Source organism: Protopterus annectens, chromosome 4.part0, assembly GCF_019279795.1.
Source record: "Protopterus annectens isolate FY-2018-M chromosome 4.part0, PAN1.0, whole genome shotgun sequence".
NCBI lineage: Eukaryota > Metazoa > Chordata > Ceratodontiformes > Protopteridae > Protopterus > Protopterus annectens.
The window spans coordinates 1,963,223,523-1,963,295,611 of NC_056733.1; positions in this window are offsets into that span (position 1 = coordinate 1,963,223,523).

Here is a 72,089-nt window from a genome sequence, read left to right on the forward strand (position 1 = left end):
TAACACATACACACACACACATTGCAGCAAAATTGCCCCATGTTGTACTGTTGTCCCTCACTAACACACACACACACACATCAATTGGATGTGTCAATGGCAGACTCTGGCAAACCAAGTACACACACTGTGCATACGATGAAACTGTGCCACCTCCTGCCATCTGTAACATTGATGCAGGAACAGGGTAGCATGGTGCTGATGCACAGGGTGACTACATAGCACTGTAGTAATATTATCATGTTGTTAACAGTATAGTGTAATGATGTTGTGGGTATATTCAAGCATGCATGATGCATTACCTATGTTTGTCATTGCAGTTTTGTATACACCAGTTTTAATTCCCAACGTGTACTGTCTGCACATGTGCCACATGGCTGTTGTGTGTATCTGTGCCTGCATGTGTTGGGGTGTGGACAGTGCATGTGTGATGTTTGCAGCACTGAGTTGCAGGTGTACATTTGTGAACATGGTTAGCATGGAACATGACATGGTTTGACAGTATGCTGTGGGTGATACGGTTTCCAAATGTCAATGGTCTGCATTCTGGTAGCATACACAGCTTACATAGCCTGACATTCAGTGGTCATTACGTGGTGTCTCCTCAACTGATACACAGATGTAGGAACCTGGTGTCAGTGATATCCCTGCAGTACTACACTATACCAGTAGCCATTCTTACTGAGCCCCACGCATCCCTGGGAACAATACTCATTGGCATATAGCAGTCTCACATACATGCCAACACACTACGGATATGTCCATCCACGACTGCAAATACATACAGTGGCCTACAATGCATTCTACACATGACACACCTAACCACCACAAGGGTATCATACGGACAGATACCTGTTGTCCAAGCCATGCTGTATTGCTGTAACGCAACTGTGGCATTGGCATCAGCATGTAGTTAACATAGTATTCCAACAGTACCATGTAGGTGGTAGCACCCATCATGTAGAACGGGTAATGGTGTGTACATGTGGACAAGTGCTATCTTGTCTTTCCTGTCATATTCACATTTCCAAAGGTATTCTGCAGTCCCTTGGTGTATCACCTAAGCAAGAAGGTGTCTGTATGTATATCGGTGACAGTTGCCATACACCTACACTGGGTGTCCATCACTCACAGACTTTGCTGTGTTTTAACATGTCTGACATATACTCCAGACATGAACCCTCACCCACATTAATCTAGCAAAGCTTTCATGGGTGTGTTTCACATAGTTGACCTAGGACACAGATCACTGCAGTAGCCTGCATTGTCACCAACATACATGTATGGCCTATGCTGGCAAAGGTAACAACTGTATTCATATGGGGCAGGCTTCACACATAGGAACTATTAAAGGTCACAGGTACATATCTGTATGTGGCACACACATACCTAATGTGTGCATTGAAATTACTGTTATAATAATATGTCATACAATAATAAAAGCAAAACACATTGACAAACTGTGTGACAAACACACACATGGCATTTGTAGGATTCAAACCCCTACTTAACTATGTTATGATACTTGAGAGAGCTGCATTAGCGCAGTGTGCTATTCGCATTACTGGATGGTTTCTCTTCTCCTGCTGTATTTATAGGGCGCTGACATCATCAGTCTTTCCAAAGAGGAATGTATATCTTTTAGTGTGTTACCCCAGTCTTCAAAAAGGCCATTCTTTTCACAGAGAATTGCATACATACACAGCCCCCTCCACACACAGCGCTTGTAGGATTCAAACCCCTACCTAACTATGTTATGATACTTGAGAGAGACGCATTAGCGCAGCGCGCTATTTGCATTACTGGATGGTTTCCTTTCTCCTGCTGTATTTATAGGGTGCTGACATCACCAGTCTTTCCAAAGAGGACGGTGCATCTTTAACTATCCCTCAGTATGGGGGATAACAATATCTGTGCATTAACAGACGCCTAGTTCAGGGTCACATATGCACACTGGTACTGCCAGGTTATGTTCTATAGCATGCTTCGTGACCACAGGACTTGTAACACACAACACAAGTAGGGGGTGTATCCATATACATCACAGATACACACACCTCTGGGTTGGTACCACTGCACTAAGCATGACAGGCCATACATATACAACTACCATTGTGCAAAACTGCCTTTTGGTTTGGTGTGTAGTTCAGACCCCCCCCCCCCATACCCAGTAACCACACTTGGCTTTCCTGGGAACAGTGTAGGATATGCAGGTCTTCACACACACCGTTATAGTGGTTGACTTCAGGTACACAAATATTGACTGGGGATACTACTCAGGCCCTGAACAACATCACCCTACAGCCACTACAATTTGTGAATCCATGTGCTATGGCACAACCAGTCACCACACCCACAAGGGGGAATACATATTGGACCTGATCATCACCAACATGGGGACTCTATGTTCCACACCAGAGGTAGAACCATCATTGTTAAGATCAGACCATAAACAACTTTCCCTGGACATCCATATCCCATTCCCACCCCCAGCCAAGGAAATCACTGTAAAGAATTTCTCAAAAGCAGACTTTGCACTTGTGATGACTGGAGTTGAATACTTCAAAGGCCCCATGCTGGAGGATAATACAGCCCAATCTGCAGAATCCTTTACAAACGCATTGTATGAGCACCTGCAGGTATGCATTGACCATGCTTTCCCAAATAAAACCATGACTCCTCCAAAACAGGAGACCTGTCTGGTTGACCCCAGCAATATATAAGCTGTACAACAGAAGGAGGAAGCTACTACATAATAGAGCAATATCCCACAGACCCACATAGAAAATAACCTCTCCATTGCTAATCACATTGACAGAGTCATTGCAAAGACCTTTATATAGCCCTCCTTATCACATGGGTATTTGCATGTAGATCATGGGAGGTCATTGTGGCCCTCTACTAGTCACTCATCAGGCCCATGTTTGACAACAATGCCCTTTTTGGGGTGTACCTTACCCAACACCTGCAGCAACTACAGTGAACACAACAGTACCTCCCCAAGAGGATCATGGGCTACACACAGATGTCCTATGCAGCTCAACTAAAGGATCTCCAGCTCTACTCAATTGCTTAACACCTACTCAGAGGTGATCTATGCCTGACGTATGCAGCCATTTCAAACCCAGAAGTAATGGACATGCTCCACCTCATAAAATCCAAGACCCTTAGAGCTACACACTCCAGGGACTTAAACCTCAGCACAAAAATAAATAGGACATGCTGCAGGGACAGATTCATTACCCAGAGGCTCCCCTCACTCTGGAATTGAATCCCAATTAAAGTTAGACATAGCCCCTCGCCAAACCTCTTCCAGCGAAATACAGCCGCATGGATGGGAAATTGCAAATTCACCCCTGAGATCTCAACTGTGTCCCTGCTTGACAGAGGCACAGCAAACTAGCCTTAAAGGGTGCCTTCTGTGACCTACTTTACAAAGGCACAGTAGGCTACTCTACTGGGGAGGTGGACACCAAATACACTCTGCCTAGGCTTATGAATTCCCTAGGGCAGACAGCCTAGTATTGACCTCTGCACCTATGTTTATGTTCGGGATGCACAGTATTTGTTGCTGCTACTGTTTGCAGGTCTTTATTGCCATAGCTTTCCCAGTTTCTATGAACAACTTGTTTATCTAAGTAACATGTTTGATCATGACAGGGTTCCCATATATTAATATATGTGTCTGTTGTCATTTAACTGTGTGCACAGGGTGGATTGCTGGATCGTGGGAGGTTCCTGGCTTAACACATACAACTGCCAGATATGTGTGACTGACTGCTATACTCCGACATGGCCTAAGTGTGTGTGAGCATGCCCAGTTCAGGCTTTCCATGGTTTGTTGCCTGACATATGTCTCATTTATCCAAGTGTGTGAGCATGCCCAGTGTGACCTTTCCATATGTTGTGATCTGGAGTCCACTACATTTCTGGTTGTGTGAGAACATGACCAATATTGACATTTATACTGTGTGTGTTGGTAGTCATGTTGTGTTCTTACTGCCAGACTCCTTTATGTCATACCTCAACAGGGATTATGCTGTGCCTGCAGGGTTTCCATGTGATAGTTTGTAAAGACTTGGCAACATTTTCTCATATTGGTTGAACATTTCAATACTGTCATGGTGTAGTGGTTCAGTACTTTCACTATGGTGCATAGTATCATGGGTTTGAGTCCCATCACTGCTTTAAATCTTCATACTGAGCAGACCAGACTGGTTAAGGGCTAATCGGGTAACTATGAGCATGTTGCATTTTGTTCAGCTATGGCCTACTTAAACCAGGCTTGTCCGACATTGCTGTGTATTCACCAACTTGTGTGGACATTGCCAAACATACCACAGTTGTACTAGTTGGTGTGTGTGATTCTGTTCATAGGTTCATACTAGGCTATCTGCCCTAGGGCATTTATAATCCTAGCCAGAGTGTGTTTGGCTTTCAACACACAATTTAAGTGGAGTTTGCCGTGACATTTTTCAAGGTTAGTATACTGTGCCTCTGTCTAACAGTGACATAGAAGTGATACCCAGGGTAAACCTACAATCTCCCATCCACTCATCAAGATTCCTCTTGAAGAGAGTCAGTGAGGGACTCTGGCTAACCTGGAGTGGGGGTTTACTCAAGAGTGGGGGGAGCCTCTGGGTTATGAATCTGTCACTCCAGCATGTCCTATTTATTTTAGTCCTGAGGTTCAGGTCTCTTGAGCATGTAGCTTGATGGGATTCTGATTTTCCAAGGTGTAGCATGTCCATTGATTCCAGGTTGGACATGGCTTTATACATCAGACACAGATTGCCTCTGGGCAGGTGGTATGCCACTGACTGGAGCTGCAGTTTCTTTAACCGGGCATCAAATGGCATGTGTTTGAGCCCTTTGATCCTCCTGGTGAGGTACTTTTGTGGTCTTTCCAGCTGCTGCAGGTGTCTGATAAGGTACATCCCACAAGGGGCATTGTACTCCATTATGGGCCTGATGAGAGATGAGTTAAGAGGCACGATGACCTCCCCTGATGTAGATGTGAATACCTTCATGATTACGTGGGCTATATGAAATGTTTTTCTAAACACTTTGGCCACGTGGTTATCGAATGAGAGATTGCTATCAGCTTGGGTCCCCAGGTCCCTTATCACTTCTTCCATACTTAATGGGTTACCACCTATGTGGTAATTTGTGGGCACTTAGTTTTTGACAAAGGGGAGAACTATACACTGTTTTGCATTTAGCTTGAGGACATGGCTCTGGCACCAGTTGTCTGTTTGTATGAGGCCCTTTTGTAGGATGCTTGTGTCAACTGGAGGGTCGATTATGGCGCCCAGTTTGCAGTCATCTGCAAACTTATTCACCAACAGTCCTTCTGTGTTGGCCTGTACCTCTGAAAAATATATACCAAACAAGGGAGGTCCCAGGACTGAGCCTTGTGGGATGCCACTTGTAGCTGGTTTGGGGTCTGACATGGCTCCAGCATTTCTGACCATGTGGGTTCTGTCCTTGAGCCAGTTTGCAACCCATCTAGTGACATAGGGGTTTACATTGAAGCTAGTGATCGTATCTATGATGATCAAGTGGGGTACTGTATGGAAGGCTTTTGCGAGGTCCAGGTAGGCTGTGTGGACCACCTTCCCCTCGTCAATGGCCTTGGTGACTGTTTCAAATAACTCAGCCAGGTTTAAGAGGCAGGATCTGCCCTTAACAAAGCCAAACTTGGTAGGATCCAGTGTCTGTAGGTCCCCAATATGTTTATTTCTGAGGTCCATGATGATCCTTTCCATAGTTTTGCAGACCAAGCTAGTCAGGCTTCTGGGGCGATAGTTTGCAGTATCCATTGAGGCACCACCTTTGTGGAGAGGGACCACTGTTGCTGTACACTGCTCTTTGGGTACATATTCTGTGGTAAGGCTGAGATTGAACAGTGGTTTTATGTTTGTGTTCAATTTGTCTTGGGGTTCATGTTGGACACAGCCCAGGACACTGTCTGGTCCCATTGATGCGTGTGTTTTGCTTTGGAGAGGCTGGTTGTTACCTGAGCATCTGCGTTGTCAGGGGGCCAGCACTCTGCTGGGATAGATATTTGCCCTTTTGGTGGGGGGGGGAGTTTGCACTGAACCTGTCAGCTCAGATGTTGGCAATGTCTGTGGGTTTGGTGTATTGTTTGTCATTTTGGACTACTTCTGAGCATATCTGGGGATTCCCACACAGGTTCCTACCATAAGTAAAGAATGCCTTGTGATTATCCTTGGTGTCCTGTACAATTTGTATCTCAAAGATGGCCTTAGACGATCTTATGTGTGGCTGTAGTTTTTCAGTAATACTGATCAGAGATGCCTTCCCTTTTTGGGATTTTGATCTATCATATAATAGCTTCCTCCTTGTATTGTATGGTTTGTTTATGGCTGGGGTCCACCGCACAGGATGCCTGGCTTTGGAGGATTGGGTCTTGGTTTTATTTGGGATTGCATGATACTTGCATTCCTGAAGGTGTTCATAGAATGTGTTTATAAAGGGTTATGAGGTCTGGGCCATATTTTCCACAGGCACAGGGGCTGTGAAGGATTCCACCTCAGTTTTGAGGAGTGTGACATTTGCTTTAGTGAATAATTTTCACTGTGTTTTTCTGGCCATGGGCTGGGATCAGGATGTGAATATCCAGTGAGATTACTCTCTGGTCTAATCTTACCAGTGAGGGATACACTTCTGGTCTTGGGCATAGAGACCCCATGTTGGTGATGATCAGGTCCAGTATGTTTTCCCCTGTTGTGGGAGTGGTAGGAAGTTATTCCATAGCATTTTGGTTTATAATTCTGGGAACCTTTGGGCTAGGGTGTTGGGGCTAGGGTAATGCTCCCAGTCTATGTTTGGGTAGTTGAAGTCACCCAATATATTGGTGTTTGGGGAGACCTTCATATTTTCATGTGTTCTCCAGTCGGCCAAGTGTGGTTCCTGGGTTCAGGAGGGTGGTCTGTAGAAGACTATGAACTAGAAGGCGGTTTTAGCCACTGGTAGTTGACAATAGAGGTCTTTCAGATGAAGTCAACTTATGAAAAGACCTTTCAGTGTAGATTAATGTGAAGGGTAGTTTTCAGGGGAGAGGATATTACCAATTTGAGTTAGAATAAGATTAGTAGTTATGTATTAAAGTAATAATTTGGCAAATAGGAAATAAATTTAGATGCCATTATTTATAGATGCAGTTGTAAATAGTATGTTAATTTTTTATATTTTCAGGAAGAGTATTAGTAGATAAGAGTTCTAAGCTGTGCAAGATTTAACAGTCAATAGATTTTTATTACGAGCTTTTTAAAGAAAGTTGGTATTTTTAGAATATATTAAGGCCCTCAGAGGAAGTCAGTACTGAAGTTTAGGTATTTAAGTATTTTTAGAAAGGTGATATACTGTTTTTGGTATGAATACATAATTCAAAGTGAGAGTTTAAATTATTGGAGTACCATATTGTCATAGGTTTGGTAAAAATATCAAGTTCTATTGGCCAGGATAAAGATTAATACTCTGATTCCATGTTGGAACCTGCAGATATCCGGGTCTATATTAGAACATCGAAGTTTCAAAACTTCAAATGTTCTAATAGCGACCTCTATTCAGCAAAAGCTGAAAATGTCAAAGCAACAGAAAAACATTTTTTTTTCCTAGGGAAAGAATTTGGTTGTCTATTTCTGTTGCTTTGGTATTTTCAGTGCCGTGGTGGTAAGTTACAGATCGGTTTCAGGTAAGTGTGCGATTGAGTGTGGGTTAGGTTAGTTAGGGTTAGGGTATGGATTAGGTATGTGTGCGACTGTGTGGACGTGAGGGTTAGGGCAGGTTAGGTGAGTTAGGGTTAGGGCACGGGTTAGGTATGTGTGCGACTGTGTGGACGTGAGGGTTAGGGCAGGTTAGGTGAGTTAGGGTTAGGGCACGGGTTAGGTATGTGTGCGATTGTGTGGACGTGAGGGTTAGGTGAGTTAGGGTTAAGATGTGTGTCAGGTAAGTGTACAATTGTGTGGACGTGAGGGTTAGGGCGGGGTAGGTGAGTTAGGGTTTGGGCGCGGGTGAGGTGAGTGTGTGATAGTGATGGACCATAGGGTTAGGGTTTGGGTTAAGGTAAGTGGATAGTTAGTGGTGTGTGTATAGTCTAGTGTAGGGTTAGGTGTAAGATTTTAGGTGTATGTGTGTGGATTGCTGTTTGTTTGGTGTGCTTCTGTTGTGTGTATGTGTTTTGGAACAGCAAATTTTTTTCCCTAGGAAAAAAATTGCTGTTCTGTATGTTTGATGTTTTCAGTTTTCGCTGAATAGGGGTCGATATTAGAACATTCGATGTTTTGAAACTTTGATGTTCTAATATAGACCCCAGATATCCATATAGTTATCCAATTCCTATTTGAAGCTATAAAGACACAGGCTGTAATTGAGAGAGAGAGAATGCATTCCATAAAGAACTCCAGCTCTATTCAGTCTCATACCGCTTGCTCAGAGGTGACCTGTGCCTGACATATAAGGCCATGTCAAACCCAGATTTGATGAATATGCTTCACCTCAAAAAATCTAGATCCCTCAGAACCACAAGGGCGGGAGACTTAAACCTTGACACGGTTATAAATAGAACGTGCTGGAGGGACAGATTCATCACCCAGAGACTCCCTATGCTGTGGAACAAAATCCCGGTACATGTGAGGCAGAGCACCTCTCTGGTCTTGTTCAAGAGGAATCTTGACCAATGGATGGGAGATTGCAGATATACCCCAGGGATTACTTCAGCGTCACTGCTTGACAGAGGCACAGCAAAATGATAGGCATAGTTTTTATTCAAACTAAAGGGGTGGCGAAAGCCACATAACTATGGGCTAGGCTTATAAATGCCCTTGGGCAGATAGCCTAGTATGATAGCCTAGTATGAACCTATGAACCTATGAACCTATATGCATGAAAGTCTTTGAGATATGACATTTTTCACTTTTCTCATTTAACTGATGTTATATTTTATTGAGAAAGAGTGTTCAGCTCAGCAGGGGGTATTCTAAGAAAAGAGTTTCAAATAACAAGGGATCCTTTCTTGCTGTCTATATCAGATACAAATCTCCTATAGGAAGAAGATGTTACTAAGATAAGAAAGATAAAGTTGATGTAGCCTTTTTCTTTATGACAGGCCTTAAATACCATTAATTTTTTTATGAGAAAGTTTTATTCTTTCTCCAACTATACCAGATAACAAGAGTACATTACAGAACAGGGTCCAGTATTCTATAACTGTTACAATAAGGTCTGTATTCAAAGGGAGTCATCTATGCCACAGAATGGGTTCTAACCCCAGAAAAGATAAAGTGGGAACCTCCTTATACTTTGCAGGGAGTAATGGTTATATCGGTTCATAGGTTCATAGGCTCAAAGGTTGGTACTAGGCTATCAGCCCTAAGGCCTATTGAAGCCTAGCCATAATATTTACTTCCCTGGACCCCTGTCTAGCAGGGTGACTGACATGATCCCCGGGGTGAATTTCCTTTCTCCCATCCAATCGTCAAGGTTCCTTTTGAAGAGGGCCAAAGAGGCACTATGCTTAACATGTATGGGCAATCTATTCCAGAGTCTCGGGAGTCTCTGGGTCAGGAACCTATCCCTCTAGCATGTTTTGTGTATTGTGATGATAAGGTTTAGATCCCTGGAGCATGTGGCTCTGAGGGATTGGGATTTCTTTAAGTGTAACATGTCCAACAGCTCTGGGTTTGGCATGGCCTTGTACGTTAAGCAGAGATCGCCTCTGAGTAGACGATATGCGACAGAGTATAGCTGGAGTTTTTTAAGGTGGTTAGCGTAGGGCATCTGCTTTAGGCCTGTGATTCTTTTAGTGAGGTATTTCTACAGCCTTTCCAGTTGTTGCAGATGTCTTGAGAGGTACATACCAAATGGGCATGGTATTCTATAATGGGTCTAATGAGGGATGAGTACAGTGGGAGAATGACCTCCTTTTTTCTGGATGAAAAGCCCTTCGTGATGAGGTGAGCCACATAGAAGGATTTCCTGACTGTTGTGGCGATGTGGTTATCGAAGATGAGACCACTGTCCACCTGTGTCCCTAAGTCTCTTATCACACTTTCGGTGTTTAGTGTACTGCCACCTATATGGTAATTCATGCATATATGTTTTTTCCCAAAGAGGATAACTATACATTTCTTGGCATTGAGCTTGAGCTCATGGCTCTGGCACCAAGCATCTGTTTCTGTAAGGCCCTTTTGTAGAGTATTCACATCATTGGGGGATTCTGTAATGGCTCCCAGTTTGCAGTCATCTGCGAACTTTGTTAGCCAGAGTTCCTTAGTGTTGGCATGTACTTCAGAGAAGTAGATGCCAAACAAGAGCGGTCCCAGGACTGCACCCTGAGGTACTCCACTTGTCACTTGTCTGGAGCTGGATTTGGAGTTGGCTACTTTTACAGTGTGGATTCTATCAGTAAGCCAGTTAGCAACCCATTGGGTGAAGTAGGGATTAATGCCCAGCTTAGTAAGTTTATCTATGATTCCAGAGTGGGGGATGGTGTCAAAGGCCTTGGCAAGGTCAAGATAGGCTGTGTGGACCATCTTATCCTTGTCCATGGCTCTGGAGACTGATATGAAGAAGTCAGTCAGGTTCAGGAGACAAGACTGGCCCTTCACGAACCCAAACTGGATGGGGTCCAGTGTTTGCAGGTTGCCAATGTCTTTGTTTATAAGTTCCATGATAATACACTCCATGGCCTTGCAGATAAGGCTCATCAGACTGATGGGACAGTAGTTTCCGGGATCCAAGTTGGATCCCCCCTTGTGGAGTGGGATAACTGTAGCTCTGCGCCACTCAGTGGGCACGAAACCTGAGGTGAGGCTATGATTAAACATGACACTTAGGTGAGGTACCATTTCATATTGTAGTTCACGTAGTACACAGCCCGGGATGTCATCTGGTCCCATGGATGCTGTATTCTTAGCTTTGGAGAGTGCGTTTTTTACCTGTGTGGCCATTATTACCAGAATTTGGCAATCTTCCGGTATTGAGATGGGCCATTTAGGGGGTGAGAGGGGGGTGAAGTTGGCACTGAATCGATCTGCCAGTATATTGGCAATATCCTTGGGATCAGTATATTTAATGCCATTCTGTTTTAGCTCAGAGCAGATCTGAGCATTGCCATTTAGATTCTTGACATAGTTATAGAATGCCTTGTGGTTGTCTTTGGAATCTTTGGCAATTTTATTTTCATAACTAGCTTTGGAGGATTTTATGATGGATCTCAGTTTCTTACTGAGGCTGGTAAGGGAGTTTTTTGCATCCTGGGATTTTCCTCTTTTCTGCAACAGTTTCTTCATTTTGTTGTAAAGTTTGTTTATGGCAGGGGACCACCAGATTGGCTTGCTTTTTTGGATGAGAGCATCTTGGTTCTATTTGGGATGGCACGATTCATGCATGAGTGGATGTGCTCGTACAGTGCCTTAGTGTAGGATTCAGCAGTTGAACTTTCAGTTCCTGTCTGCATGGGTGTCATGAAGTTTGTCACTTCTGACTTGAGTAGCATGAGGTTGGCTTTGGAGAAGTTTTTTATGGAGGTTTCCTTACTGGGGAGTGGGGGTGGGATGTGGATGTTAAGGGTGATTAGCTTATGGTCAGACCTAACTAACAAGGGGGTGACCATAGGTGTGAAGCATTGATTTCCCATGTTGGCAATGACCAGGTCTAGGATATTGGAGCCCCTGGTGGGACTATGGATTAGCTGATCCAGGGCGTTGGAATTTATGAATTCCAAGAACCGTTGGGCAAAGGTGTTAGTACATGAGCAGTTTTCCCAGTTAATGGCAGGGTAGTTAAAATCACCCAGTATTAGGGTGTTTGGTTCTATCTAAATATTTTCCATATTCAATATTTCAAAATGAAAGGTTATCATCTACAAGTACTTCAAGTTTATTTACTATTTTGTAAGCTTTAAGCTGCTGACCATCAATAGTCCATTTAGGAGATGAAATAATTATGTCAACTGAATACTAGATTAGGATTTGGATACTATTCCCAGATATTTGCACTTCATATATAAACATTATAATGCCCCAGTGTCAGCTAACTACAGACACTAAACCTTAAACCAGATCTCATATACTATAACTAGAAATTAAACAGTATTAAATAAAATAAAAGAGATAAATAACCAGTCAGAAAATGGTGTCATTGGTAAAATGAACATGGTCCTAAAAACCCAAACCAGTTAAGACTATACCAGTTGAAAGCATGACTAAACAGTAATATTGTCCTGATCTACCCTATGTCTGACTACAAAACTAAAATAATGACACAGACTTATCTGAAATCACAAAAATAAGTAAAATCACCTCAGTACTAGAGAAGAAAACAATCCATAAAATTGTTCATTCAGGAAAATATATGGAAAATAAATACATTCTTAAGGGGTCTATATTAAAAACACAAGTGTTTACTTACCTGAATACCTAAATGTCGACACATATTCCGCGAACCGCAAATACACCGAACACCCTAAACCACGAAATTCAAAAACTCGAAATGTCATAGTTGTCCCATCCCACTGCTCGCTACATACTACCTACACAAACAAACTAAATAAACCACATACATACACTAAACAAAACCCTACTTCTAACCTTAAACTAAATCCTACTTCTAACCCTACACTAAATCTTGCATATACCACCATGTATGCACTTAACGTAACCCGCACCCTAACCCTAATGTCAAAAACTATCGCACACTTACCTTAAAAAGCTATACCCAAACAAACTAAATAATCCACACACATACACTTAATAAAGCCCTACTTCTAACCCTACACTAAATCTAACATACAATACTATCTATGCACTTACCTTAACCCGCACCCTAACCCTATGGTCTGTAACTATCGCACACTTACCTTATGGAGCTATACCGCAGAAGGGCCAACCATGATGATTTGATGTTTCGGATTTCGTGCTTCAGGATGATCAATGTTTTCGCAGCTCGATGAAGATGTGTCGGCATTTAGGTATTTGGGTTAGTAAACATTTGTTCTTTTAATATAGACCTTTTCTTAAGTTGTAGTGAGCATATATGAATAACACCAAAGATTATAATATATTAAATCATAAGAAACTTCTTATATGCTCAAGCCATGAATGCCAAGAAATTTCCTTTCTGAGCAAAGCAAAGCAAAGCTTGATAGGTGAATCTTGACATCCAGGATGAAAGCATTTACTAAGAGTTATTATCAGAGGGACTGAATCATAATTCATTTAATACACATAGCTTTACCTATTCTGTTTATTACCAGTTACAGAAAAAATAGTGTAGGATCACAAAGTGCTTTAAGGCTTTCAAAGCCATCAAACACTTAACAGTGTCACAGGGCAGAAGCTTAATATCCTTCAAAGGATCTAACAACTTCAAAGAGTATTAGATAATTCACTCTGTCAGTGTTTTTGTTTAAAGGTTTGGCAGATTGAAGTAACTAACAGCTTTTAAAGCTTCTTCAACTTTGGCTACAGTTGTGTGATTTTTGTGTGACTAAAGCTGAACAGTGCTTATATGTGCATAACATGAGACTAAAGTTTAACAGTGCCTATAGTGCTTAACAATAGCTCATATAATCCACGAGTATCATATTAGGTAAAAACAATACATTTTGTACAGATACCAGGCTTCATTCAGTAAAATGTAAAACAACACCTGGAATCTTCGCTATTCCCTTTCCTATCTACACCTACTGCATCTGTGATGTGCGGCCATTAACTAAGGGTTACTTTCAGGTAACTGCCCTCTCCCAGCTCTCAAATGACCCAAGGAACCTAGCTGATACATAAGCTTCTCTGTCACTCCAGCCCAAAGTGTGATACAAGTCCTACAGGTACCGAAGTACATTGTTTAGTGACTGTATATCCTTAAACATACAAATTAATTGCATAAAGAACATTATAACTGTACAAATGCCTCTCTTAAATGCAGCGGCACACCACCCAAACCCCCTGTAACCCTACTCTTGGCTGTAATTACTCAGACTACTCTTTCACAGAGTAGACCTTAAATAAGCTGTCTACTAGCTATCCTGCTTATATTCTGCTTCCTTTTGCTGCTCTCCCTGCCTAACCACCCATACAACAGCACTTCTTTGTACCTTAAAGATTGTTTTTTTTTTCACTTGTAATTCTTGCCTCATCGACTGATTCCCAGTCCAACCCTTTCTGTTCATCCTTGCTTCCCTCAGGCTCACTCTGTTCCCCTACCCTACCCCTATTCTACCACATCCCACTTCAATTACATTTATTCTCTCCCTAACTCAACCCCTTGTTAGCTCCCATCCTATCACCATCATTTCCACTGACACACCCTCTTAATCTTGTAATACCTGCTTTATCCTACCTTCACCAATAGCACATAATTATCTTCCTCCTCCTTACAAACTGGTAACATTTTCTATAACTTCACAGCTGCTAGCTACTACTCTATCCTCTACTACCTCCCTTTATAAAATGCTACTTGTCTCTAAGCTAGCACCTTTCATTCTCTTATTACTCCTAACCCTCCTACTACATATTACCCCACTACAAATAAACAATGTCTACCACAAACCCACTTCAATGACCTCTACCCATAATTTATCTCTCTGCACCTTCTCTAACACATCTTCTAACCTCTATGCAACACACAGCTTTCTCTGCTTTAAACTAAAAATCCCCCCTACAAATAATAGGATTAGCTTTAACCTTACCACCTGCCTTCACCACATCATAAAAACGGAACAAGAACCCACCTCTATCCTATTTAAATATTTCAAACTAACCTTAAGTGGAGATATTCATCTGAATCCAGATCCCCTTTCCTCAACTTCCAACCCATATAATTCCTACAAATCCATATGCCTAACTACAGTTAACCTGCAAAGTATTTGAAAAACAATTCCTGACTTCCATGCCTGGGTAACACATAACTAGCCCAATATCATTGCCAGCACAGAAACATGGCTAAAACCATACATTAAAAGCTCAGAATTCCTCCCCCCAGGGTCCTCATGCCTGCGATCAGATAGACCTAATAAAAAAAGGTGGAGGGGAAGTACTGTTATACCCCAACACCTTCAACATAGTCCCATATAACTCAACTATACTTCACTTTTCTTCAGCCGAAATCTTAATAGCCTTCCTAAAAATTAATGAATACAAAAATCTCTGTATCATTGTCCTGTAAATTCCCCCTGGCAATAATATCGCCATACTAGAGGAAATCCTAACTTGGACATTTTATAACATAACTACGGAAACAATAATTCTTGGCGATGTTAATATTAACTGGTTAGAGGTCACACAGCAACACTCCTCCACACACATCAACCTTTTTAACTACAGCCAGCTAATCACTGATATTACCAGACCCAACAAAAACAACAGTTGTGGTACAATCTTAGACTGGATTATGGTCTCCGGCCTCCAAAAAATCTCCTCTGCAGGAACTCTCCCAAACAGTATTAGTGACCATTTATCTGCCTTCATAATACTTAAAACCACCTCCCCATTAAATAGACATCACTACCAAAACACCAGGGACTTATCACATTTTTGCCCAACAATGTTTAACAATTCTTTAAACAGTGCTAACTGAAATCCCTTAAAAATACTTCCTCTAGACAAAGCAGTAGAATTTTTCAACTCTACTTACCTTAACATCTTAAATAACCTCACACCACCACGGATAAAATGTGCAAAAGCTAGACAAGCACCATGGGTCACAAGAGCAACCAAACTGCACATAGCCTCTAGAGATAAAGCCTGGAAGCTTTGGCATAAACACAAAAACCCTTCCAACCTTTTAACCTACAGGCAACTTCACAACCAAGTAAAACACTTAGTTATTAAGGACAAAAAAGACTACTACCATAATTTACAAATCCAGCACAAACTAAATCCAAAACACTTCTGGAGCTCAATTGATAGCCTACTATCCCCCAGGTCAAACCATAACCCCTGTCCAAACCCAGAAAAAAAAAAACATTGAAATAGTCACACTCTTCAACACATACTTTATTAACATCATAGATAATCTCACCTTCAACTTCCCTCAAAATCATCCAAACCCATCAGACCCTCAAACTACAAATACCTCCTCATGTGACTCATATAACTTCTCACTAGCACCTATACCTACAGCCACAGTAAAGAAACTACTTCTTAAACTAAAACCATGTAGTAATGCCTCTGACAACCTGCCCCCAGAATTTCTTCAAAAAACTGCAAACTCCATTGCCTACCCTGTCAGTTTCCTTCTTAATAGCTCCATCCAAGACTCATACATTCCTATCATATAGAAAAAAGCATTCATCCTCCCACTGCACAAAGGTGGAAACAACATGGACATCTCCAACTTTTGTCCCATTGCCATTCTCTCTACCCTCTCAAAGATCCTCGAGAAATGTATTCACAGCCAACTCCAAAACTTTATTTTAGAAAATAACCTGCTGTCAGCTACCCAGCACAGTTTTAGACCCATACATAGCACTGTTACAGCTCTTGTATCCTTCTGCGACTCTGTCAATTGGGCTTGAGATGTGAAATAACTCATATCCTCACTATTTCTTGACCTTTCTAAAGCCTTTGATACTATCGCTCATTCTCTTCTTCTTAGAAAACTATCCAACTTAGGAATCTCTCCCTCGACCCTGCACTAGTTCTCTAGCTACCTCACAGACAGGCAACAAGCCACTAGCTGGCAACACTCTCTCTCTCCTTTTCTCAATACCACCACTGGAGTACCCCAAGGATCCATTTTAGGACCTCTGCTTTTTAGCATCTTCATCAATTACATCCACTCTACTGTCAATCAAGGCATGGTCATCCAATATGCAGATAATTCCATTATCATCTGCACTGCCAACTCTCCACCTGAACTCCTGAAACTCACCCAGTCAACTCCTAGCTCCACCAAAACATGGATGGCTAATAGTCACCTTGCCTTAAACCCCCAAAAAACAAAACCTATGTTATTCACCCCTAAAAAGACCACTACTAGAAACAAAGACTCTTTCTCTATTCTCTCCCAAGATAACACTACCACAGAGGTCATCTCACAGACTAAATTTCTAGGTGTCACTAAAGATGAGCACCTAACTTTCAACATGCACATGCAAAACAACATTAAAAAACACACTAGAAACTAGGCATACTATACCAACACAAAACTTTCCTTACTTACTCTTCAAAACTATCCATTGCCTCCTCCTACCTGCTCCCATCTCTTCTTTATGACACTCCTCTCTTTGCCAACATACAGGCCAGTCTTAAATCCAAACTAGACTCATGCTGTAACAAAATTCCAAGTTCGTCACTAACAGATGACACTTATCTCACCACTGCACCCTTCTTTGTCTACTAGACTGGCTGGAACTCCCTCGCCACCTTACATACATACAGTTAACAACTGCCCACAAACTAATATTCAATCCATCTAGGTGTCCAGCCTTCTCTTCCTTACACTATACCACCCCAACAGACCCCTCCACTCTGAAAATCGAATGCTCTTGCAAGTAAAGAAAAACTAACCTCTTTGCTGGTCAATCGCTCCACTCCTATTCCACTGCTAGATTATGAAACTCTCTCCCATCTTCACTAAGATCCATTAGTAATGCTGCTGTCTTTAAAAATCTCTGAAACATCATCTCTCCACCCAGTGGCTATGATCTTGTGATAGCTTTTGTGATAATTCCTCACAACCTATAACCTGACTTTCTCCCTCTTATTACTATTCCAAACATTCTACCTCCATCCTTACCGCCTTCCACATCTTCACTCTATCCCTAAATGATAATATACACTCACATGTACTGTCAGTAGACCTGCACCACCTTCTTAATGTAACAGAATTTTAATTCCATTTGAAACATTGCTAATAACTTTGTGTACTTGTTATTGTAACGAACTGAGTTTGTTATCCAAATGTATTGTCTTATTCAATGTGGAGCTTTTCTCCCCAGGCCTCCACTAAAAATGGGTACTTTTTGGCCCAGTGGACCATCCCAGTAAACAAATGCAAAATAAATAAATAAAAAAAATATAATCAAAACCCAACCTTCCAGAAACGCTAGTGGTAAATAAACAAATGAAATTTGCTCTTATTTCATAACAAAGTTCTTGATTCTGTTCCCCAACATTTCCTTATGACATACTGTAACACTTAGGAAGAGATAATAAATCAAATTGTTGAACTATGACCTAAACTAAAGAAAAGTAATATTTCCTCCTCCAAAAAGGAATACAGCACCAGGACTGAGAAAAAATAATGGTAATAAGTTTAAGAAAACATAGTCCGTCCTGTTTAATGTGACATAACTGTAAGTATAATCATTACCCTTTCAGGAGCAGTGCCATAGGTGAGAATCCTGGACCAGGATTTCATTCATTGTACTTTCTGACACCAGCACCACCTAGGGAGGATATTCTTTGCAGAAAGCAGCTTTTTATTATTAGCATGTACATTCATCTAGGAGAAATGAGGAGAAGCGCAGTTGTACAAAAGTAAATTCTGACCTTTTAACCCCACTGGTTTTAACAGGAAATAATTTGGTTTGGACATGTTTCAGTTTGTTTGCCAGTATTGTGGAAGTTAGTTCTATAAGGAGAAATATGTTCTATTAGGAAAAAACGATTACTCTATCAAACTGTACTTACAGCTATATATTCGGAAATTGTGTTGTAAACTGTTGTCTAAAAATGGTTTTACAACATTGTAAAACATGAACAAGTGCAACAGTTTGTGTCTAGTTGTCATAAATGTGTAGGATGGTGTCTATACACAAGATACTTAACTATACTGCTTACTGTCAGCTTGTGTTATTGAATAACTCATTAAAGATACAAAAAGGTGTTCATTCTCCCACTGGGAGTTGCTTCAGACAAAAATATGATATTAAGTAGCATTTGACATTTTTGTTCTACTTCCATATTCCCTTGACCTTTAAAATATGACTCAACAGAGTTGAATTTTTTCCAGTGGTATGTTCAGATACATTATTTAATGGCCAATGCAGTAAGTGATGGTGTTAATACAAGTCATGTCAACCCACATGATTGATTTTTCCTAGGATTATGACAGTTGTTTGTAAACTACCTAGATTTCAACAGATTTGTTTAGACTACTTCTGCTTCACTTATCTGTACTAGTCTTTTATAAAGCAGCGAGTACTGTACGCTGTTATGAATCTTAAAAATTCCTACACAGGGTTTAGAAAAGTTATCTATGTCAGCCTCTAGCAATTTATTTATTATAGGTCAATCAGAAAGGTCAAGTAGCAGTGGGGCTAGCAGGATATGTGGAAAAAAATATGGGTTTATCAATTTGTCTGTGTATTTTATTCCTTTGTGGTTACTCTTTTTGAGGGAAATCATTTTAAAGAGACAAGAGTGAACACAAATATTTTCAATAAACAATTTTTAAAGAAATTCTGCTCTGTTTATACAGAAGTCTTCTTGTGCAGAAAAATAGCTGATTTCAATGCCTGATGCCTTATTCATTATATAAGGACTTTATGGGGAAAAAAAAGAAAGAAAACAAAACTCTTTGTATCCATGGAATGCTAATGACATGCTATGGCAAAGAAAACATTTTTTTGTCAGTCTGTTAGTTGCCTTCTGCAATATGAAAAACAGGGATGAATATGGAACCAAATGGCAATGAGTCCTACATACGTTATCATTCTTTTTATTTTTAACTGTAAAGAAACCAGACGTATGCTAAGCAGATTAAAACAATTAATTCTTAAAAGATGACTGAAGCAGTGTTATAAAGTGTTAGGGATTCAAGTCTGATTTCAGGTTATTGTCAGTGTGCAACTTTCATGCTGTTACCCTATTGCTGTCTGTCTTCTCAGGATCATCTAATTTCTGAATTGTTCCCAGCTCCTAAAACATGCTAGTTGACTTACTGCTATATAGTGCTTATATATAATTGTAACTTCCTTTAACATTATACCATGATCATGGTAAAGATTTATAAAGGATCATTTTACTTATCCAGTTAATAAATTCATATTCTGAAACTGATGCAGACAGATTTTATAGCCATCTGAAAAAATACAACCATGGTAATAAATAATAAAAGAAAGTCATATTGGGCAAATGATCATCTATTGTTAAACAAAGCGTATTAACTATGTATGGCATGGACTGATCTACAAAAAAGTATTTGATACTATCCTATATTTACAGTCAATAAAATGCTTACAGACATGGAAGATACATTCTATCTTGATCAATTACAATGCAATGACTAATGAAAGAGTGACAAACCATATTGCAGCTGAGCTTTGATAAAGGGCTAATCGCTATCCCATGGATACAAATTCAAAGGTGGATATTTCTGCTACTCTTCTGTCTTGCTTTTAAACCATTAAGTTGTTTACTTAATAGGCAGTTTGCAGCTTAACTTCCAGGAACAAACTTTGTCCATCTGCATCTCATCTGCTTTTTGTGGTTGACATAAAACTTTATAGTTTGCCAGATGAGGATCTGAATGCACAATAACAAATGATTAAAACTTGCTCAAGTGATGTAAGTATAACATCTGGTCTTAATAAATGTATAAAAGTAACATTTTTTAAAGGGAAAGCTACATCAGCAAGAACATATCAGCCTTAAACAGGAATGTAGTATAAAGGAGCTTCAGCAGGAGTGCCTGTACAATGTTAAGGAATAACTACAGAAGAAGGCAATTCTGGATACACTGCAGGTGCAGAGAACACTTATGTCTAACATCAAAGAATGAAGCAATACTAATTTCATGAACTTAAATTGTACTCTGTCTTAGGAATGGGGTCCAGTTACATTATTAAAAATCCAAAACATTTAGATACATTTAAAAAGTGATGGGATTCCACTGTTGTTGACTAATACACATAGCTGTGGTGACATTGTTATACTACTCATGGAGCATCCATAGCAATTGTAACTTAAGGGAGTTGGGGATTCAAGTCTGACTTCAGGTTAGTCTCATGCATTCTCCCTATTGTAGTCTGTCTTTTCTGGGTAATATGGTTTCTGGATTGATCATTGCTCCTAAAACATGCCAGCTGCATAGCTACTGTATACTACATGCATATAACTGTAACTTCTTTATGCCCTGATCATGGCTGAAAATTTCTATAATGGATCATTTTACATATATAGTTAACATTTTCAAATTAAATTTTCTTCATGTTTGACAGTACAGACCAAATGATTAAGGCTATAAAATGCTAGGAAGGGGAATTTCTGGACCTTTGTCTTTTGCTGAACAGATTTCAAGCCTACATAACTAAAGCACTGCTGGTGATTCCCTGCTGGTTGAGGAAAGTAAGCCTAAATGTTTTGTCTGTAACTGAAAGAGCTGCTTTCTGTTTTACCTATTCTATTTTGTCTTCTGATTTAAGAAATCTGCTTGGCCTGGTGTTTCTGTTCTATGTGAGAGGCAGACACTTAAATTATCTAGGTTGGACATTTCATGTGTTTTTCATTGGTTAATTGTCTCCTGAACGATACTTAAATACACATTGAATTTCTGGCCCTTTGTGTTTTGCTGAAAAGATTTCAAGCCTGCATAACTAAAGCATTGCTTGTAATTCCCCGTTGGTGTTTTCCACTCACCCTCCCCTTTGTTTGTGTACTTTTTAAACCAGGTGATTTTAAGCTGCCTACCCCTACTGCAAACTGAGCTTAATAAGCTCCTCCCTTTCTACACTGCTGTTGATAACATGGAATTATTTATTTGCCTTTCCTTGTGCTTGTATTGAAAAAGTGCAGTTTGCCTCTCATTGTCTTTTCTTCTGATATACTTGATCTGAATTCATTTTATAGCCAGCTGTTGAATAACGTAGTATATTCTTACAATTCAGCAAGCACTTGGTTTTTACATCAAGAGGTCAATGGGTTTTCCATCCAGTGCACTGGGAGGTAGCATGGTCTGTTTAAGTTGGGGAAATACCTGAGACTTCTGCATCAAGAAAATAAGTATATTTTGTGTCTGTACTGTACTTTTTAAATTGCATTGTATCTGATCATGGCATTTTTCTGCCTTTTTCTGTTATGACTGCATATTTTCTGCACTTGTTTTCAACTGTATTTTCCACCTAGATAGCATAGTCTAGATACCTGCTGAATCTAGCCAGTTTTTGTTATACCCGAGCATTAAACCAGCCATCTTAAATTAAGAAAGGTTCCACTTCACCCCTCTGGCAAAATAGTGTGGATCCAGCTTTATCTGAGATGGGGATTGCTGGAGGAAGGTTCATTGTGTACTTTCCTATTGGAAAATTAACTTAAAACTGTTTACTTTCATCTGATTTTAAGTCTCATGTTTGCTCATCACTATGCATCACACAATGGGGTTAGCTGTGCCCTGTATAGCTGCAAGCACCTTAAAATGCAATTTTTCCCTAGACAACTGTCAGTGATATCCTAACAAGCTTCTCTGTTGCACTAAAGGCAACTTAGTTGTGCACTGAAAAGAATTGCCACACCTATCATTCACAAGACGTAGATAACAAACCTTGATAGTCCAAGCTCAAAAACTGGTCAGTCTAGCCCACTCCTTTCCCTAATAGCTTGATAGTCTTTGCACAAAAACCGGTCTATCTAGGCCACTTCTTTCCCTAATAGCTCATATGGTAAAAACCTGCTATAATGGGCAGTTTCCCATCATTTTTCTGTCCAGCCTGATTGACATGAGATTACTGAGGCAATGTAGTAATTGCCTCATGTACACTGACAACCATTTACTCCTACAGCAAACAAATATCATATGTAAGAGATATAAGTGCACTATGAAATTGGAATCACTTCTCTCATGTAACAACAAACTGGATAAAAAAAAACAGGTCATCAGTAAACAGTAAAAAAATACTGAAATGGCAAATATGCTCAAAAAACAAAGAGTAAAGTATGCTGGAAAAAATATTCTGTTACAAAGCAGGTAAAATCAAGCCAATTTAATAATGCTTCCTGGTACCTCAGCCCATGGCCTTCAAGGGAATGATTTTACCTGCTTGGTAACACAGTATTTTTTCCAGCATACTTTGCTCTTTGTCAGTAAATAGTCTTCACACAAACTAATGACATGGCACATAGACGCACATACACAGATCTACTCACTAGAAGTGTGCAAAAAGTTCAGAGAGCTCCCAAATGTAAGCAAAGTGCACACACTTTTATGCAAATAGAAACCACTACACATAATAACACATACAAAAGTGTCTCAACTAAGCCCGTAAGGCAAAACACCTTTAAACCAAATGTCCTGGTCATAGGTAACTCCATATTGAGACACACAGATGTTCCTCTTACCATGCTAGACAAGGTGAATGTCATGATCAGCTGCCTGTCACGTGACATGATCTGTCAGATCATGCATGCACTCAGGTCACTCAACAAGTACTGTCAATACTTGGTTGTAGTTCATGTTGGGGTGAATGACGTGAAACATACCTCTCTGGACTATATGAAGAGAGACATGACTGAACTCTCACACTATGTGTCCTAGGGAGGTATGACACTAGCCCTAAGCAGCATTCTACTTTCTCACAGGATGATGCCACAGTATAAACAAAAAATGATTGACTGCAACAATCAACTGGTGTCAGTCCAGATAATTCAGTATCTGTCAGCCTAGGATGACATGGTTGACAGGCCATGCTGCTTTGCCAGAGATGTCTGCACCTGTCTCCTCTAGGCTTTAGGATGCTGGCAAAGGCACTTGCCTTCTCCATAGTGCCTTTTTTTAGACAATGTCAAAACAACAACATTTCCATTGTAACAAAATCCACCAGAGGTAAAATCAAGGTTATGTTGCTGCAAGCTAGAAGTCTAAGCATGCACTCCCTGGAAGCACTCCTCACCTTAGAAGATGCTGACACTGTGGAGTCACTGAGACATGATTCAAGGTCATGGAGACCACCTTGGCCATGCAAGACTACAATGCCTTTCACACATTCAGACCTCAAAATGAGCATAAAAGAACCATTAGTGGAGGGGTATCCGTCTTCGTTAAAGCCAAGTAAACCTAGAGACTGGCCAAATAGTATGACTCTCTTGAACTACTCCAGAACCAATTAACTCTAGGCAAAATATCACAGTATTGCTAGCTATGGGTCCCCTACCATGAACCATGAGAAGCACAGCTCCTATCTGAACTTAATGGAATCACTTTCCATACAGCTCAAAACCTTAATCATGGGTGATTTCAACTATCCTTCCATCACCAGAATGACACATATGAGCACAAACATGCTTACCCAGAGGTTTCTGGACTCTGTTAATTCAAATGCTCTGGAACAGATAGTCTGCACCCTCACAAGGGCCTCAGATGTCTTAGACATAGTACTCACCAACATGGAGAGTCACTGCACTCCCCTCATGTGATGCCTTCCCTGATAAGGTTGGACCATAAAACTGTCTTGGTCGAAGTAACTGTTGGACTTGACCCCCCCCCCCCAACAGGAGCAAAAAAACTAAAGAACTTTTCCAGTGCTAACTTCAGACTACTAAGTAATGGTATAATAAGGTTTATACCCCACACACACTCACAGATAACAATGACTCCTATGCAGATTCCCTGTACAAACACTTAAGCAGTTATATACAGACGGCTGTACCTGACCAGATAAAAAACAGACCCTCCCAAGAAGACAAGTCACCCCCAGCAGACCTCAAATATAAACAGGTTATATAACTAGAGGAAGAAACTCATGTCAAAAAATAAGAGGGAACTGATTCAGCAAAGGAAGAATTCCCTCCTCAGCTTGAACAAGCAAATCAGAAATCTCAGGAAATCCTCTAAAACTAAGTATGGAGTTAAGAAGAAAATTATAATGCATGCTTTAATTACATCTGAAACCTGAAAGGAAATGCCCAGCTTTGTACAGAACTGGTAATATATGGTAGCACTCATACTGTAGACAAAAATTGCCAGCACCAAGTTCAGTGTGAAGCATCAAAAAAACATCCAAAGGCTGATATGTAAAGTATATAAACTTTAATAAACACCAGACTGGTTTCAGCCAGCAGGCTATCCTCAGTGGGATAAAAAAGCATTAATTGTAAAGTGACACACATATATATAGTATGAATCATCCAATAGGATTCTTCCCAATGTGTTCTTTCCACATTCAAATCGTTTCCTATATGAGAGACAAAGAGAAAATGAAAAGTTATACAATAAAATGAAATAAAATAACACATGCTCATTAAAGTGAAACACATAATTTTATAAATGATCATTCAAACCTGGTGAGAACAAAGCTCCCAGTTTAATGATCCAATACTTCTCTTTTTTAGTGAGAATAGAATGCCATCCCTGTTTGTTGGATCTGTCCTCAAGGATTCTGTCAATGATGATAAACTGGAACCTGGCATCTGGCTGAATTATGTTGTGTACTGTGTCAAAATAAGGCATTGGTCTCCCTCTTAGTTCGTATATCACTATGATGGTCAGACATACGTAATCGAAGTGGTCGTGAAGTCTGTCCGACATAGAACAAACCACATGTGCATGTAGCAAGGTATACCACCCAATCACTGTTACAATTGCCAAAAAATTTCAATTGTAACAGTGTTTGGGTGGTATACCTTGCTGCATGCACATGTGGTTCATTCTATGTCGGCCAGACTTCACGACCACTTCAATTACGTATGTCTGAACATCGTAGTGGCATACGAACTAGGAGGGAGGGAGATCAATGTCTTATTTCAACACAGTATACAGCATAATTCAGACAGGTTCCAGTTTACCATCATTGACAGAATCCTTGGGGACAGATCCAACAAACAGGGATGGCATTCTATCCTCACTAAAAAAGAGAAATATTGGATCATTAAACTGGGAGCTTTGTCCTCACCAAGTCTGAAAGATCACTTATAAAATTATGTGTTTCACTTTAATGAGCATGTGTTATTTTATTTTATTTTATTGTATAACTTTTCATTTTCTCTTTGTCTCTCATATAGGAAACAATTTGAATGTGGGAAGAACACATTGGGAAGAATCCTTTTGGATGACTCATACTATATATATGTGTGTCACTTTACAGCTAATGCTTTTTTATCCCACTGAGGAAAGCCTGCTGGCTGAAACCGCTCTGATGTTTATTATCATTTATTAAAGTTTATATACTTTACATATCAGCCTTTGGATGGTTTTTTGATGTTTTACACTGAACTTGGTGCTGGCAATTTTCGTCTACTTGGATTGTTTTCTGCCTTGCATTTGGGTCTTACTTGCAGAGTATCTCTTCTTAGCACTCATACTGTACCAGAGTAAATTGCCAGCCTGCTAGCTGACAGATTTGGTGCAAACTTCAACCCCCTAGCCACAACAGGCATACACCAATGGATGTTTGGCTAGGCTTACGCTCTTGTGACTGTCAGCCTAGTAAACAACTATGAACCTATGAACCTATAGAGAACTAGGATTTGGTCTCTGATCATAATCAACTTATTATGTGTTCTATACTTGGATGCCAAGAAGTTCTCCTAGACTGGGCAAAACTCAGGAGAGAAATCTTGGCATGCATGTCAAGAACAGATAATAAGGGTTATGATAGCTGAGACCCAATCATAATTCTTTGTACTACATGGAGCTTTATCTACTCGATGCACAGCAAGAGGCAGAAAAGAACAGAGTAGAGGAGGGTGATATGTTTTTACCATATTTCAAAGCTTTTAAAAGATGGTAAAACAGTTAGCTCTGCCAAATGGGCTTGAGGCAAACACAAAGTGGCTTTTTTCTAAAATAAAAATTAACGTTAAAAGCTCTTAGGCACTTTTTTCTGCAACATGTTTTCTTTATATGTGTGACAGATGGAAGCATCTAGCAAATTTTAAAGCTGTTTTACTGGCCACACTTTTTAAGTGAGGCAGATGAAATGTCTAACAGATATTAAAGTTCTTATACTTTCTGCCACTGTTCTTTGCTGTATGGCAGGCTACTGTTAGTAAAGCATGGATGTGAACAGCCCTTACAGGTGATTAAAAAGCTTTTGTTAAGCACTCCTATGTGTTAAGACTGGACCTTGTGCTTGGGAGGTCTGACATGCATAACTCACTGGATTGCCAGCTGGCTCACAGAGAAGATCCAAGAAACCAGGATCGGTGAAAACACCTCCACCAACAGACTGGTCACCAGCAGAGTACCGCGGGGTTCCATGTTGGGCCTACTTCTGTTTGGCATGAACTTCTTGGAATTCAAGGCTAATGTCAAAGGCCTCTGGCTTACCAAGATTACAGATGACTGTAAATTGGGAGCTATCACAGAAGGTCTGTATCATGTTGTCAAACTTTTAAAAGTTCGAATGGTATATAATCAACACCATATGATCGAACTTTTAAAAGTTTGAATGTTTCAACACAGATCTCCATACAGTGCAGAATGGGAAGATTTCTCTTTCTGCACTGTAGTGTGATCTCGGTGTTGGTATATTTAAAAAGTGGGGGGTGTGGGTGTGCAGGGGCATGCCCCCCTGCTTAAACCATTCAGGTAGGTTTTTTTCTTTGGTTCATTTTTTTTATTACATTTTCAAACTTTTATATGTTCGATTATATGTTGTCGACCATATGACATTCAAACTTTTAACAGATCGATTATGTAATATAGATGCTCACAGATTCCAACAATGACAACAATATCCTGCAAGAGAGTCTAACACAAAAAATGACTGGTGCCAAAACCACAGATTAAAACACTATGCAAAGAAATGCATTATAGTGCCCTTTGGGAACTCATCCACCCAAGCTAATTACTTCATCAATAAGGCACCTGTAAGACTTGACCTGATAGTTAGGGATCTGGAATAATTTGTAGACAGTAATCTGGTATTTGACCAACACGTAGTCAAAATAGTAAGACAATCATTCTACATCACCCAATTCATAAGCAAAATTATGGCATCCGGGTTCAAGGCAGTAATAGTACCACTGTACTCAGCCCTTATCAGACCCATCACTGAGCACAATGCCCCATTTGGCATGTGCCTAACCAGGCACTTGCAAAAGCTGAAACAGACTCAAAAGTTCCTCACCAGGAGAATTCAGGGTATGAATACTACATGGATCGCCTTAAGGTCCTAGCTCTGTACTCAGTCTCCTACAGGTTACTGTGAGGCGATCTATGCCTAGCAAATAAGACATCCTCAGATCCAGCTCTAATGGATCCCTTGTACATCTGCAAGACAAAAAGCACCACGAACACTATATGCAAGGCACTGAACGTTGTCTGCGACATAAATAGGACCTACTGGGGAGACCAATATGTGTCTCAAAGGATCCCCACACTATGGAAGAAGCTCCCCATCTTCATAAAGCAGAGTTCAGCCCTTACCCTATTCAAAGAAATTTTCATCATTGGATCAAAAATTGTAAACTCTCCTCCAGTCTATGCATGCATTACTGGAAATACCATGTTAACACATCTTGGTGATCATTATATTTCATACACTTTGTGAATGTCATATTTTACTTCTATTCCACAAGAATGTGGCACAACTGTAGTGGTGTAGAACAATTCTGTACTCATTTTTACCTTCCTTTATTTGTCCCCTTAGTACCAGCACCACATCTTAATTATAGGTCATTTCAATCAAAATGGTGCAGTCTGTCTAAAACAGTATATAAAATTATGTAACAGCAAGTCAGCATCATTGGCACAGATGAACAAGGCTCTGACTACGGCCTACATGAGTTGAGTTTGTCTAACAGCTTAGAAGCCTATATTGCTTGCAGAAAAGAAAAGGCATGCCCATCTTTATCAAAGAGTGGAGCAAAAATGGCCATATTGTGCACATACCCCTTCAAGAGAGTCTATGATATAAATATATGGTCTGAAGACAGTTGCTAGGCTCACCAATTCACTGATGGGTGATAGCTTTCTTAATGGAATTTTAGGAGTAAGCACTGCTTATGGTGAAGCCTCTGTCTTGATGCAGATTACATGTTCTGTAGACCAGAGGTTTGATGGCAGTGAGAGCATAAGTCAGTGTCATGACTACGTGAATGACATCCCTCAGACAGCTCATGCCTTGACACTGGGTGAAATCCCTAGGTAAAGGGAATGACTGACATTGTCTGATTTGGAGTAAGTCTGATCTTCATCCAGCACAGTATAAAAACTGCATAGAATGTTATGTAGCAGCACTATTCAAACATTATGGCCAGAGTTCATAAGCATGTTGTGTAGTACACATCATGAAGCTGACTATGAACTGAGCATCTGCAGGCTACTAACAATTCATAATCCTGTGCTGCACTACAGTACAGGGAGAACAAGTGTACTGCATAAAATATTTTCAAATAACTATATAAGGACATGCAAATCAACCCAAGCAGGGATTTATTAAAGTGTTCATCCTTTAATAAAAACTCAGACTAGTGACGATTTGCTCTGTAAGAGTTTTTGTCTCTTTGCCCACTCCAATAGCTACATTTTCTGAGAGAATGCCAAAGGGACTTCTTTACGTTATAATAAAAACAACATGTTTCCTTTAGAATGACACCCTGCGAATGATACCCTGCAGATATATAAAGCACTGAGACACAGTACTGGAGGCCAAGGTTTAAGTTCTAGTACATCAGCATTGTTCACTTGTGATGGTGATGGAAAACCAAACCAAGAGGTAACAGCTGTTTTGCTAGCAGGAGCCTTTCAGAATATGCATGTTGGCGTTGCATGAATGTATGCAGGTTGTGATGGGTACGTACCATGACAGGCAGCTCAACTTCCATTCAAGATAGTCTCCCATTAATATGACAAGATAAGAATAATGTTTCCCTTAATATTGACATGTAGCCTGAAGCATTAGGACTTTTAAGGCCTTCCTAAAAATGTATTTTGCGATGCGATGATGCCTGCAATGGTGTAAATAAGGAAAGACAAAAAAATAGAAATGTGGGCAAAGATTAAATGCTAGTGGTCTACAGGAACAAAAAGTTTTTAAGCCCGTACTGTAGAAAACATAGCAAGCATTACATTTTCAAAAAAAAAAAAACTTTCACAGATGACAATTAGGGAAGGTAGCTTCAAAGATCAAATAATTTGAGTATGCCTGTCTGGTTCTGGTAAAACCATACTTTTCTTTCCTTTTTTCATTAACCAAGAACAGGTTCATTCCTTAAAGCAAATGCTAGTGAAATAGAACAATATCCAATGATGATAAATCATCTAATAAAAAGATGAATGCCTTTCATGTGAATTACAGATCACACTATACAAAATCCAGATTCATAATGTAAGAGGCTGAGTAAAACTCATTCTTCCATTTGTGTACATCTCCATTCTTCCAAAACATGTTAGTGAAAAAAGTTGCTTAACAGATGAATTGCCAACAGCACAGATAATCAGATGTCTTCATAAATGTGCCACCCTATCTTAATTACTGAACTTCAGAAACTTATGTTTATTTCATATAGTGATGAGTTATCTAAAAGTACTAAATATCAACTCGGTTTTGTGTGCACAAAATGTCAAAAGGGTGCCCAACCCTTAGTCTGTCACAATTTGGCTAATGACTACATGAATATTTATATATCATCAGCTACCAGTGAGTGGATTCATGATAGGGGGTGTCAAAATAACTCTTTCTATGTTTTTAATTGGTACTCTACTTCCTTGTGCTGATAAGTCATGAGGCTCAGAAAATTAAACACTATTAGTTTCCTCTAGACAGAAAGTCTAAATAACTTCTAGTTGCTCATTAATATTAAAATAAGGTGGCAAACAGAAAACCTTACTTGAATGGCTATGCTCTGAGCTGTTCAATAATTAGAGTTGCCTCCTTTGGATCTCACAAAGAAATTACAAAAGTCCTACCCATTGTCCAATCCAGTGTGACACACATTTCAGTAAGTAAATGTGCACTGTTTCTCTTTCAAGGTTTTTCTTTAAATCATGCTAAGAACAGTCTTGAAGAAACAGGAAATAATGCACTAAATGCAGGAGATGATCAAATACACAAATTTTATAAATAAGTCCTAGGTTACCTGTTCTTGTAAACCATTGTAAGCCTAGCCAATTTGCCTCAAAGGTGAGAATCAAACTCTGCACCTTGTGTTTGGTAAGTAAATGCCCTAAACATTATGCCAACCCCCTCCCACTCTGTGCATCTTGAAAAGTATTTTATAACATTCTTACGGTTCTGTCAATAGGTGTGTTTAAACAGTTACACAAAATAAGTATGAGTTTAAAATGATACTGAGGAGATGAAGACTCCAAAAAGAAGGAATAATGTTTGCAAATTGTTTCCTGCAAATATTATTTCACAATTTTCCTGAATCAGATTGTATTCACATCTGCAAAGTATTAGTTATAAAAAAGAGAAACAAAAATCATAATTTCACCATATTGAACAAAGTATGACTAGAGGACAGATCCAGATCCATTATTTTACTTTTATACCAAAAAGTTCAGACTTTCTGAACATTGTGTACATCTGCTGAGGTGCAGCAGGAAAGGGAGTTAAGATCAAACTTATTGTCACACCTTCCAGAATGTCAATTAAAAGCAGATGACTATTCTGATGTCACTTAAAACCAAACAGGAAATCCAAAGATAATAACAAATAGTTTGTGAAAACATACTTCAGAAATGTGCTGAATCTCAATATGATTCAAATTTCTTGAAAAGACACTCATCAGAATGGGACTTCCTGACACAGACATTGATTTCCTGACTGTCAGGAAGATTTCTGGAGAGATGGCAAGCCTAAATATGATTGTTTCTAATCCAAGATTAAAAAAAAAATCAAAGTTACAAAACATTTAACTATGTTAGAAGTTAAAACTGTCCTGGTGGTGCATTGTCAACATGACAGAAGAATAATAGCTATTGTGTGATGCTCTGCAGAAGAATCAAAACTTGAAAGGAAAGTTGTAATATATGCACACATAGACGCACACAAACACACACACACACACACACACACACACACACACACACACACACACACACACACACACGCACATAGATATATATATATATATATATATATATATATATATATATATATAAAAAAATATATATATATATATATGTATATATATATATATATATATATATATATATATATATATATATATATGGGTCTACTTTACATGATCAACAACTCAAGTGTTCGACTTTCATATGGCCGAGACCATATGATCGAACATTTGAAACATCGACCATGTAAAGTAAACAGCATAATGCACCAAAAAAAAACTAACTCTGTTTAGCAGGGGGGGGGGGCAAGCCCCCTAACCCCCCACACCCCCCGCTACTTAAATATACCAACTCCGAGATCGCACTACGTTGTGGTAATGGGAATTCTTCCCATTACACACTGTATGGAGATCTCAGTTCAGATCAGTTGAGATTTTAAAAGTTTGATCATATGGTTTCGGCCATATAAAAGTCAGTCTTTTAAAAGTTCAACCATCTGAAGGGGACCCATATATATATATATATATATATATATATATATATATAAAATTTAAAGAGATCAATATTATTAGCAAAATATCAAAGCCCAATATCGTATTTCAGGCTGAAAGTAGTGTTTTTAGGAACAACTTTTTTTTATTTTCAATAATTTCATTACTGTCTAACTACTAGAATCAGACAATTCTGCACAATATTCTACAAAAAACATACATGGTGATATGCAACAGAAGATAGACCTTCAAGTACTGGCTGCCTCAGTCTATGACCTTTATATCCTTTCTATTAAATACTGAACAACTGAAATATAAAATGGACTTAATTCAAGAAGGTAGTATGAAATAAACTAATCTGCTGAAAACAAAGGTTTCACAGCATGAAAGGTAAACTAAACAAATGGAGTTTATCCTGAATGACATGGGTGGTGCAATCAAAGAGGAAGAAAAACAACTAGTTCCTACAAAAGCAATATTTCTTGTTAAGTAACTTACTGAAGGACAATGAAATTAGAAAAAAAGAAAAATAACAAACTAAACAACTTGCATGTTTGTTGCCCAGAAAAGCAGACGAGAATGAAATGGTAGGTTTTTTCACTTGGTTTCTACAAATATTGAAATTATAACGAGTTTGTCAATTTGGTATAGAAAGAATATATATATATATATATATATATATATATATATGTTCAATAAAAACTAAACTCCAAGCCTAAATCTATTATAGTAAAATGTATATCTTGGATAAAGAATTGATTTAAAAACTGCACTCTATCAGTCAGAGTCCACCAAAATATAATTACATTTGACAATGATTATGCCCCTCAAAAATGTTGTAAAAAAGAAATATTCCATCCACTTATCAAAGCACTAAAATAGAATAATATTAAAGTGCATCTCTTATTATCAAGAATTAAAATCATATGTTTCCAGAGGAGGAATATTTAATACACTTCAGCAAACAACTTTTGTCTGGTAAAATAGTCTAATAACTGAAACTCAGTCTTTCTATATGCTGAAAGGAATAGGGCAAAATGGAGTAGAGTAGTAGATTTAAAGAAATCCAAGAAACTAAAAAACATTCCCATCCCAAAAGAAAAGAGGGAAGTCTAAAATAATTGACTGATGTTTTCCTTACTGTATTTCTTTCTGTGTCAGACTCCAAAAGAGTTGCTTTCAGTACAATTTTGCTCTGATTCAGAAAAATCTTCTCTAAGTGTATGTGACTTACTTCAGTATAAGGCCTATATCTAAACAGGCTTTCTAAAAGGACCAGATGCCAAAGCAACTGATGTGAGCCTGCTCTCATTGTAAGTGGTCACTTAAACTAGGATATTTTTTTTTTAATCAGGGCCTCAGTGCTAATAATTTTTTTCTGCAAAAAATACAGAAAATAGCTACTTTTCCAGGAAATGAAAACCATTTAAAGATACTCCTCTCCTGTTATATTTGTTCTCTTTAAAAATTTATTTCCTTCCCTGTGTTATTCAGTACTTCTTTTTTTTTTTGTCCATATGTAGTCATTTTAAATAATCAATAGAAGTTTAAATATATCTTGACTATACATAATTAGATACAGTTTTTTATTAATTTTATTTATTTTGGATTGTTAGCCAGGATAGAGCATCAATCCCCAATGTGAAATAATATAATATTATATAATTTAATATAATATAATACAATATAATACAATGCAATATAATATAATATAATATTTATTTATTTATTGATATTTGTTAACTGGGTTAGTCCAACTGAGCCAGGGACCCATTTTCAGTGGAGACCTGAGGAGAAAAGCTCTAGAAATAATACAAGTAATTATGATATTTACAAAATATTAAAGTATGGTCACAGAAATATAGTACACGTCAAAACATTTGTGCACAGCAGTACAATGCACAGGTAAAATAACAGTTAACAAGTACAATTTCCAAAATTTGAGAACAGTATATAAGCATAGGCCAAATAACAATTAAAAGGTTTAGAGAATATTACACTGAGTACAATAAGAATACAGTTTGCTAGAGCAAGTACAAGGAGGAAAAAGAGTTGATAGGGAAAACAGATAAGATTAGAAGAAAGGAGACTAGTTCAAGTAGAGGATTGACAAGGGCATGACTAAGTCTTCAGCAGAAAAAGTTTATGTTCTTTCTTAAACAGGTATTTTTGCAGAATGCTTCTTATGTTGAGAGTGAGTGAGTTCCAAACATGGGCTGCAGAGTATTTGTAATGGGTCTTACCAATGTTTTTGTTGGGTTTGTATAAATGAAGGAGGCGTTTATTGGCAGTATGGAGGTGATGAAGGGGGGGTTATAGAAGGAGACTAAACTGGAAATGGAGGGACAGGATGAGGGTTCTTATAGGATAGAGTTTGCAATATGTAGCTGGGGTATATGTTGCTGTTTGGAGAATTCTGGCCATTGGATTAACTAAGGGCAAGGCAGTGGTGTAAGGAAGGGTGGCGGCAAATCTGGCAGTTCTGTTATACATTTGCTCTAGTTTACTGATAAGAGATGTTTGAACATGAGGAAGGACAGGGGAAGCCTAAAAAGACAGGGTAGGAGTAGGGCCTGAGCGATGGAGGGTTTGGAGGAGGGTGGCAGAAATGTTTGATTATGAAAAAAAAGCCCACGTTTCTTGTGGGTCTTTTTTATACTTTGTTGAATATGAACATTAAATTTTAATCCATTGTCAATGCTAATTCCAAGTAGTTTAGCTAGGGGATCAGGTTTCATAATGGTGTTGTTCAGAGAGGATATAGAGAAAGAGGCTTTGTGCTGGACAAGTGTTTTAGGGAGGAAGAGGAGGAGTTTATTTTTGTTTTTTTGGATTTAATATGAGTTGGTTATTGAAGAGCTAGGTTTCAACAGAGGAAAAAGTTTGTTGAGTGAGAGCTAGTAGGTCAGGGATATTGTGGGCAGAGGTAATGAGGGTGGAGTCGTCAGCATGCTGAAGAAGTGTAGAGAGGTCGGTAGTAGCAGACTTAAGTTTATTAATGAACATGTTAAACAGGAGGGGGCCCAGAATTAATCCTTGAGGAACTCCAATATTAACAGGGAGGAATGGAGAGAGGACAGTTTGCCAGCAAACATATTGCTGCCTTTTGTAGATAAAGCTAGAGAACCAGTTGATGGAAGAGGTAGAGAGATTTAGGTCTGAGAGTTTAGTTAGAAGTTTAGAATGCGAGACAGTATCAAAGGCCATTGAAAGATCAAGGAAAAGACCAGAGATAAGGAGGTTGTTGTTACGGGCTTCGGCTATCATTTGGGTAAATGACAGTAATGCAATAGAAGTTCTATGGTGGGGCCTAAAGCCATGTTAGGTAGGAGTGAGGCGACTGTTATTGAGAAGACGTTTGAGTAGCTGATTCTGGATGCACGTTTTCAAGATTTTGGATAGGGGAACAACAAAGGCAAGGGTATACTCCAAACCACTTCTTTATAAAATGAATAAGTTTAGCGCTTTCGTACACACTTAATATGTTATAAAATTATATTATAAAGAAGTGGTTTGTTGTTTTTTTTAGTTTGTCAGTGTTTCTTTTGCTGTTTATTATTTTGTTAGTGGGAATAGAATAGCAACTGGTCTAAAGTTAGAATGATCTGTAGAGTTGCCGGCTTTGTGAAGAGGGATAGTATAGAAGGATTTCCAAATGTCAGGGACCAGGGCTTCTGAGATGGAATGGTTATTAAGAATAGACACAGGGTAGGTGATGGATTGTGCAGCTATTTTTAGGAAATGAGAGGGTAGTTGATCTGCTGAGGGTGAACAGGGTTTAAGTTTGTTAAGGAGAGATTTAATTGCAGTAATTTGGACTGGTTGGAAAGAAAAATCACTGGGGAGAGTTTTCTTATGGAGTAGTGTAGGTGTTGAGTGAGATGTACTGTTTTGTGTATTAAGTGTGAGGTTTTGAATAGTTTCTATGAAATATTTGTTAAGTAGGGAGGCAGTTTCAGAAGCAATATTGTTAGGAAAGGGATTGGGAGTAGTGGGGTTACCTGGTTGTTGATGGTGGTCTAGAATTTTTGTGGATTTTTGTGTGCTACTTTGGTAAGAGGAAAATAAAATTTCTTGTCTTTGTTGACAAGTTATTTTAGCCAGGTTTCTGAGCTCTCTGTATGTCTGCAGTAAGACAGGGGGCTTGTTTTTAACCCAGGTTTTCCAGGAAGAATCTCTTTTGTGCATGATTGAGTGGGTTTGTTGTGTTAGCCAGGGGGCGGAGTTGCATTTAATTCTGATTTTTCTGGACTGAGCAACAGAATCAAGTGTGTCAAGGAAAATCTTACTGAAGGAATTTCTGACTCATTATATAATAATAATATAATGTAATATAATATAATATAATATATTATAATACCTAGTCCTAGCTAAGTAATCTGTTAAGTTAATAAACTGTCTATCCGTTTTAGGTATATCTGCTCTGTATGTAAATACCTCAGAAATATTATTTAGCACATTACATTTATTTTAAGTGGTGAGCTCTTGTTTTGTGATTTCATGTTTTCATGAATAATAACGGTTTATGTAATAGGATTTCCCAGTTTAGTGACAGAATAGCTGCTCATAATATGGTAAGAGCACTGAAAAAGGAAGTATTTCATTTTTAATGGTGATTCATGTGACATCCATTATGTATACACAGAAAAGCAGTGAAAGAGCCCCTGCAATACAGTAAAACATGCTTATCCTTTGTCATGTCTATCTGACATTGTTGACTGAAAATATTTCAGGTGACAATATTAGTAAGCAAACAGAAAGTTGTTTGTATAAGCTTGCATTTTTCTCCTTGAAGTTTTGATCACTGTCAACCATTTTGACATACTATGGCTTTTCATAAGAATATGGTGATAGGGATAGAGGTCTAAATGAGATGCTGAAATAACTAGAGACACCTTTTTTTCTTTTTTTTATATTAAGAATCTTGCAGTAGAACATACATTGACAAACTTTGATGGTAGTGGGTATTATTGATGTTTTTAATTGTCAGATATTATGGATATTAATGCTTCCATGATGTCGCTCGTCTGGTCAAGATAAAACAGATGAACATTCATGGGTTCAGTTCAAGCAGCTTTATTACACACAAGCACATCAGAAATGATGCTTTGTACCTTAAACTTAAAATAAACAGACTGACTACTGCACTCAACATGTTAACACGCTGGCTGTTCTCTCAAAATGGCACTGCTGCCTGCACGTGCTCAGTATTTATATGCATGTACTACATTTGGAAATGCTTCTTTAAGTTACATATACATTCTGATTTACATCCTCCCTCTTTGAGAAATAGCAGATATATGAAATGACAGTATTCAATGATATACGAGTTAGAGAAATGATCTCTTGGCATGCAAGTATACAAAACTAATTCTTTGGCATGCAATTATACAAAATTAGACACATAAAACAATCATGTCCAGGTTGCTGTGTAATTTACACTAGGTCTAGAAATACAACCTGACCATGTAACATAAAGGTCTGAACTGGATCTAGCAACAGGGACTGTCTTCAAGGAATGTTCAACTTTGGGGACAACTGGGACATCATCAGGAATGGGAATGGATACTGAGATGTTCTTTGGTATGAACATTGTAAGGATTGCTCTGAGATCTAGTGTGTGTATCACAGTTACAATGCTGCAATATCCTTTCTGATACAGGAAGAAGCTGTCTGCTGTTTCTCCTGTACTCTATACCCTCAGATTCCACTAAGTAGGATCTTGGCTCAGTACATATACCTCTCACTTGACCAATTCAATCAAAGCCTTTCGCCGTTTGTTTCCTCACTGTCGCTCCTTCTTTTAACAGACAAAGAAATCTGCTCATTTTATCATAGATGGACTTCTGAGAAGAACATTTCTGAAAATGTTGGGCTTTGATTGCTCTGTTGTTTTTAGCATTAGGCACCAACAAACTAGAACTGATAGGCAATGTTGTTCTGGTTTGCCTAGATAGAAGTCTCTGAGCAGGCGTGCCTAGTAGGTTGCTATGGGGTATTTTTCTGAGATTGAGTAAATTCAAGAAGATATTGATATTGTCATACATTGACCTATCCAGTAATTGCTTTGCATTCTGTAGTGCAAGGCCGTTTGACTGTGGATATTCAGAACTGTTAGTTACATGGATAAAGTCTCACTCTTTAGCAAACCTCTGAAGAAACTGAATGGTAAACGGAGAACCGTTGTCAGGAATAACTTTATGTGGACTACCATGTACTGAGAAATGATGTATTCTCTTTGTAATAACAGCACTGGATGTTAGGTTAGGTAGCAAATCAATCTGAAACCAATTTGAATGAGAGACTACCAACACTAAGTAATGTTGACTGTTCCACTAAAATATGTCAGTGGCTACTGTTGACCAATGTAGCTCAGAAATTTGGCTTAGCTGAAGTGGATCTTTTTGCAAATGCAGCTTAGTACTGTTGCATACTGAACAAGAAGAAAACACTTTATGAATGTCTTTTGCTAGAGAAGACCATATTAGTAGTCCTCTCCCCCTTCTTTTGGTAGAATCAGAACCTGCATGGCTATCATGTAAAATCTGAATGTATTTATGTTGTAAGAAAGTAGAAAGAACAACTTTTGGACCATTGAAAATGATACCATCTTCCATCAGCATCTCATCTCTGTATGTAAAGTAAGGTTTAACTTCGGGCGGTACACAGGATTGCTTTGATGGCCATCCTCCATTGATGAAGTGGTTGAGCTTTTGCAAAATTGGATCAGTCTTTGTACAATCTCTCAGCTCATCAAGTCTAGTGGTAGGAAAATTATGCACGTCCATGACATCAAAGTCAAAATTCTCTGCATCAAGCTGTTCCATACTATTCCTGCATGATCTGGATAAGTTAACAGCCAGATAAAGAAGTTTACTCATTGTCTAGACCATTTTGGAATATTGCAGTTTGAGCATCATTCTTTGTAGTCTTGCTGAAGCAGAATGCATAGGCTTCATTAAAATAGTGACTAGAAGTTGATGGTCAGTTTCTATCTGAATAGCTCAGACATAAATATAATCGTGGCATTTTGAATATGCGAACACAATTCCCAAAAGTTCCTTCTCAATTTGAGCATGCTGCATCTCAATTTGGGTAAGACTTCTAGATGCATAGGCAACAGGTCTGCCCTCTTGAAGAATAACTGCACCAAGACTGAACTTTGAAGCATCACAGGAAAGAACTATTGGTTTGTGGACATCATAGTATCTTAATGTAGGCAGGCTAGCAATTTGCTGTTTGAGGTTATCAAATGATCTCTGGTGTTGCTCTAACCATGACCATGTAACATTTCTGCATGTCAGCTCTCTTAAAGGTGTTGATAACTCACTAAAGTCAGGGAAAATTTTGCCCAAATAGTTAATCATACCAAGAAAACACTGTAGGGCTTGGACATTGTCTGGAGCTGGCATCTCAAGAATAGCTGCTTGTTTAGAAGGATTTGGTCATAAGTCTGTACTGGTAAATAAATAACCTACATAAGTAACTTTTAGTAGCCTGAATTTGCACTTCAGAGGATTGAGCTTTAAATTCACTTCATGCTCTCTGTCCAGAACTTTCCTACGGTTTCTGTCATGCTTTGCTTCACCATTAACTCCAACCAGTAAATCATTAGCTGTTATTGCACCCAAGTAGCCTGAAAAAAATGTGCTCCATTGCATGCTGAAATATTTCACTTGCAAAATTTATTCCAAAAGGCATCCTGAGGAATCTGTATCTACCAAATGGGGTACTGAATGTACTCAGTAGTGAAGATTTGCGATCAAGCATCACTTGCCAAAATTAACTCTTTGCATTTAAGACAGAAAAAAACAGTGACACTTGTCATAAGGGTTGCAATCACCTCAAATGTACACATAGGATGATGAGGTATTTTTAATGTCTTGTTCAAGTCTCTTGGGTCAATGCATATTCTGAATTCATATGAATTTTTCTTATGAGCAGCTACCATGGAAGACACCCACTCAGTTGGTTCTGTGACTGGAAAAATCACACCTTGCTGCACCATTTTGTCCAACTGGACCATGACTTTGCTTGGCATAGCTATTGGAAGTCTCCTTGCTGGTCTGACCACTGGACTGATCTCTGGGTCTACTTTCATGGAGTACACAACTGGAGGTTTGCCTAGCTTGTCGTCAAACACATCACCATACTCTGAGAAAATAGCATCACTGAAGCTGGAACTGGGACGTGTGCTGACATGATGGACTTCTTTGGTAAATGAAAGCAGTTTCATTCTCAAACTGTCTCTGAGATGTAATAATGGTGGGTCTATATCATGTCATCAAATGTACTATTTAGCGAATGCTTATCAGTTGAACACTAATAAGCAAAAGCACTAAATAGCAAACATATGTTTACGTGAAACATTTCACTGGGTTAAAAAACAGTTGGCCAATCCAGCAAACCACAGAAAAACATCACCAAACAAAAGCCATCATATTAGGGAGCTACACCCCCCACACTCCCAATGTGGGAGGGCTGCACCCCCACCCCCTAACTAAATATGCCAACTCCGAGATCACACTATTATGGGTAAGAGGGCAAATCCTCGATGATGGCTGACTGGTTATTTTCGTAGGAAAACATTTTGCTTAAACTAATGTTCCCTATTTAGTTTTTTCACTTATTAGTGTTCAGCTAATAAGCGTTTGCTAAATAGTATGTTCGATGATATGATATTGACCCAATAATGACTGCACAGGTCTTCAGACTACATAAAATTACAAGCTGTAACTGTTCCTAGCCAAATAGCAGGAAAGCACTATTGAGCATTCGGTTTGAATCTCTTCACCTCCATAGCTACAAGCTTTGCACAATTGACCAAATTAAGTTGCTCACCTCACTAGCCCTCACTTTAGCAAATGTTTTTGCTGACATTACATTACACTTTGAACCAGTGTCTACCTTGAGTTCTGTGGGTTTACCATTGAACAGGACAGTACAAAATACTTAGTTCTTTGCCACAAATCTACTGCATTAAGCTTTTCCCCGACCACTGATACACCATCTACATAGAAAGTAAGGTTTCAGCTATCTATATGATCAACTTGCTTTTTTTAAATGACCTTTCTTAACAACTGAATGAGGCTTGCTTGGTTTACAAAACTTTTGAAAATGGTTCCATTTTTTTACACTTGTGGCATTGCTGACCAAATGCTAAGCAATTTTATCTTTTAGACTTATGCTTGGCACCACAATTATGACAGTTAACAACACTGGCAGCTGCTGAATTCAAATCAAAGAGGGGCTGCAGGAAACAGCTGAATGGGTGGGACAAATTATATGGGGTGTGGCCAACTAGAAAGGGGTGGGGCTATGCTAAAAAATGCAAAAAACTGGGACTTTAATTAAAAACGCTGCCCTGGGTGCCAAACCATCATTCTGAGCAGGGGCGGCTCGTGGCATCGGGCTGCAGCCCCCTCAAAATAAAAAATAGAAAAAAAATTATTTTTTTGAAATTTTGCACATGCGCAAGTAGTCCCGACTACTGTCGGTCTATGCGCATGCTGAAGGCAGTCCAGCAGTCCCCATAGGGGGACACAAGGAGATGTCTGTGCACAGACTCGCTAGGATTATGGGTCGTGTCCAGACTGCAACAGCCTCATCATCAGGAAGGAGCTTTGGGATCTCGCAGGTCTTTGGAGTATTGCATGGGCAGGATGTACGTTAGCTGGATATATTCAGGTAAGTGTATGGTGCTTTTTACTTTACAATGTTTATACTGGATTGTGTGTGTATGGTGCTTTTATGTTTATACTGGATTGTGTGTGTATGGTGCTTTTATGGTTATACTGGATTGTGTGTGTATGGTGCTTTTATGGTTATACTGGATTGTAAGTGTATGGTGCTTATTACTTTTATTTTACTGTGTGTGTGTGTGTGTGTGTGTGTGTGTAAATGCCCCAGGTGCTCATGATGGTGTGGTAGGGAATACCTCAGGCTTGAACCCTGTACCCTGTATGCAGGTGTTAAAGACTTGAGTTCCCTACCCACCACCATTTGTAAAAAAATTGCAGATTTTTGCCTCATATTCGATCTGATCTGTTCCTCATAATATCTGTGGTTTGTAAATGTTGCAATGCTTGATATTTGATGGTGTAGTAGTAGCATTGTTGCCTCACAGCTGCAGGTTTTCGGGTTTGATTCTTGGCTGGGGTTCTTTCTTTGTGGGGTCTGTATCTTCTCCCTGTGTTTGTGTGGGTTTGCTTTTGTGTCCTCCCATGTTACAAAGACATGTCTGCATTATTTCTTCCTGGGCCTCTGCTGAAAATTGTTTTTTTGTTCCAAGTCAGACTGTCCTGATTAAAAAATGTTAAATAAAATTGACAGGCATTTGAATTTCAGACTTCAGGTTTCTGAATGCTTAATTCCTTGCATAATTGATGGTGCAGTGGTAGTATTGTTGCCTCACAGCTAGAGGTTTTCTGGTTTGATTCTTGGTTGGGGTGGCTTCTGTGCGGAGTCTGCATCTCCTCCCTGTGTTTGTGCGGATTTGCTCAGTTGCCCTGCCATTTTACAAAGACGTGTCTGCAGTTTTAATCCCTGCTGAAAATTGGTTTTGTTCTGTCTGCAGTAAAATTGACAGGCATTTGAATTTCAGACTTCAGGTTTCTGAATGTTTAATTCCTTGCATAATTGATGGTGCAGTGGTAGTATTGTTGCCTCACAGCTATAGGTTTTCTGGTTTGATTCTTGGTTGGGGTGGCTTCTGTGTGTGGAGTCTGCATCTCCTCCCTGTGTTTGTGTGGATTTGCTCTAGTGCCCTGCCATTTTACAAAGACGTGTCTGCAGTATTAATCCCTACGACTCTGCTGAAAATTGGTTTTGTTCTGTCCGCAGTAAAATTGACAGGCATTTGAATTTCAGACTTCAGGTTTCTGAATGCTTAATTCCTTGCATAATTGGTGGTGCAGTGGTAGTATTGTTTCCTCACAGCTATAGGTTTTCTGGTTTGATTCTTGGTTGTGGTGGCTTCTGTGTGGAGTCTGCATCTCTTCCCTGTGTTTGTGTGGATTTGCTCTGGTGCCCTGCCATTTTACAAAGATGTGTCTGCAGTTTTAATCCCTGCGTCTCTGCTGAAAATTGTTTTTGTTCTGTCCGCAGTAAAATTGACAAGCATTTGAATTTCAGACTTCAGGTTTCTGAATGTTTACTTCTTTGCATAATTGATGGTGCAGTGGTAGTATAGTTGCCTCACAACTATAGGTTTTCTGGTTTGATTCTTGGTTGGGATGGCTTCTGTCTGCATCTCCTCCCTGTGTTTGTGTGGATTTGCCCTGGTGCTCTGCCATTTTACAAAGACGTGTCTGCAGTATTAATCCCTGCGTCTCTGCTGAAAATTGTTTTTGTTCTGTCCGCAGTAAAATTGACCGGCATTTGAATTTCAAACTTCATGTTCTTCAGAATACATAGTAGCACAACCTTTTTTTCTAGCAATTTTCTAAGTTTATAAGATGAATATTTTAAATTTGTCCCTATTTTTGGGACTGTATTCCCCCATTATTGGCTTCGTCCAGGATTTTGTGCTAAGGTTGACAGCTATGGCAAGAACTGAATTCACTGAATATGTTTGAGGGCTGTATTCCCTCATTACTGGGTTTGTCCAGGTGTTTTGTACTAAGAGGTTGACAGCTATGGTGAGAACTGAATTCACTAAATGATAGCCATTTAAGTTTCAGTCTTCCTCTCTTTTACAAAGCAGCTGTGGCGTAGTGGTATGTTACTCTGACTGTTTTTTGTTCAGGGACCTTGGCAGTAAAATATATGGTGGCAACACAACATTTTATTCTAGCAACTTTCCAAGATTATACAAGCAATGTTTAATGTGTCCCTGTTTTTGGGCTTTGACCCCCAATACATTTTGGCTTTTTCCAGTTTTCTTGAGCTGCGAAGTTGAGATGCAGTTGAGTATTAGGTAGATTTTACTAGGAGCTGAGAGCTGCAGGGGAATAGAAGTTTAGTGCTTTGCCTAGTTAATACTATAGCACAACAGGTTGTGTACTTGCGTTTGATGCAGAAGGCTGTGGGTTCTACTCCCACACGGGGTGGATGCTGCCGTACTGAGAATGTTCTCCTTGGTGAAGATACTAACTATGAGTTCGTTATCAGTTTGTCATCCATTTCCTCTTGCAATATTATTACTAGCTTATCATTTTTTTTAATGTAATATAGGCAATTTATTCCTGAGGGGCAACAGACACTTTATTTTTTGATGAAACCATGAAATATAAAGGTGATTGCTAGCAGCAACCGCTTCATTAGTTACAGATTTCTTTAATGTGGAATTATTTAGATGACTTACTTCAGAGATTGCGCATATTTACTGATAATGGACTGTAGAATTGTGCATATTTACTGATAAAGGTGGACTGTAGAATTGTGCATATTTACTGATAATGGTGGACTGTAGAATTGTGCATATTTACTAATAATGGTGGACTGTGGAATTGTGCATATTTACTAATAATGGTGGACTGTAGAATTGTGTATATTTACTAATAATGGTGGACTGTGGAAGTCTGAGTAGACTTTTTTATGATAAATGTTCTCAACTGGACAGTTTTGCCATTATGGGTGCATATGGTTTGTTTAATTGCTTACTGGAAAAATGTTCAAAACAAATTTAAAACACCCTCTAACAAGTGTACTGTATTGTACAAGGAATATAATTTTAGTACAATGAGGAAGGTGTATCAAAGAGCACATGTATGTTTCATATGCAAGGGGCCTATGATTCGAAAACAGCCCAAAATTAATATTTATCTGCCACTGGCAAAATGTATTTTCTTTGAATGTGGGTTTCAATGCTGTTTCAATGAATGTGAGTTTCAAGGGCAGAGAAGTTTTAATGCTAAGTTTTCATTGTGAGACTGCATTGCTTTGTTTAACAGATGACTTAGTGTTTGTGCTGTAAAATACAAAATAAAACTTTCAAATGAAGTCCAACTCATCATAGAAGTAAAGCAGTATGCACATTAGTGTTTATGGTAAATGGAGTGAAATAGCCAAGTAATGGTTCATTGGAATGGCTGCAGAGGCTCCATTCAACCATTATTTTGTTAGGGGGGGAAGGGCAGTAAACTCAGACAGGCCCAGCTGAACTATACCTCCCAACTGTCCAGATTTTCAAAGAATGAATAGATTTTTGCTTCTTATTTTTGGTTTGTTGTTCATAAAATTTGTAGTTTTAATTCCTAAATGATTTGCCAGAAGTCACTAAATAATAAGTTTCAGACTTCATAACCTTCAGAAAAATGCATGTTAAAGTAAGAGCTGTTCTATCAACTGTCTCAATTTATACAAGAGCAATTTTTAGTACTGTTTATATGTGCCCCCAATATATTTGGCCTTGTTCAGATTTACTGCATTAATAGGTTGAGAGGTACATGCAAATAAATTGCTTTATAGAATTAGGCATTGCCAACCTCTCAACTGTCCCCAATTTTTGGCACAAAATGTTGCTCTTTCCCCTAATAATCCCTCCACAAAATAGCAATTTTGGAAGAAAACATGGAGGGTTTACAATTAAGAAATAACTGAAATAATCAAAGTTATAGATTACTTGAAATGCATGTAGATTCTTTTATTTTGTCAGCTGCTCAAGGTAGCAGTACTAATATTAAAGTGTCCCTTCTTTGACAGGTAACAGCTGTATTGTGTGTCTATTTTATATTTTTGCATCACATTTTTGGTCCAGTTTTCATAAAATTGTGTTTTTTGGCAAATTAGTGACAAATCACTAAAGACTGAAGTTAGAAAATGACAGACATTTGAGTTTCAGATTTTATACCCTTCAGAAAATTCATACTAATGCAAGACCTATTCTATTATCTTTCTAAGTTTATTAGAGCAATATTTAAAAATTGTCCTTATTGTTGGGCCTTTGTCCCACTTCTGTGTATGGCTTTGTCCAGATTTCTTGCTCTTGAAGTTGAGAGGTATGACAAATGTGTCAGGGCCATCACAGTCAGCCAGAGAGATTTCAAATTGTGACATGCTTGTTGCACCCCACTCCCCCATCTAGTGACTCTGGATGTGTCCAAGCAAGGCAAGGAGTAGTTGTATCTACCTTGGATGGGGAGGACACACTGCATAAGTACTACAGTGGCTTTTCATCTGTTCTTGATTTTGCAGAATGGTCTGGTTTCTGTCATATTTTTGTACTGTTGCTTTATGCTTATTACTCAGATTTATGCTTATTACTCAAAGTGCCTGTTGCTCTGTGTTTAAGTAGCAATGCTTTAATGACCATAAGGTAAGCTTGTCTGAGATCGTAAGATGCAAGTAAGCTTTAATAAGCATACTGTTAAAGAATTGCCAACATTGAAAGCCTTTCTGTTGTTGCCATGCAGAGAATACTTGGCTAGATAATGTATAAGCCTTGGGTATTAAAGGACAGGATTCCATTATTTTAAAAAGCTCATTACACTTGTTGGAGACTTCCAGTCATCTCTACAGACTTTACCCGTAAACTAAACAGAATTTCAATCATGTGTGGTCCATAACCTGTACAGTAATCCTTTAAGCAATGTATCTTGAGCTTGTTTCTTGTTAGCTTTTCATTTTTTACTTTTATCATGTTTTCCCCATGAAACAAGTTGTCAGGCAGCAGGTCTTTTTTGGATAAGAAACATGTTTACAAGTGGGGGCATCACATAGATTTCTACTTTCAGCATGTTACTTGGTACTTTAATAAAGCTGAATATATTATAATTAGAACTGCAGTGCAAGGAGAAGTGGTTTGAGTTGAGTGCTTCTGTTTTTTCTTATACTTGATTTTGACTGGCATTCCAGTAATGTATTTAAAAAGTAATTTATTTTTTCATGCCTCACAACCTTTTGTTTCCATCTAGATATTAAGTAAGCTGTCATGCAGCCAATGCATTGAAATATTTTTATTCTTCTTCACTTATATTTGTCTTGATTGGACTTTCATAATGATGGTTTGCCACCCAGGGCAGTGTATTTAATTAAAGTTAGTTTTTTGTGGTTTTGTGCATAGCTCCTCCCCTTTCTGGTTGACCACACCCCCTCCCCTTGACCCCACCCATTCAGCTGTCTCCTGCAACCCCCCTGTGATTTGAAGTCACCAGCCGCCACTGATTCTGAGGGTTCAATCAAGCCAAAATAAAGTGTAGAAGAATAAAAATATTTCAATGCATTGGCTGCATGACAGCTTACTTAATATCTAGATGAAAACAAAATGGTTGCGAGGCATGAAAAAACAAATTACTTTTTAACTACATTACTGGAATGTCAGTCAAAATCAAGTATAAAAAACAAGCAGCACTCAACTCAATGCAATTCTCCTTGCACTGCAGTTCTAATTATAATGTATATTCAGCGTTATAAAAGTACCAAGTAACATGCTGAAAGTAGCAATCTCTGATACCATCACTTGTAAAAAAGTTTCTTATACAAAAAAGACCTGCTGCCTAACAACAACTATTTACTTGTTTCATGGGGAAAACATAATCAAAGTAAAAAATGAACAGCAAACAAGAAACAAGCTCAAGAAAAAAATGCTTAAAGGATTACTGCACAGGTTATGGACCACACATGATAGATTGGCATTTTGTTTAGTTTACGTGTAAAGTCTGCAAGTCTCCAAAAAATGTAATGAGGTTCTAAAAATACTGTAATCCTGTCCTTTATTACAAATACTATCATATGCATTTCAATACCCAAGGCTTATACGCTATCTAGTTATGTAAATATTCTCTGCATGGCAAAAACAAAAAGGCTTTCAATGTTGGTAATTCTTTAACAGTATGCTTATTAAAGCTTACTTGTATCTTACAATCTCAAGCTTACCTGATGCCCATTAAAGCATTGCTAGTTAAACACAGATCAAGAGGTACTGCAACAACATGCATTTTCTAAATAAGAAGCATAAATCAACAGTAAGAAAATATGACAGAAAACCAGAACATTCAGTAAAGTCAAGGACAGACGAAAAGTCACTGTAGTACTTGTGTCTACCTTGGATGGGGGGATACTCCGCACAGTTACACTGCATAACTGCTCCTTGCCCTGCTTGGACACATCCAGAGTCACTACATGGGGGAGTGAGGTACAACAAGTATGTCACAATTTGAAATGTCATTGGCTGACAGTGATGGCCCTGACACATTTTTCATACCTCTAAACCTCAGAGCAAGAAATCTGGACAAAACCATAAATAGAAGTGGGACAAAGGCCCAAAAATAAGGACAATCTTAAATATTTCTCTTATAAACTTAGAAAGATACTAGAATAGTAGGTCTTGCATTAGTATGAATTTTCTGAAGGGTATGAGATCTGAAACTCAAATGTCTGTCATTATTTTCTAACTTCAGTCTTTAATGATTAGCTACTAATTTGCCAGAAAACCACAATTTTATGAAAAACAGACCAAAAATGTGATGCAAAAATATAAAATAGCCACTCATTATAGCTGGAAACCTTTCAAAGAAGGGACACTTTTTTAATATTAGTACTGTTAACTTGAGCAGCTGTCAAAATAAGAGAATCTACATGCATTTCTGAAATTAAAAGTAATCTATAACTCTGATCATTACGATTATTTTTTAGTTGTAAACCCTCCACGATTTCTTCCAAATTTGCCATTTTGCGGAGGGATTATTGGGGGGATAGCAACACTTTGAGCTAAAATTGGGGACAGTTGAAACATTTGGATATACCTAATTCTATAAATATATATATATTTCTGATACCATCACTTGTAAAAAAGTTTCTTATATAAAAAAGACCTGCTGCCTAACAACAACTATTTACTTGTTTCATGGGGAAAACATAATCAAAGTAAAAAATGAACAGCAAACAAGAAACAAGCTCAAGAAAAAATTGCTTAAAGGATTACTGCACAGGTTATGGACCACACATGATAGATTGGCATTTTGTTTAGTTTACGTGTAAAGTCTGCAAATCTCCAAAAAATGTAATGAGGTTCTAAAAATACTGTAATCCTGTCCTTTATTACAAATACTATCATATGCATTTCAATACCCAAGGCTTATACGCTATCTAGTTATGTAAATATTTTCTGCATGGCAAAAACAAAAAGGCTTTCAATGTTGGTAATTCTTTAACAGTATGCTTATTAAAGCTTACTTGTATCTTACAATCTCAAGCTTACCTGATGCCCATTAAAGCATTGCTAGTTAAACACAGATCAAGAGGTACTGCAACAACATGCATTTTCTAAATAAGAAGCATAAATCAACAGTAAGAAAATATGACAGAAAACCAGAACATTCAGTAAAGTCAAGGACAGACGAAAAGTCACTGTAGTACTTGTGTCTACCTTGGATGGGGGGATACTCCGCACAGTTACACTGCATAACTGCTCCTTGCCCTGCTTAGACACATCCAGAGTCACTACATGGGGGAGTGAGGTACAACAAGTATGTCACAATTTGAAATGTCATTGGCTGACAGTGATGGCCCTGACACATTTTTCATACCTCTAAACCTCAGAGCAAGAAATCTGGACAAAACCATAAATAGAAGTGGGACAAAGGCCCAAAAATAAGGACAATCTTAAATATTTCTCTTATAAACCTAGAAAGATACTAGAATAGTAGGTCTTGCATTAGTATGAATTTTCTGAAGGGTATGAGATCTGAAACTCAAATGTCTGTCATTATTTTCTAACTTCAGTCTTTAATGATTAGCTACTAATTTGCCAGAAAACCACAATTTTATGAAAAACAGGCCAAAAATGTGATGCAAAAATATAAAATAGCCACTCATTATAGCTGGAAACCTTTCAAAGAAGGGACACTTTTTTAATATTAGTACTGTTAACTTGAGCAGCTGTCAAAATAAGAGAATCTACATGCATTTCTGAAATTAAAAGTAATCTATAACTCTGATCATTACGATTATTTTTTAGTTGTAAACCCTCCACGATTTCTTCCAAATTTGCCATTTTGCGGAGGGATTACTGGGGGGATAGCAACACTTTGAGCTAAAATTGGGGACAGTTGAAACATTTGGATATACCCAATTCTATAAAGAAATTTATTTGCACGTACCTCTCAATCTCTTAATGCAGGAAATCTGGACAAGGCCAAATATATTGGAGGAACATACAAAAAGTACTAAAAACTGCTCTTGTATAAACTTAGACAGTTGACAGAATAACAGGTCTTGCTTTACCATGCATTTTCTGAAGAGTATGAAGTCTGAACCTCAATGTCTGTCATTATTTAGTGACTTCATGCCTAAATGATTGCCAGAAAACCACAAACTTTATGAGGTACAAACCAAAAATAAGAAGCAAAAATCTATTCATTCTGCAAAAATCTGGACATTTGAGAGGTATAGTTCAGCCGGGGCTGTCTTTGAGTTTGGTTGAATGGGCTGCCCCCCCCCTCTCTGCAGCCATTCCAATGTCCCATTATTTGGCTATTTTGCCTCATTTACCATAAACACTATAATGTGCATACTGCTTTACTTCTATGATGATTTGGATTTCATTTAAAAGTTTTATTTTACATTTTATAGCACAAACACTAATAGACATCTGCTAAACAAAGCAGTCCAGTCTCACATTGAAAACAGACTAAGCCTTAAAACGTCCCTGCCCTTGAAACTCACATTCATTGAAACAGCATTGAAACCCACATTCAAAGAAAATACATCTGGCCAGTGGCAGATAAAGATTAACTTTGGGCTGTTTTCAAATCATAGGCTTCTTGTGCAGGAAACATACATATGTTCTTTGATGCACCTTCCTGATTGTATTAAATTATATTCCTTATATAATACAGTACAGTTGTTAGAGGGTGTTTTAAATGTGTTGTTTTGAATATTTTTCCAGTAAACAATTAAACAAAATGCATGCATCAATAATGACAAAACTGCCCAATTCAGAAAATTGCCATCATAAAAGTCTACTCAAACTTCTAAAATCCAACAGTATCAGTAAATATGCATAATCTCTGCAGAAGTAACAGTCATTTAAACAATTCTACATTAAAGAGATCTATAACTAATGAAGAGCTTGCTGCTAGCAAGCAACATTATATTTCATTGTTTCATCTACAAATAAAGTGCCTGTTGCCCTTGAGGTATAAATTACCTGATTTACTATTACAAGGTCGAACGGCACTCCTTCGACTGTCGTATAGTCGACAACGGAAGGTCGAAACTGATAATCGCAAACTCAAAAAAACAATCTAGGAATGGGTTTCAACATGTGTCGAGGTAGGGGAGATGTTTGTAGTTCAGAATAATACGAACACCTACCTCAACCCATGTTAACACCATTCCTAGATTGATTTTTTGACTTCGACATTCGACATTTACGACCTTCTGTTGTTGACTATACGACAGTCGAAGGAGTGCTGTTCGACCTTGTAATAGTAAACCAAATTACCTATCTTACATTAAAAAATGATAATCTAGTAATATTGCAATAGGGAATGGATGGCAAACTGATAACAGGTTCATAGTTACTAGGTATCTCTGCCATAGAGGACATTCTCAGAACTGCAGCATCCACTGCCTTTAAAAGTACAACCCAGTACAGTATCAGCAATGTATCTACATACCGTGGGGAGAAGTACACTATCTGTTGTGCTATTAACAACGCAGGTAGACTTAGTATAAACAGCACTAAACTTATCTTCCCGGAAGCTCTCAGCTTCTTGTAAAATCCACTTGACACTCAACTGTATCTTTCAACTTTGTAGCACAAGAAATCTGGAAAAAGCCAAAGCCCAAAAAACAAGGACACATTTTAAACATTGCTTGTATAATCTTGGAAAGTTGCTAGAATAAAATACTGTGTTACTACCATGTATTTCACTGCCAAGTCTTGGACCCAGGACTCTGTGCATGACAGTCAGAGCAACATACTACTATGCCAAATGAACTGTTTCTTGAAGCATGGGAAGATTGAAACTTATATTACTTTCATTTGGTGAATTCAGTTCTCACCGTAGCTCTCAACCTCTTAGCACAAAACACCTGGACAAAGCTAATAATGGGGGAATACAGCCCCCAGCATATTCAGTGAATTCAGTTCTCACCATAGCTCTCAACTTCTTAGCACAAAACACCTGGACAAATCCAATAATGGGGGACTACAGCCCAAAAAATAGGGACACATTTCAAATACTGATCTTATAAACTTTGAAAATTGCTAGAATAAAAGATTTTGTGTTGCTATGTACTTTCTGAAGAATATGAAGTCAGAAATTCAAATGCCTGTCATTATTTAGTGAATTAAATCCAGAAAACCAAAGATTGTAACAGAACAGAACAAAAATATGAGGCAACAATTTGAGCACTTTTCACAAGTGATGGTGGAAAGATAATTCAGGCTCTTGCTACCTGCACCAAAGGTACAGGGTTTGAGTCTGAGTTATCTGAGGCATTTCCATACAAACACATACACTCTAGTGACACTTAGAAAGCCCACAGTCAAAACACTCCATTACCATACATTCTGGATAACAATTCAAACTGCTGTTCCTGCTGCATTTGACTGGTAAGGTAATAGTCTCATGGACATTTATTTTTGCTTGGCAGCAGGGTTGTCTGAAAAGCCTTCAGATGCGCTTGCCTGTTAAAAAGTTTCTCACTGATGTAAGTTTTACAGATGTACTTGATACATGCAATACCAAAGTTCAGGTGTGCCTGAATGACCTACCTGAAGTCGGCAGTCTGTTCAAAGTTGTCTCAGTACCAGCCTGTATCTCAGAAATAAAAGAGCTAAACATATGCTTGCCCTCTGCAGTGGCAACCTTCTATGCAGTGATCTACCTGGAGTGTGCAGCAGCAACCTAATGTTTAACCTGCTGCTATTATAAAGTCCTGCTCCTACATTGCTACGAAACTAGAAACTGGTAACAACATGGCTATTGTTATTGTGTTGTCACTATAAAGTGCTATCAAATTGCTGCACTTGTAGTTCTTTGGTAACATGACATGATCTATTTTTACACTAAAGTGCTGCTGGTGTGGCAAAAAGTTGACTTTTCTGACCACTGAGTAGTATTTTATAAAATTCTATAGTAATGCCAATAACTAACGATTTCGTATAAGTAAAGACCACATTATACACAACTAGATATAGCAAAGTCGAACAGCTTTCAGTGACACACCTTTTTTCACTAATGTACTGTACTACTGCCTGTCATTTTTCACAGTGTGTCAGTGACACTGATGTCAAAACAGCCCAGGCACCCTTGTGCTGCAACAAAACGTTGAATGGGCTCTCTATTTTATTTTGTGATTCAGTAGAGATGAAAGAAAGGCTAATAATCAATATTAATGGCGACAATGTCTACATTTAATGAAATAAAAAGTACAGTCACATCATACAGCTTTGACTCTCATGGTGCTTAATTCTTTACGGTTGTTTCTACAGGTTTAAACTATTAAAATTAATAGCAAGAGTCTGTCACATTTTCCCATTAAAGAGACCTAAAATTATAAATATCTTTAAGCAGTTATGATGCTATGTTGAAGTACAACAGATCTCATAAATGAGATGACTAAAAAATGCAGCAATTTCTAAAATCAGTTGCTTCTGCACACTAAACTTCTCAGTTTCTGAAATTAGTGTTTGCATGCAACTTCTAGTCATTTAGAATCTTAAATAACATTAGCAGCATTTGTCCCAGCTATTGCTAATGGAAATAATTAACACAACATCATATCCAGAAATGACGTTGTGGTAACTGTTTACTTGGTCAAAACTCAAATGCCTTAGTTTGTAAGACAACAGACAAGATCATCACTAATACTGCACTGTGTATTTTTCTTTTTAATGTCTCCATCTATATGCTTCCTGAGTCGGACACCTACCTACCTCAGTTTAAACTTGTTAAAGAATGACTGTGTCCATCTCCATCACAAATCAAAGTTAGTAGGAAGGAGCTTTTTGTTTTCTTCTCTGTGACTCCTCTCAAGGCAAGCCGAAAAACACAAAGTACAAAGTTGTTTCACCAATGCCGGTAGAACCATAGCAAGTAATCAAAATAATGTGCTACAGCTACTACTACTGATTATTTCTCACTCTCTTTTTCAAAAAGAGAGTGAGAGCCAAGCAATAGCCATACAGCCGTCCACATCACGTACGTGACTGTGGACGTGGCAGTCTGACCCCCTTCCACTTTAGTGTGCGGTTAAACCGCATAGACTTCTGGGCATCATACTGATGCATCTCTCCTTAATCTGGACTGCTTTTACAGCAGTCTAGATGAAGATTTACAGAAACGTAATTAAAAAAGAAATAAAAAGAACTCAACGAGCATGCGCAATTCGAGTTCTGGGACTTTGCGAGTCAGTTGGACTTGCTTAGAGCACAGCAGCCAGCCATCCATTAAACATTAAATAATTATGTATAAATATTTTTTTATTTTTAAAATATTAAAAATTGAAACTTTTCTTTCTTCACAACTGGGGGGGGGGGGGGTTGCAGTCCAATGCCACGAGCCATCACTGGTTAACAATAAGATTTGACTTGGGTTTTGCTGACTCACTCTTATACTGTACTGAGCATGCCCTTTTTACTAAGCTAGTCTTGAAACTTGCTAGAAAGCCATGACTCCTCCCAGGAAACCCCATAGGAATTGCAGCTGCCATTTGCTTAGGCCTGTTTCATCTTGCCATGTGTTGCATACTGTCTACGTTTGCTCTACAGGCTGTTGAACCCATGCGCTTATCACTTGTAAGCATATTTGTGTGCCTTTTTGTGAGCTCATGGATTTGGCAAATCTCTATGGCTTTGCTTAATGTTAAAATGACTGTCACAAAGCAAAATCTTTCTCACTGCAGCACTATTAATGCCACACACAAGCCTGTCCTTTACTAACTCGACTTTCATTTCACCAGATCTGCACATTTTAGCTCTATTTTTCAAGTCAGTGATAAATGCCAGAAAGTCTACTCTTCAATTTTTCCCTTAGATATTGCTAGCTCTTTCTCTCTTGCACTATAAAATAGTCTAATTGCTTTGCACTTCAACAGGTTTTTGTTGCAATTATTATAGCACACCATAGAGCCATCAGCACTAGTAGTTCTTCATGGAAATAGCTCCAGTACTTAGTAGTTATGACCACCCCTCCTCGCATGATTAAATGGTAGTTCCCTGTCTTTCTCCTATTAACCTGGTGCACTTGGGCATTTTGAAACAGTGTAGCAATTGCCTCATGTACACAGACAACCCTCTGCTCTTACATCCTAACACTCAGACTTGTGAGAGATGCACTTATATCACCAAACTGGAAACTATGCACTCTCCAGCCAAGACCAGACAAGCTGGTCAAGAGGAGAAGGTCAACAACTGTACCACACCACATAGAGCTCATAACCTTTCAAAAGACCCACTATCACAGTGCTCACATAAAAACACAAACCACACATCCACCTTTGCAGAGGCACTTGATAGAAATTTACCCAAACAGCAAAGACCTCCAAGACAGAAATGCACTCGACCACCACAACACAGCACAAACCACAGGACACATAGCTCAGCTCCACAGTGTGCCCTGCAACCTACGCCCCTAAGACTAAATACCTTTCCAAATACACTAATCATAGGTGGCTCAATAGTGAGGCACACAGATGTCCCACTCACTAGGATGAACAAGGAGAAGGTAACAGTCAGCTGTCTATCGGGTGCCAGAATCTGACACATAACACACGCATTCAGGTCACTCTACAACAACTACAAGTATGACTCTGTCATTGTCCCTGTGGGTGTGAGTGACCTGAGATGCACCTCCCTGGACTACATGAAAAGAGACATGGTGGAGCTCTCGGATTATGTGGCCCGGGCAGGTATGACACTAGTCCTGAACAGTATCCCACTGTCACCCAGAATGATACTGCAGTGCAAACAAAAAATGATTGACTTCAACAATTGGCTAAGTTTTTGGTGTCATTCTATGGGGATCCAGTATCTGTCTGCTTGAGATGACATGACTGACAGACCTCAATGCTTTGCCAAAGATGGCCTGCATTTGTCACCCTTGTGTTTCTGGGTACTGGCAAAGGCTTTTGCCACCCCTATAATGCCTTTTTTGGGCAGTGTTCCAAAGACCAAATTACCACCATAACAGCTATAAATAAATGCAATCTGACGGTCATGCTGCTCAATGCTAGAAGTCTAAATCTTAAGATGCACTCACTTGAAGCACTTCTCAAAATGGAGAACATCAACATGTGTGCTGTAACAGAGACCTGGTTTAAAGCGGCAGAAAGCACCCCTGTGCTACCAGGCTATCACTCATTCCACACCTTTCGGCCCCGAAACATGGACCAAAGCTTCAAAGGCAGTGGTGTCTTCATATTCATAAAGGATATGCACACCTGCAGACTTGTAGCCCAGCATAATGCATCTGAGATACTTTAGGTACAACTAACATTGGGTAAAACTGCGATCCAGGTCATATCCTACTATAGGTCCCCAATCATGTCCCCAGACTCTCACTCCACATTCCTAAGGACCCTGAAATCTATCAAAGTCCAACCCAACACTCTCATACTAAGAGACTTCAACTACCCCTCCATCAACTGAGAAATCTACTCAAGCACCAATGCACTGGCCCAACGCTTCCTGGAATTCATCAATTCCAATACCCTGGACTAGCTCATTCTTACACCCACTAGATGAAGCAACATCCTTGGCCTAGTTATTACTAACATGGGCAACCTCTGCTTTACACCACTAGTCAATTCCTTCCTGGTTAGATCTGACCACAAACTTACCACCATGGAAATCCACATCTCACCCACACCTGCTTCAAAGGTATCCACCATTAAAAACTTCTCCAAAGCTGACTTTGGACTCCTAAAAAAAGAGGTGGCTAACTTCACAGCACCCCTGCCAGTGGAAAATTGATGCATGACTGCCAAATCATACATCAATGCACTGTACAAACACGTACATAAATGCATGGAACTAGCCATACTCAACAGAACCAAGATGGTCTCCTCCAAAAAAGGAAGCCAGTCTGGGGGTCCCCTGCCATTAAGAAACTCCAACAGAAGGAATAAACTGTTACAGAAAAAGGTGAAGTCTCAAGACGGGAAAAAGTCCCTTATTAGCCTCAACAAAAATTTGAGATCCATCACCAAAACCTCCAAAGACAGCTATGAAGGCAGAATTGTGGCAGACACTAAAAACAACCATACGCTTTCTATAGTTGTATCAAGAATCTCTATCGCAATACCCAGATTTGCTCTGAGTTACTGAACAGTGGTATCTCCTATACTGAGCCAACATATATTGCCAAAATACTGGCCGACAGATTCAGTGCCAACTTTACCCCCCCCCCCCCAAAGGACTAATCTCAATACCGGAAGAATGCCAGCCCCCCTGCATTACCACAGCCCAGGTTAAAGCTGCATTGTCTAAGGCAGCTTCCATGGGACCCGACAATATCCCTGGCTGTGATCTACATGAATTACAAAGTGAACTGGCACCACATCTGTGTGCTCTGTCCACTCACAGCCTCACCTCAGGCTTTGTCCCTACTGAATGGCACACTGATACAATCATCCCTATCCATAAAGGAGGAATGACTGCAGACACTGGAAATTTTCACTCCATTAGCCTGACTAGTCTGATATGTAAGCTATGGAGCGAATATCATGGACCTAATTAACAAGGATATAGGGAATCTCCAAACTCTAGATCCCATGCAATTTGGTTTTGTGAAAGATAAATCATGCCTGCTCAACCTGGTTGACTTCTTTGAGTGAATGAAGATAAAGCAGTTCACACAGCCTACCTCGATCTGGCCAAGGCCTTTGATACCATTCCTCACTCAGGAATTATTGATAAACTCACTAAACTAGGCATCAACCCCTATATCATTAGGTGGGTTGCAAACTGGCTCACAGATAGAACAGACAGAACACACAGTGTGAACTTAATGGACTCCAAGTCAGACTGCTGATGAGTCACGAGTGAAGTCCCTTATGGATTGGTCCTGGGTCCTCTCCTGCTTAACGTCTACTTCTCAGAAGTCCATGCCAACACAGGGGGACTCTGACTGACCAAATTCACAGATGACTGCAAGCTGGGAGCCATTATTGACTCCCCAAGTGATGCAGACATCCTACAGAATGGCCTCACAGAGACCAATAACTCGTGTTGTAACCATGGCCTAAAGCTTAATGCCAAAAAGTGGGTCATCATCCCCTTTGGGAAAAACTCAGTTCCCACTAATTACTACATAAATAGGAGCCCACTGAACACTGAAGGCATTATAAGAGATCTGGGGACACAGGTTGACTGCAACCTCTCCTTCGACCACCGCATTGCCACTGTGGTCAGAAAGTTCTTCTGGTGGCACATCTCATTAGCAAGGATTTTGCATCCAGGAAAAAAGAGGTCATCATCTCTCTCTACTCTTTCCTCGTAAGACCAATCATAGAGTATAATGCCCCATTTGGCTTGTACCTCACTAGACACATGCAAAAGCTGGAGAGGCCACAAAAGTACATCGCAAAGAGGATCCTAGGCCTTAAACACATGTCCTACATGGACAGACTCAAAAACCTCCAGCTATTCTCTGTCTCGTATCGTCTACTAAGAGGCGATCTCTGCTTGACTTACAAAGCCATGTCTGACCCAGCTCTGTTAGAAATGCTACATCTAAAGAAATTCCAATCCCTTCACACCACATGCTCCAGAAACCTCAACCTCATTGCCACAATCAACAGAACATGCTGGAGGGACAAGTTCATAACCCAGAGACTGCCCATGCTCTGGAATAGACTTTGCATACATGTCAAGCAGAGCACCTCACTATCCCTCTTCAAGAGAACTCTTGATGAGAGGATGGGAAATAGAAAGTTCACCCTTGGAATCACTCTAGTGGCTCCACTTGATAGAGGTTCTGGGAACTAACGATGGGTGGCACAATGCCAGGGCACTTCTATGGGCTAAGCTTGTAAAGACCACAAGGCTATTGACCTAGTACACACCTATGAACCTATAAGCTGCAAAAGTTTCACCTGACTTTGGTCTCTTGTATAAAGTAAGTGCCTCCCTAATGTAACATTTGTCTGGGGGTTGCACATTTCTCTAAATTTATGTTTCAAGTGCTCAGGGTCTTCCTTGATTCAGCTGGTACCACAATATGATGGCTTTCTCTCTCTCCTGCATATAGTTATAGTGCATACACAAATTAATGATCTCTTTTTGACCCTGCTAAGTTAAGCAAAATGAATGCCCTTGTATGTGCATCGTTGTCAGGAAAAAGTTGCTTGTATGAAAATATTGTATTCTTGCTCGAATACTCTCCAGTTCTTTGCTATATTATGATCAAACACAAGTGGACCTGGTCTGCAAAATGCCTCTAACATATCAACACACAGTAGTTAAGGTGCTTGAATTCATGTACAAACATACACATATAAACATGTATGCCAGAATTTTATGCCAGTACTTGCAATTATGCCCAGTAGCAAACAAACTTTGAAATAACTGCACTTTGCCAAATAATTCTCCTTAACACAAGAACACTCTGAAATCACTGTACTTTGTGAAACCACTCCTTATCAGTGTAAGAAATAATTCAAAATGCCTGTACTTTGTGAATAAACTGTACATGACAGAATAAGCTCAGAGTAAGAAACACTTTGAGATGAATGCACTTTGCAAATAACTGTACACAGCAAAAAAACCTTTCAAAATGGCTGTACTTTGTGAAATAACTCTGCACAGTGCAAGAAACAGTCTGAAATGGTGGCATTCTGCAGATAAATGTACACAGCACACAAAACTTTTCAAAATGGCTGTACTTTGATTGCACTTTTCAATATAACTGTATTTTGCACACAGCAAACTCTGAAGTAATTGCACCATAATAAAGCACACACTCTGCAAACACTTTGTACACTGTGAGATGCTTTGAAGATCTCTAGTTATGCTTTGAACAGCTTCGGTCAATACAAAATAGTACTCTGTGCCCAAACATATGGTCTTTTACTAAAAAATATGCAGTTGCCTTGCTCTTTAAGCTTAATTTGCCCTTTTATTTTGCTGACTATGCCCTTTTAATCTGTTATTATGCTAATTCTACTTTTCTTGTTTTCATTTTATGTTAAACATGTTCGTTATGCAAACCAAATTTAATTCTGAGCCCCATATGAATATCTCTGCTACTTTTATTAAATATTGTGGTTTTGAACATTTTGTTTAATTAATAATGGAGTTTGTGCCTTTGGTTTGCTTAATAATATGTTTTTGTGCTACTCGCTTGATTAATAATGCGTTTTGTGCCTTATAAATGCTCCATTTCATTTTCTGTGCCAAATAAATAATGTTTGCAGTTTTCTTTACCTTTAGCTTGTTTCTGGTCCGTTTTTGTTTGTCTGAGCTCTGTTTCACTCAACCTACTTGGTCTTCCTTCACTTTCAACTCTGCACCTCATGGCTTGAACAAGTTGTTCTTCTGATCCTGGTTCCAACACCATGTTACTCACCTGGTCCAGATAAAACAGATGAACATTCATGGGTTCAGTTCAAGCAGCTTTATTACACACAAACACATCAGAACTGAGGCTTTGTAACTTAAACTTAAATAAACTTATAACTGACTGACTACTGCACTCATGCATGTTAACACTCTGGTTGTTCTCTCAAAATGGCACTGCTGCCTGCACATTCTCACTATTCATATGCACGTGCTACATCTGGAAATGCTTCTTAAAGGTACACGCACACGGACTGATCTACACATGAGAATTTTTGTGAGGTATTTACATGTGCCCATACACACACTCTGACAGTGTCTCAATCTTGTAGTGTGTTCTAATAGCTCTAGGATCTGATTTCCATGGAAAATAGTGGGAAATATGAGGCAATTTATAAGATATAGTAATAAAGGCACATATTGGAAGACTTTCATAGTTGACTACTGGATCTGGACCTGGGAGGTAATTGGATGTTGGTAAAGAAAATTCCTAGGGTAGTGTAGCTACTATTGACTTGTGTATTCTATACATATACAGAATAGATTGATATTGTAAGTATCCAGTTGTGAACTGGATAACTGGATACATTATGTTATTCTTGGTTAAAAGAGCTTGCACTTCTGATACATTATAGAACTAAAGGAAGAAATATATATATATATATATATATATATATATACATATATACATACATACATATATATATATACACACCCACACACACACACACACACACACACACACACACACACACACACACACATATATATATATATATACACACACACACACACACACACACACACACACACACACACACACATATATATATATATATATATATATATATATATATATATATATATATATATCACAATAATTGTTGACAAGGTTAATTGTTATAAAACAGATGTATGTACACATTCTCTCAGTTATCTACATAACTCATAGGCAAGTAAAAGTTAGATAAACTGTGGCATTCACCGTGATAGTTGTAATATCACAAAATACTGCTGATATGTATTATATTATTTATATATATATATATATATATATATATATATATATATATATACTATACAAACATCTTAATAAGTTTAATAATAGTCATCATTTTAAATATTTATCATAAGCTTATAAATACAGATGTTTACATGAATATAAGGTATTTTTGATTAAGAAAGGAAAGTAGACACTTCTCAAAACTCTTCTCCACCAGAGAAGTAAGACTGATAGGTCTATAATTACTTGTGTTGTTTGTTGGGCTCCCTTCTGAACTGGAATTATTTCCGTAAGTTTCTGACTAGCAGGAACTTTGCCAGAATATAACAGGTTATTTGAAAATCAAGTGATAGTAGCTGAGATATATTTATTGCAATATGCCCAAAAAATTCCTGGAATATTATCAGGTCCCATACCACTACCCTATTTAATATGACTAAAATATGTTTGCACAAGGGTTAAATTGAAAACTGGGCACATACACTCATCTTCTATTAAAGTGCTAACATCAGAAACATTGGCATTTTTTGCCAAGTAGTGATCAATGAGCAGATTTGACAATAGTTCTCAAGCATTCAGCATTTCACCTCAAACAGAAATTGGTCTGAAAGTTTAACCTTATTACTGATCCACCTAACATGTTGTATCTTTCAACTTATCCTGGTTAGGGGTCGCCACAGCGGAATTCCAGTCCGCTAATGTTTGGTAGTGGATTTTTACATGCCGAGTTACCTGCCCTGATGCACAACCTTCAATGAAGGCACGCTCTTTCACGCATGCCTCCACACAGAAGACGCTCTAGCTGAGAATCGAATGGGACAACGTCTTGCTGTGAGGCGACAACGCTACCGCAGCATACTGAACCACCTAACATAAGAATAACATTTCTCAGAACAGCAGCTACTAATTTATCTTCAGATTTACTTTTTGCTATTCTGAAAGAGGCATGACCTTCTGCAGACTAAATTATAAATCCTTTTTTAAATCATTTCTCTTAAACTTTTTCCAGTGCCTACATTTCTTCCCCTTTTTACTCAAAGGTTTAGCATGACCAGATTCCACAATGGAGGTATAGTCCTCAGTGAACAGTTAGTTATTGTTTTCTTACATCTAGACAAAAGAACTTCACAAATGTTGTCAAAGTCCTTCCATTTGTTCACAACATTATTTATTGCAGAGGAATTCAAGTCCATATGATTTATTTGATTAATTATATCCAGATCAAACAGCTTCAACTTAACAAAAATACTCTTTTCTTGATTCATACAAGAAAACCTGTTATTATAATACATTCAAATACTAAGTGATCTGAATTGCCTAATGGACACAGTTGGTTGATCTTAAAAACTTCATCTGGGATGTTTGTAAGTAAGAGATGTAAGGTATTATTTCATCTAGCAGGAAAATCATCTGACTCAAATTTTATAACATACATAAATCACAAAATGTATCCTCCAACATTGTTGCTTATGGCTTCAGACCAACTGATTCTGGAAATCTAAAGCCACCTAACACTATCAGGTTATCACAAGTCAGAAACTTGGCCAAACCATTGATATACCAGAGTTGATCTGTGCTTTGTAATCCAGAGCTGTTCTAAATAAAGTGACAAATGTAGTGGGAAACCAAAGTCAGCAACAAATACTTCCATAAAAATCCATTCTAAATTATAATCCACTTACAACACCCTAATATTTAACTATTGGGTTGCAAAAATAACCACTCCAGCTAAATGATTGTTTTTTTAGGAAGCTGTATTTCTTCACTATTTCATAATTCAGTAACTATAATCAAGTCATAATTATTTACCGAACAGAATACATTAAGTTAATTTATGTTATTAGCCATACTTCGAGCATTAGCATGGTACACTTTTAGTAACCTAATGTCTAGCATGGTTGTAAATAACCTTAATTCCTAGGTAAAATTCAAAATAATGGTTCATGTTATCAACCAATTTTGAGCTTAACAATTGGCTACTTAAATAATTCGAATGATACCTCATTGCTTTTGTGAATTGATAATCTGATAAGGCTAATGAGGACAAAATGTCTGAAAAACAAACACTGATTTTGTTTTTTAAAGAAATATGTGAAATACTCTGAACCATTATATACACGTGAAAGAGATGGATCATTAACAGATCATTTATGCCTGCATGTATGATTACTTAGCTATAAGTAGGTCTTTGCTCTTTCAATTTGACAAGGCCTATGTAAAATAACTTGGAGTTTACATCCCCCTAAACAAGAAACTGTCACATTCCATTAATCCTAACAAGTGGTCTAATACTTTTCCTAATCACTGAGTCACCTATAACTACCATGCCAGCAGAATAGTTCATCCTTATCCCCTGTATTTATTACATTGCTTCTAAAATTACCTTCACCTGCTCTTTTCCTATGTTTATTTAGGCCTGACTCAAAGTGAATGGTATCATCATCACTGTTGTCTCTTCTTCTCATCTTTATATTAATATCATCTGCCTTTAATTGAAAATCTAATTCCATCAACAAATATGATTTTTCGACAAGGTTATTCTGTTGTTCAGTCAACTTTGTCTGAGCCCCTGTGTCCACTGTAAGTGGCTTTTTAAATAAAAATACATGATTCCTTATCATGTCTGTGTTATAGCTGAAATTTTTTTTTCATAAAGGAAGTAATATCAGTTTGAAAACCCTCAGACATAAAAGAGCTCCTGTACTAGCCTTACCTTGTCCATAGAGAACTTTATACCTTAAATCCAACTTATTAAAAATTCACAATCAACCACTTGTGATGAAATCACTTTCCTTAAACTCTCCATCTCAATAGCGAAGTCAGCCAGCCCAGCACATTTAACATTCTTATTTGTATCTGAGTCTACTTAATTCTGCGGGAGTGTGCTATACACGAGACAATCAACACACTGGAAAAGTGATTTTTGTCAGTCATTGACTGTAACTACAAATTAGTTAATCTGTCCATTTCAAACTGAATTTACCTGAAACTAAAAATAAAATCCAGAAACTATGCTACAGTCTTGTGCCTAATGTCCAACTGCTCAGCTTACAGCTGCTTGCTAGTTGTTGTGTCTTTCGGCTTTTCCCGGTTAGGGGTCGCCACAGCAGAACTCCGGTCCGCTAATGATTGGTAGTTGATTTTTACATGCCGAGTTACCAGCCCAAACGCATAACCTTCAACGAAGGTACGCCCATTCACGCATGTCTCCACGCAGAAGACGCTCTAGCTGAGAATTGAACAGTGTCTTACTGTGAAGCGACAACGCTACCGCAGCACCACTACCGCGGGTTCCATTACAGCTGCTTGCTAGTGCACATCCTTAAATAGCAAGTCTAATCTCTGTGTGTCTCTTACACACACACACACACTTACACACACACACACACACACACACACACACACACACACACACACACACACACACACACACACACACTCTTTAAAAGTAGTAGCAGGGAAAGAAACTTTGTAATGATTAAAATGAAATACAATAAAACTCTCATCATAAAACAAATAATCATTGTTCTGATCAGTAAATAATACAACTTCCTCTCTTTTTTTGGAAAAGACCTCCTTGGAAGTATATAATCATACTCCATTGTACACTCCAAAAAGAAAATATTAAATAGGTAAAACTGCTAAAATTATTCTTGGTGAAAATGTAAACAGACTTTAAAAGTTGAATGCTATATATATTTACTATGCTATTATAAAAACACAGAGGAAAATATCAATAATATTGAAACATTTGATGGATGCATACATTTACTCTCTTTAAATTTCTCATTGTATGTAACGTCCCAATTCCCATCATGTATCAAATATAGCCAATATCTTTGTTGTATGAGTTTAGCAAATGCAAGGAAAATAATTGCAAACATTCTGATGAATTATTGTAAGTCAAATTCGACTGACTTCATTTCAATGACAGAAATGAAATGATGCATATCAAATTTACTCATTGTTTTAACTTTAAATGATGGTCAAAATCATCAACATTATTAGATAAACATGAAAACGGTTCTCTTAATATCTAAAAAAAAAAAAAAAAAAAAAAAAATATATATATATATATATATATATATACTTATCATCACTAAGGCATTAGTAGTGTATTACAAATACAATGTTTACATTGAGAAATGTATTAATATAGGAAAACATTTTGTAAAATAGTATATGTAGTTACGTAATTATTTGAGTAGTTCACACATACTGTTTATGTAAAATGTAGTTGAGAAATATTGGTTTGATGCATTACAATTTTTAAAACTATTAACTAATATTATTTATGGTTCTGTATATTAAAGAAAACATCATTATATGTCTGGTTTAACATTTTCTTCTTCTTAACTAATACAGATATTTTTAGAAAAATGTTAAGCAGTCAGTTTTGGTATGAAAAATAGTTATTCTAGAATTTACTAGTAAATGTATTTTTACTGCAACCTATGTTTTTTCATACTTTAGGTAGTTGTCGAACTTTATACTCATAAGTTAAATCAGATATTTAATTCATTATTTTAACTCTGTTGAAGTAACACCATCAAACTAAGTATTTAAAGATGTTGTTTGACATCAGCACAGTTTAACATATCAGCATTCGGAGTATCCTTGAAGGTTGTGAGAAATAGCACTGAAAACAGTATTTGCTGAATACAGGGACTATAGCTTTTAGTAAGAGATGTCCACATTTTAAAAACAGCTCTACAATTTATTGCATCCATCCTCCTAAATGGACACAGAGGTTGACTTATACAGCAGTTTGCATACATCCAGAGTAGTTTCCATTAAACCAAGATTAGCGCAGAACAAACTTTGAGAACTCGGACAAACAGAAGACTCCTAAATGTATGCAATCTACTGTGAATCCCAGATTTCCAAGAAATGGCATTCCTCTGCAATCAGAATTGCCAGTGGCAAATGGCATATGTTGCCTGACGAGGATAAAGTCACAAATTAGCTCAAAAAAAGAATAATTATTTTTGAGAATATCTAAAGCAAGTAAATGTAATTTTAGTGACAATGGGCATTGCTAAGAAACTTGAATAAATCATGCTGTTCTTGCAAAGTATTTTATTAAATAACATAAATCTAGTCACATATAGTTCTATACCAGCTATAGAACTAGAACTGAGATGAATAGCAAGTCTTGAGCAAAGTTCATCTCTTCCGACACATTATTTTATTTTTTATTTTTTATTCATGTGTTAACTGGTTAAAATGGTTGGCACAAGCCTCTTTTCTGGGACTACATGTTTGCTGTCCCCAGATAAATGACTTCTTCAGTCATATAGTAGACAAATGCAGACATCAAGTCTTGTATTATTGGATGAAGGCTGTTAGCAACTCCTAACCTCAGTTCTCTGTGCTAAACTGCTATCTGTTCTGAAGTATTGCTTAGGGACAATAAATCTGTTTTAATTACTGATTATACCATTTTACCATTTGTAACCCCAAATTTTCTAGATCAGTTTTGACAGTCTACACTTTTGGTACAAGAATTCAAAATTGTCCAGGTCAGACAAGACATTTCATTTGTTACATAAACCAGGATCCTCACATATTACATTTACCAATTTTTCTGTTCAATATTTTTGAATAAATGTTTCCAACTAATTTTATTTAGCTATTGTAACTGCTGAACAGACATTTAGATAGTTTCCATAGTTTTCTTTGACTAGAGTGCTTCATAGTGTTTTTACACTAGTCCCTGGGTACCTTTTTCCCATTACTTTATTTCAGCTACATTGTAAGCCGCGGTAGTGCAGCGGTAGCATTGTCGCCTTACAGCAAGAGGTTCTCCTATTCGATTCTCGTCTGGAGCGCCTTCTGTGTGGAGTCTGCATGTCCTTTCCGTGGTCGAGTGGTATTCGAAAGACATGCATGAATGGGCATGCCTTCGTTGAAGGTTGGGTGTCGGGCTGGCACCTCAGCACCATAAAAATCGACTGCCAGTCATTAGCGGACCGGAGTTCCGCTGTGGCGACCCCTAACTGGGAAAAGCTGAAAGAACAACAACAACTTTATTTCAGCTACATTCCACTAATAAGGTGCACATGATTTTCCTGGTGGTTGGTCAGTGACTAGCAAATGAAATAAATCTTCAGCATATTCAATCACATATATCACAGTTCAACATATAGCAGGTTCAACATACGGTCATGTTCCACTTCAATAAAATGATCACACACCCACATGGACCTTTGGTGATCTTTTATTAATTTCATAAACAAAACTAAATGCATCATAACTTATTTGCTTTAGAAACATTTTGATTATTTGCTAATCACAAGAAAACTTCTATAACCATTCATCAGGGTAGCGTACCCCTGCTGACCCTGCCTGGATAAGCAGTGTCCTCACCCTGCTCACTAATTCATAACATTAAGCAGTGTCAAACTGCTAAGTTTTGACTGCAAAGAAGCTTATATCCATCCAAACACCACAGGGGAAGCAGTGTTCAAACACTCACTTTCTCCCCACACCACCTTACACCAAACCAAACACCAGAGGTGGAACAGAAGAAAGGAAAGCCTGCCTCTCTTCTCCATGCAAGCACCCCACAAATTCAAAATTAAACATCCTTACTCTGGAAAAACAGAGGAAGGGATGGGTGGGTAACAGAATCATGCCAAAATGTACTCACTATCCCAACTGCCCGCACATAAATTATTCTAAGCTGCAACCTGCACCTACCTCACTTCCTCCCTCCTTCCTTCAAATTAAGCCTTTCCTCCCCACATTACAATCCCTGCTTAATTCCTTCCCCACCCCAGCCTACCCCCCATCCCCACTTATTCTTTCATTCTCAAACCTTGAAGATGTCCTATGACAAATTGTTTTGTGTCCATACCTTACTTACCAAAGTTTCCACAGAATATTAGAAGAACATTTACTGAACAGCATTCCAAGTCAACAGCTTTTACAATAGATTTCATATAAAAGGTTTCACCACCTCACATATATCTATGACGGTTCAAAATGAACTTCTGTACCTTCTTGACTAATCTTCATTTATTTATTAAAGCATCCCAACAGTTCCATCTTTTGTTATGCAGTTTATTCAGTTTGTATTTTCCCATTCATTTCTTTGTTCCCTTCATGTCTTCCATTAACTGTTTCACTTCAGTAATATTTGGCTCTATATTGCTATTCAGTCTTCTTGTTTCCTCACTTTTCTGCAATTAGCAATGCTAATGGTATAAATACTTAAATGTAACATGGTTTGTCTAGTTTTCCCATCCAGTCCAAAAGAAAATTTGGCTTTTGCATCTCACAGCTCCTGCCTAATATCCTAGTTGTTAACATTTGCAAATCCCTCTGATAGTCCTTTAGTTTTGTGCATATCAAAAATATGTTTCAAACTGTTACTTCGATTCTGATCAAACCACGAGCATTTATCTCCAACGTCTGGGTACATCTGCTTCAGAGGTGTGCAAAACTACTTTGCAGACATTTCTATGTGAAAATCCTAAATTGCCTTGGCCTTGTGGCTATTTTGGTGGCCTTGCAGATATCATTCCATTCCCTCCCCATTTGTTCCTTCCAAGTTTGTTTTTAGTTTCCTTTTGCTATCCACCTATCTTTAACTAGTGCTTGATATATTCTGCTTGCTAACAACCATCTGTTGCGTGTCTTCTTGCCTTCTCAACTCTTGCCTCTATTAAAATCTTAGCAACCCTTTGTCTTGTTTCCCTTCTACTGACAGCTTTGCTGCATATCTAACATATAGCTTGTATACTTCTCAGTATTTTAGCATATCCCTTCCTCAGAATTGGAACCTATCAAATAATTCTTCCCAATTCATCCTACAGCCTCCCTTCTTATTTAGTTCCAAGGCTAAAATGCTTTATCCCAAACTCCATTCCTTAAGTCCTATGATATTTATACTATAATTTTGCTCTTTGATACCAATCGGTCACAGCTCAAACCTTCATGCTTTAAATTCCCCGGTCTTAAATATCACTTTCACAATACCATACCATAGACTTTAGATGTTTTCTTGTATATATCACCAAAGCTTGTGCACAAATGTTACACTTCCTAATATCCCCCTTAATACATTTCTCTTAATATCATTTCATTCCATTCACTAAAAGAATACAGGGCATAAGTAATATGTCCTATGCAGACCTCCTCAAGGCTCTATCCCTGTATTCTGTCTCCTACAGGCTTTTGAGGGGAGATCTATGCCTGGCATACAGGGCATTGTCAGACCCCACTCTGATGGAACTCCTGCATATCCACAAAACAAACAGTATAAGAAAATATAAATAGGACCAGCTAGAGAGATAGGTATGTATCCACAGACTACCCCGTCTATGGAACAGGCTACCCATCCATGTGAAGCAGAGTTCCTCCCTAATCCAATTCAAGTACAACTTGGACAATTGGATGGGAAAACAGAAATCATCCCTGGTTTGTCACCTATTTTTCAGATGCAAACAGGTAACCTGTAAATGGTTCATCTGCCAGGCCCAGGCTTACACTTATCATCAGAACTCATCAGAGATTTGATTTGGGATGCAAGGCTAGACTTAAAAAGGCCCTTGTGGTCTTTAGCCTAGTAAACACCTATGAACCTAAATATAATCTATTATTTTTTTAATCTTTCCCAAAATTGTCCCCTGGGTCATAGAAATGCCTATATCACATAAATTACTAGTGGTACAATAAACATTTTCACTGCTTGTATCCAATAGCCCATATCATTCACCACTATTTCACATTTCCTTAACAGTGTCTACCTTTTGTTGTACCATTCCCAAGAGTCTTTGGGTGAATCTTCTGAGTTTTGTGTTATCTAGATGCCCCAGTAGTTTTAACCTGTAATATACCCATAATTGTAGAAAATCATGTACCAATGCCTGCATAGTGGCATAATTAACAAGTATTGATGTTCACTTATATGTTATAATTCTATATCCTGAGATTCTATTCAATTCCCTTAACATATCAAATGATTCAGGAATATCATCATTGGGATTCATAATATATTTTACATCATCTGCAAACATGGCCTTTTTCTCTATTTAGTTCTACCCCACTTACATGTCTTTATACTTAACTTTCAAATCTTTTGTGCCAATGGCTTCAAGTGTAATGTAAATAACAATGGGAATAACGGACACTCTTGCTTTGTTCCCCATCAGTCCTCAACATCTGTGTTATTCTTCCAATGATCTTTATCATTTGGTCCCTGAAGCATCTTAATAAATTCCCCTGGGAATCCACTTTCCTCTAGTGTTATCTAGAGATACTCCAAGTGTACTCTATCAAAAGCTTTTTATGCATCTTGGCAAGCAAGACTGTCTCTTGTCTTACATCCTCTGCAGCCTTATGACTCACATTAGTCTTTAAAATATTGTCAAACATCTTTCTATTTTTAATAAAAACATGTTGATCCTCATTACATAATCTGGGGAGAATTTTATAGCACTAAAGGCAAAAATTGCCACAAATGTTTTATAATCATAGTTTAAAAAGAATATGGGGCAAAATAACCTAGGGTTTCATGGAACTTTCCCTTCCTTAAAAATTGATGTTTTCACTGTTTTTCCATGATTCCTAGACTTTTATTTCCTTTTAAGACCATATTAAACATTCTTTATCATTCTGAAATAAAAATCTCCTTGAATTTCCATCACAGCTCTATGGGACAACTGTCCTGCCTCAGTGACTTCCCAGTAGCCTGTCTTCTATTTTGGATTTCTATCTCCTGAAGAGTTATCAGTAAATCCTACATCTCCCCCTCCACCAGTTTTCCCAGTCTTTACCCTGTTTTTGGCCTGCACATAAATTCTTATAGTATTTTTCAATGTTTTGTCCATTTTAGGATCTCTGATTTTTGCCATTCCCCTTTCCATTTTCTGTAGTCTTAATCTTAATGTTAATTATTTCTGCTGCTTTGGGCTCATTTCATGTCCATACAATTTAAGCTCTACCAGCTTCTGAATGATAAATTCCTCCAGTTTCTCCCTTCATTCCCTTTTCATTTCATGGAATTCTTTTTCCCATTTCATGCTATATGTCTCAGTTCTGCAGTTTCCATTAAAATCAGCGCCCCCCCCTTCCTCCTACATCATCTCTTGAATTCACCCTTTAAAATATCCCATTCCACAACCTCGCCTTTTGCTCATTCTCTTTCCTCTTTACTATATTCCTGTATTAAATATTTAGACTGTACCTTTTTCCCTTCATTCCTTAACCAACTCAT